The sequence below is a fragment of the Panthera tigris genome, chromosome X, assembly GCF_018350195.1.
Source record: "Panthera tigris isolate Pti1 chromosome X, P.tigris_Pti1_mat1.1, whole genome shotgun sequence".
Classification (NCBI taxonomy): domain Eukaryota; kingdom Metazoa; phylum Chordata; class Mammalia; order Carnivora; family Felidae; genus Panthera; species Panthera tigris.
In genome coordinates, this window is record NC_056677.1 from 78,197,677 (window position 1) to 78,269,765 (window position 72,089).

The window sequence follows — 72,089 nt, forward strand, 5'->3', positions numbered from 1 at the left end:
AACAATTGAACATTATAACTATAAAGGAGCTAAAAAAGAACAATAAAATGGAGTCTAAAGCCAGTAGAAGGAGGGAAATAATAAAGATTAGAGCAAAAATAAATGATATAGAAACTAAAAAAACAATAGAAAGATCACTGCAACCAAGAGTTGGTTCTTTCAAAAAATCAATAAGGTTTGTCTATTGATAAACCTTAAGCCATACTTATCAAAAAGAAAAAAGAAAAGACACAAATAAATAAAATGACAAGTGAGAGAGAAGACATACAAACAAACACTACAGAAATAAAAATAGTTATAAAAGAATATTATAAAAAACTATATGCCAACAAATTGGGCAATCTGGAAGAAATGGATAAATTCCTAGAAGCATATAAATTAATAAAACTGAGACAGGAAGAAATATGCAATGTGAATGGACCCAACAAAGAGATAGAATCAGTAATCAGAAAACTTCCAACAAACATAAGTCCAGGAGCAGACAGATTCACAGGCGAATTCTAACAAATATTTTAAAAAGAATTAATACAATTCTTCTCAAACTATTTCAAAAAAATTACAATGAAAGAAAACTCCAAACTCATTCTATGAAGCCAGCATTACCCTATACCAAAACCAGATAAAGACATCACAAAAAAAGAAAACTACAAGCCAATATGTCTGATGAACATAGATACAAAAATCATCAACAAATTACTATCAAACCAAATCCAACAATAAATTTAAAATATCATTCACCATGATTGCAAGTGGGGTTCAATATTTGCAAATCAATCAACATGATACATGACATTAATAAGGAAAGAATAGGAACCATATGATCATTATAATAGTTGTACAAAAAGCATTTGACAAAGTAAAACATCCATTCGTGACAAAACCCCTCAATACAGTGGGTTTGGAGGGAACATACCTCAACATAATAAAGGTCATCTATGAAAAAAAAACCCACAACAAGTATCTCCTCAATGGGGAAAAAAAAAGTGTTTCCTCTATGGTCAGGAACAAAACAGGGATATCTATTCTCACCACTTTTATTCAACATACTACTGGAAGTCCTAGCCACAGAATTAAGAAAACAAAAATAAATAAAAGGCATCCAAATTGGCAGGAAAGAAGTAAAACTTTCACTATTTGCAGAGGACATGATACTCTATATAGAAAACCAGAAAGACTCCACCAAAAACCTGTTAGAACTGATACACAAATTCAGTAAAGTCACAAGATACAAAATCAACATACAGAAATCTTGCAAATATGTGCATCACTAATGAAACAACAGAAAGAGAAATCAAAGAATCAATTCTATTTGTGATTTCACAACAATAAGATACCTATGAATAAACCTAACCAAAGAAGTGAAAGGCCTGTACTCTGAAAACTATAAAACACTGATGAAGACAACTGAATATGACACAAAATAATTGTAAAGGTATTCCATGCTCATGGATTGGAAGAGGAAATATGTTAAATGTCTATACTACCCAAAGCAATGTATACATCTAATGCAATCCTTATCAAAATACCACTTGCAGTTTTCACAGAACCAGAACAACAATCATAAAATTTGTATGTAACTACAAAAGACCCTGAATAGCCAAAGCAACCTTGAAAACGTAAAGCAAAGCTTGAGGCATCACAATTCTAGACTTCAAGTTATATTACAAAGCTGTAGTGATCAAGACAGTATAGTGCTGGCACAAACATAGACACCTAGATCAATAGAACAGAATAGAAAACAGAAATGAACCTACAGCTACATGGTCAGTTAATGTTGGACCAAGCAGGAAAAAGTATCCAAGGGGAAAAACCAGTCTCTTCAAAAAATGGTGTTGGGAACACTGGACAGCATCATGAAAAAGAATGAGACTGGATCATTTTTTTTTACATCACACACACAAAAAAATTCAAAATGTATGAAAAACCTAAATGTGAGACAAAACACATGAAAATACTATAGGATAACATAGGCAGTAACTTTGTTGCCTTCAGCCATAACAACTTCTTTCTTTGCCTCCTGAGGCAAGGGAAACAAAAATAAGCTATTGAGATTTCATCAAAATAAAAAGCTTCTGCACAGTGAAGGAAATAATCAACAAAACTAAAAAGTAATTTATAGAATAACAGAAGATATTTGCAAATGACATATCTGATAAAGGGTTAGCCTCCAAAAATATATAGAATTTATGAAACTCTACACCCCCAAAACAAATAATCCATTCAAAAAATGGGCAGAAGATGTTAATAGATATTTTTCTAAAGAAGAGTTGTAGATTGCCAACAGACACATGAAAATATTCTCCATATCGGTTATTATCAGGGAAATAAATTTAAAACTACAATGAGGTATCACTTCACACATGTCAGAATGGCTAAAATAAAAAAAAAACACAAGAAACAACAGGTGTTGGCAAGGATGTGTAGAAAGGGGAACTCTCTTGTTCTGTTGGTAGGAATGTAAACTGGTGCAACCACTATGGAAAATAGTACCGAGGTTCCTCAACAAGTTAAAAATGGAACTACATTATGATTCACCAATTTTCCACTAGGTATTTACCTAAAGAATACAAAAATACTGATTCAAAGGGATACATACACCCTGATGTTTATAGCATTATAAACAACAGCCACCCTTGGACACAGCCTAAGTGATCATCAGATGATGAATGGATAAAGAAGATGTGGTATATATATGCAATGAAATATTAGCCATAAAAAGAATTAAATATTGCCATTTGCAAAGACATGGATGGACCTAGAGTACTAAGTGAAATAAGTCAGTTAGAGAAAGAAAAATAGCATATGATTTCACTAATGTGGAATTCAGGAAAGAAACAAGAGTAAAGGGAAAAAAGAGAAAGAGACAAATCAAGAAACAGAGTCTCAATTATAGAAAATAATCTGATGGTTACCACAAGGGAGGTGGGTGGGAGCATGGTTTAAATAAGTGATGAGAATTAATGGGTGCACTTGTGATGATCACTGGATGTTATATGGTAGTGTTGCATCATTATATTGTACACCTGAAACTAATATTATACTGTATGTTAGCTAACTGGAATTCACATAAAAACTTAAAAATATAATAAAATGTAAGTCCAGGTTTTAAATTCTAAGTTGTACTTAAATGACAAATCCTTTCTGTCCTGTAGTGTTAACTAATTTCAAAAAATACATACTGTTCTAATTTTGTTGCTTATTTAAGTATACACACAGCAACTTAACACCACTAGTATGATTTTTATTCTGACCCCCTCTCAACTTCATATATGGTGCACTACTCAAAGCTAAGGTTTAGATCCCAAGTGTAAAAGGAATATATTGCTTCTAGTAATAGGATTTCCTTCCACTTTATTAATGACCCTAATAATCTTAAGACTTTGGGGAACCAACTACTGCACACTTGACTTAGCTATTTACTGTTACCCATGGTTGTTTCTTTAGAGAAAGTATCAACTATTAATCTTACCAGAAAGACAAACTGTTTTTCCTATAATATGTATTTTTAAATTTAGAAAATGTCTTTGTTGAAATATATTTCCTGAGGAAATTAACTTTATTTTAAATTAATCTATTTTAGAGGGGGGGGAGAAGATGGCGGCATAAGAGGACATTGGGCTCACCGCGCGTCCTGCTTATCACTTAGATTCCACCTACACCTGCCTAAATAACCCAGAAAACTGCCAGAGGATTAGCAGAACGGAGTCTCCAGAGCCAAGCACAGACAAGAGGCCCAAGGAAGAGGGTAGGAAGGGTGGAGAGGCGGTGCACGCTGCACGGACTGGTGGGAGGGAGGCGGGGCGGAGGGGCACACTGCTGGCCAAGCAGAGCACCCGAGTCTGGCTTGCAAAAGCAGAGGGGCCAGATGGAGTGTGTTCCCACAGCAAGCACGACTTAGCATCTGGGAGGTCATAAGTTAACAGCTCTGCTCAGAAAGCTGGTAGGCTGCAGGACAAAGGGAGGGAGAGTTGCTGAGCCCTGGGACGACAGAGTTATTTGGCTGGGAACAAAGGGGCTTGCCAGCGCCATCTCCCTCGCCCATCCCCCAGCCAAAATCCCAAAGGGAACCAGTTCCTGCCAGGGAACTTGCTTGCTCCACGCAGACACCCAACGCTGTACTTCTGCAGAGCCAAACCTCCGGCAGCAGGTCTGACTCCCTCCCGCTGCCACAGGGCCCCTCCTGAAGTGGATCACTTAAGGAGAAGTGAGCTAAGCCTGCCCCTCCTGCCCCCATGCACCTTGCCTACCCACCCCAGCTAATATGCTAGATCCCCAGCACCACAAGCCTGGCAGTGTGCCAGTAGCCTAGACAGGCCACGCCACCCCACAGTGAATCCCGCCCCTAGGAGAGGGGAAGAGAAGGCACACACCAGTCTGACTTTGGCCCCAGCTGTGGGCTGGGGGCAGACATCAGGGCTGACTGCGGCCCCGCCCACAAACTCCAGTTATACACCACAGCACAGGGGAAATGCCCTGCAGGCCCACACCACTCCAGGGACTATCCAAAATGACCAAACAGAAGAATTCCCCTCAGAAGAATCTCCAGGAAATAACAACAGCTAATGAACTGATCAAAAAGGATTTAAATAATATAACAGGAAGTGAATTTAGAATAATATTCATAAAATTAATCGCTGGGCTTGAAAACAGTATACAGGACAGAAGAGAATCTCTTGCTACAGAGATCAAGGGACTAAGGAACAGTCACGAGGAGCTGAAAAACGCTTTAAACAAAATGCAAAACAAAATGGAAAGGACGACGGCTCAGATTGAAGAGGCAGAGGAGAGAATAGGTGAACTAGAAGATAAAGTTATAGAAAAAGAGGAAGCGGAGAAAAAGAGAGATAAAAAAATCCAGGAATATGAGGGGAAAATTAGAGAACGAAGTGATACACTAAAAAGAAGTAATACATGCATAATTGGTATCCCAGAGGAGGAAGAGAGAGGGAAAGGTGCTGAAGGGGTACTTGAAGAAATAATAGCTGAGAACTTCCCTGAACTGGGGAAGGAAAAAGGCATTGAAATCCAAGAGGCACAGAGAACTCCCTTCAGATGTAACTTGAATCGATCTTCTGCACGACATATCATAGTGAAACTGGCAAAATACAAGGATAAAGAGAAAATTCTGAAAGCAGCAAGGGATAAACGTGCCCTAACATATAAAGGGAGACCTATAAGACTCGTGACTGATCTCTCTTTTGAAACTTGGCAGGCCAGAAAGGATTGGCACGAGAACTTTAATGTGCTGAACAGGAAAAATATGCAGCCGAGAATCCTTTATCCAGCAAGTCTGTCATTTAGAATAGAAGGAGAGATAAAGTTCTTCCCAAACAAACAAAAACTGAAGGAATTTGTCACCACTAAACCAGCCCTACAAGAGATCCTAAGGGGGATCCTGTGAGACAAAGTACCAGAGACATCACTACAAGCATAAATCATACAGACATCACAATGACTCTAAACCCGTATCTTTCTATCATAACACTGAATGTAAATGGATTAAATGCGCCAACCGAAAGACATAGGGTATCCGAATGGATAAAAAAAACAAGACCCATCTATTTGCTGTCTACAAGAGACTCATTTTAGATCTGAGGACACCTTTAGATTGAGAGTGAGGGGATGGAGAACTATTTATCATGCTACTGGAAGCCAAAAGAAAGCTGGAGTAGCCACACTTATATCAGACAAACTAGACTTTAAATTAAAGGGTCTAACAAGTGATGAAGAAGGGCATTATATAATAATTACTGGGTCTATCCACCAGGAAGAGCTAACAATTATAAATGTTTATGTGCCGAATATGGAAGCACCCAAATATATAAAACAATGACTTATAAACATGAGCAACCTTATTGATAAGAATGTGGTCATTGCAGGGGACTTTAACACTCCACTTACAGAAATGGATAGATCATCTAGACACACGATCAATAAAGAAACAAGGGCCCTGAATGATACATTGGATCAGATGGACTTGACAGATATATTTAGAACTCTGCATCCCAAAGCAACAGAATATACTTTCTTCTCGAGTGCACATGGAACATTCACCAAGATAGATCATATACTGGGTCACAAAACAGCCCTTCATAAGTTTACAAGAATTGAAATTATACCATGCATACTTTCAGACCACAATGCTATGAAGCTTGAAATCAACCACAGGAAAAAGTCTGGAAAAACTCCAAAAGCATGAGGGTTAAAGAACACCCTACTAACGAATGAGTGGGTCAACCAGGCAATTAGAGAAGAAATTTAAAAATATATGGAAACAAACGAAAATGAAATTACAGCAATACAAACGCTTTGGGATGCAGCGAAGGCAGTCCTGAGAGGAAAATACATCGCAATCCAGGCCTATCTCAAGAAACAAGAAAAATCCCAAATACAAAACCTAACAGCACACCTAAAGGAAATAGAAGCAGAACAGGAAAGGCAGCCTAAACCCAGCAGAAGAAGAGAAAGAAAAAAGATCAGAGAAGAAACAATATAGAATCTAAAAAAACTGTAGAGCAGATCAAAGAAACCAAGAGTTGGTTTTTTGAAAAAATACACAAAAGTGACAAACCTCTAGCCAGGCTTCTCAGAAAGAAAAGGGAGATGACCCAAATAGATAAAATCATGAATGAAAATGGAATTATTATAACCAATCCCTCAGAGATACAAACAGTTATCAGGGAATACTATGAAAAATTATATGCCAATAAATTGGACAACCTGGAAGAAATGGACAAATTCCTAAACACCCACACGCTTGCAAAACTCAATCAGGAGGAAATAGAAACCTTGAACAGACCCATAACCAGCGAAGAAATTGAATCGGTTATCAAAAATCTCCCAACAAATAAGAGTCCAGGACCAGATGGCTTCCCAGGGGAGTTCTACCAGACGTTTAAAGCAGAGATAATACCTATCCTTCTCAAGCAATTCCAAGAAATAGAAAGGGAAGGAAAACTTCCAGACTCATTCTAGGAAGCCAGTATTACTTTGATCCCTAAACCAGACAGAGACCCAGTAAAAAAAGAGAACTACAGGCCAATATCCCTGATGAATATGGATGCAAAAATTCTCAATAAGATACTAGCAAATCGAATTCAACAGCATATAAAAAGAATTCTTCACCATGATCAAATGGGATTCATTCCTGGGATACAGGGCTGGTTCAACAGTCGCAAATCAATCAACGTGATACATCACATTAATAAAAGAAAAGATAACAACCATATGATCCTGTCAATCGATGCAGAAAAGGCCTTTGACAAAATCCAGTACCCTTTCTTAATAAAAACCCTTGAGAAAGTCGGGATATAAGGAACATACTTAAAGATCATAAAGGCCATTTATGAAAAGCCCACAGCTAACATCCTCAATGGGGAATAACTGAGAGCTTTTTCCCTGAGATCAGGAACACGACAGGGAGGCCCACTCTCACTGCTGTTGGTTTACATAGTGTTGGAAGTTCTAGCATCAGCAATCAGACAACAAAAGGAAATCAAAGGCATCAAAACTGGCAAAGATGAAGTCAAGCTTTCGCTTTTTGCAGATGACATGATATTATACATGGAAAATCCGATAGACTCCACCAGAAGTCTGCTAGAACTGATACATGAATTCAGCAAAGTTGCACGATACAAAATCAATGTACAGAAATCAGTTGCATTCTTATACACTAACAATGAAGCAACAGAAAGACAAATAAAGAAACTGATCCCATTCACAATTGCACCAAGAAGCATAAAATACCTAGGAATAAATCTAACCAAAGATGTAAAGGTCTGTATGCTGAAAACTATAGAAAGCTTATGAAAGAAATTGAAGAAGATATAAAAAAATGGAAAAACATTCCATGCTCATGGATTGGAAGAATAAATATTGTCAAAATGTCAATACTACCCAAAGCTATCTACACATTCAATGCAATCCCAATCAAAATTGCACCAGCATTCTTCTTGAAACTAGAACAAGTAATCCTAAAATTCATCTGGAACCACAAAAGGCCCCGAATAGCCAAAGCAATTTTGAAGAAGAAGACCAAAGCAGGAGGCATCACAATCCCAGACTTTAGCCTCTACTCCAAAGCTGTCATCATCAAGACAGCATGGTATTGGCACAAAAACAGAGACATAGACCAATGGAATAGAATAGAAACCCCAGAACTAGACCCACAAACGTATGGCCAACTCATCTTTGACAAAGGAGGTATGAATTTTACTGTCTCTTTAACAAATGGTGCTGGGAGAACTGGACAGCAACATGCAGAAGGTTGAAACTAGACCACTTTCTCACACCATTCACAAAAATAAAGTCAAAATGGATAAAGGACCTGAATGTGAGACAGGAAACCATCAAAACCCTAGAGGAGAAAGCAGGAAAAGACCTCTCTGACCACAGCTGTAGCAATCTCTTACTCGACACATCCTCAAAGGCAAGGGAATTAAAAGCAAAAATGAATTACTGGGACCTTATGAAGATAAAAAGCTTCTGCACAGCAAAGGAAACAACCAACAAAACCAAAAGGCAACCAACGGAATGGGAAAAGATATTTTCAAATGACATATAGGACAAAGGGCTAGTATCCAAAATCTATAAAGACCTCACCAAACTCCACACCCGAAAAACAAATAACCCAGTGAAGAAATGGGCAGAAAACATGAATAGACACTTCTCTAAAGAAGACATCCGGATGGCCAACAGGCACATGAAAAGATGCTCAACGTCGCTTCTCATCAGGAAAATACAAATCAAAACCACACTCAGATATCACCTCACACCAGTCAGAGTGGCCAAAATGAACAAATCAGGAGACTATAGATGCTGGAGAGGATGTGGAGAAACGGGAACCCTCTTGCACTGTTGGTGGGAATGCATACTGGTGCAGCCACTCTGGAAAACAGTGTGGAGGTTCCTCAAAAAATTAAAAATAGATCTACCCTATGACCCAGAAGTATCACTGCTAGGAATTTACCCAAGGGATACAGGAGTACTGATGCATAGGGGCACTTGTACCCCAATGTTTATAGTAGCACTCTCAACAATAGCCAAATTATGGAAAGAGCCTAAATGTCCATCAACTGATGAATGGATAAAGAAATTGTGGTTTATATACACAATGGAGTACTACGTGGTAATGAGAAAGAATGAAATATGGCCCTTTGTAGCAACGTGGATGGAACTGGAAAGTGTGATGCTAAGTGAAATAAGCCATACAGAGAAAGACAGGTACCATATGTTTTCACTCTTATGTGGATCCTGAGAAACTTACCAGAAACCCATGGAGGAGGGGAAGGAAAAAAAAAAAGAGGTTAGAGTGGGAGAGAGCCAAAGCATAAGAGACTCTTAAAAACTGAGAACAAACTGAGGGTTGATGGGGGGTGGGAGGGAGGCGAGGGTGGGTGATGGGTATTGAGGAGGGCACCTTTTGGGATGAGCACTGGGTGTTGTATGGAAACCAATTTGACAATAAATTTCATATATTGAAAAAAAAAGTCTTATAGAACTCAACACACACACACACACACACACGCACACACACACTCGCACACACACACACACACACACACACACACACACACACACCAAGCAATCCAATTAAAAAATGGATGGGAACCTGAATGGACATTTCCCCAAAAAAGACATATAGATGGCCAATAGGCACATGTAAAGATTCTCATCATCACTTATCATCAGAGAAGTGCAAATAAATTTCTTCAAACATAAAAAAATAAATAAAAAAAATAATCTATTTTATATCCCTCCTTACAAAGTAATAAGCGTTTGCTTTGAAGCAGTTAATGTGCTGAGCCACTATTAAAACTTGGCACAGCCTCAAAGGTAGTCATGATGAGAGGTACTAGACCAAGGGCTACTGACTAGTTTGGAACCAAACAGCCACCAGTTAGATCTTCCAAGTTGGAAAATGAGGTTGCAATGAGAAGTTTGTCTTCCTTTTGTTGTTAATAGTATCATTAGACTTGCTTCCAGGTGAGAAGATTGTTCCACAGACACCTTAGCAAAGAACCAAGGAATATTTTTAATATTACTGGATTTCCCAGCTTCCAGCAACAAACTATTGCCGTATGCTTGTGTGAGATGGACACCAGAGATGTACCGGTGTCATGGGGAGCTCTGTTGGATACAATAGGTTTTCTCATCCTGATTTACCTCTACTTAATTACACACGTTATGCTTGTCATTTCCTTGTTTGTCACTTACATGGTGTTTTTTCAAAGTATTTTAATAATTCATCAATAATAATCATAATAATTCATCAATAATAATCATAATAATTATAATAATGCTATAATTTATTGAGCATCTACTATGCTCCAAGAATTTTTTTACATAATCATTCAGTCAACAATTATTGAGATCCTACTATGTTCTCTATGAACTTCCCTGGGTACTAGAGGCACATAAGTAAATGAGATAAACAGGATATGTGGCCTCTTGGAAATAACAATGTATAGGGGAGATGGAAAGTAAATAAGCAATGATAATCAATAGATATGATACATGGTATGGATAATATAAAGTAGTATGTGGGGAAATGCAGAGTGCAAATGTACAGATTCTTAATTTATAGACAATTGTCAGGGATGGCCTCTCTGATAAGATGACATTTGAGCAAAGACTTTAAGTGAGGGGTACTCTACTACCTCTCTGATTTAACCCCCTATAGTTTTTCCCTTGTAACATCCTAAACTGTTTCAGATACACTGACTACATGTTTGTCCCTTGAAAACAACCTTCCTGTCTGTTCCTGGAGTGTTCTTCTCCTATTTACTTACGTAGTTCCTTCTCTTACCTCATTTAGAGGTAAAATCAATAGGAATAGGCAAGTGGTTGAGGGTGGGAATTAAAATAGCAGAAATTAAGGCTAAAACAAAAATTTTGTGTTTGGGCAACTGGATACAGGGCAATATAAAGAGCACAGTATGGGAAAGATCAGGTTTGATGATTAAGAGGATTAATTCTATTGTGAGCAGTAAGATGCATGTGTCTGGCAATAAGAAAAGAGATCTGGGATGTCAATATTTACTGCTTGGGTTTTTTTAATAAATAAATTAGTTATAGATTTTGAAGTCATCAGCTCATAGGTGGTAATGGTCAACCACAAAACTGAGTGAGATCAAACAGGCAGAATGCATAATGCAAGAGATGAGGACTTAGTACAGAGTAATGAAAATATCTGGGTAGGGGAAAATGAGCTCTTAAGGATACTGGGAAAGAATAGACATAGAGAGATAAATGGAAATATAGGAAAACACAGACAATGAAGTGATGGGATAGAGATCTTGAAATCTGGAGGTAGATAAGAGTGAAAAATGCTGTTAAGAAATAAAAGAAGATGAGAACTGAGAATCCATAAGACTTATCAATGAAGAAGTAGGTGATAAGAGAAAAACAGGTTTAGTTTAGTGGTTAGTATGGAAGACAAATTGCTGTGTATTGACGGGTTAGTGGGAGTATAGGAATGAGAAAATGTAAATTTAGGCAACTCCTTTAAGACATTTGGGTTTAAGGGGTGCCTGGGTGGCTCGGTCAGTTAAGCATCTGACTCTTGATTTTGGCTCAGGTCATCATCTCACAGTCGTGATATCGAGCCCCATGTTGGGCTCCACACTGGGCATGGAAACTGCTTAAGATTCTCTCTCTCCCTCTCCTTCTGTCCCTTCCCCACTCACAAACTCTCTCTCTCTCTCTCTCTCTCTCTCTCAAAAAAAAGACACTTGGATGTAAAGTGACAACATGGGATAGATTAATATCTACAGTAGAAGTTTATCTTAATATAAGGGACCTAAGATGGCATGGACTAGGAGGACCATAGGCTCATCTTGTCCAATGAATACAACTATATAACTACCAAATCACTCTAAATACCCAAGAAATTGGCCTCAAGACTAACAGAACAAAATCCAGAACTAAAGGAAGAGAAGAGGCCATGTCAAAGAAGGTAGGAAATGCAAAAATGTGGCTTAGGGGAGAAACAGATTGTGACTGCTGTGGAGAGGAGGGAGCCATGGTCATGGAAAAGGGGAAGAGAGAGAAGAGCACACAGGGGAATGCACAAGGAGAACATTTCCCCAAAGCCATAGGCTTGGAAAACGTGAGGAGTTGAATTTCATGAGTTCTTGCAACCAGTAGAGCTTAAAGCCTGATATTTTAAAGGTCAACAGGACAGAGCCCTGAGGTCACTGTCCTGTGCCTGGAGAGAACAGAGGTAAACAACCTGGGGACAGACAACATGTAAACAGCCTTCTGAAAAACATCTGAGACACACAGTCAGGAGATTATTCCCTAGTCTTGGAGAGCATCCCTGGGAGGTAGTATTCATGGAAATGCTTCACCAGGAATAGGGTAGCTGGCCTGTGCCATTTCCCTACTCTACCCGTCAGCATAAACACAGAGCCACCTGTGAGAAACAGAACAGCACCTACACTGGCTGCCAAACGTTCATATACCAAGCCCCACCACTGTACTCTAGAAGGACTGCCTTTCTCAATCAAGCTTGTCTCAATCTCAGTGCAGTGGGCCTCTCCACCAGAACACCAACACATACTCCTGCCCAAACCACATCTCCAGACCAAAGAGTTCTGCAGGGCCTCAGTTCTGATGACGCTGGTACCAGGTTTCATTTCACAAGCAGACCAAAACATACCTAGTTAAAGCTTGCCACATCCAGACCAGGGTCCAAATGCTGCTTACAGCAGGCAAAGAGAGCCTCTGCAGATGACTGACCTGTAGGATAGAGCATACAAACACAACCACAGAGCTCATGTAGCACATACCAGAGATACTACCTAAGCACCAGGCTTTAGGCACTACATGGCCTCTTTTTCATAAGCCTATTACTTTCAGGAGCAAGAGACACACCTGGCTTTTCTAACACAGATAAGAAGGAAGAGACTTAGACAAAACATCAGGATGGAGGAATTCATCCCAAATGAAAGAACAAGAAATAGCCACAGCCAGAGATCTAAGTAAAACATATATAAGCAACACGCTTGATGGATAATTTAAAGCAACAGTCATAAGGATACTCACTGAGCTTGAGAAAAGAAGACATCAGTGAGGTCCTTTCCACAGAAAGAAAAATCTCATCAAAATCAACCAAAGCTGGCCAATATAAAGACATACTGCAATTAAATTTTACAAAATATAGTGATAAAGACAAAATCTTAAAAGCAACAAGACAAAAGAAGCCCTTACCTAACTTACAAGGGAATACCCAAAAGGCTAGCTGGAGATTTCACAACAGAACTTGGCAAGCCAGAAGAGACTAGCATGATATATTCCAAATGCTAATTGGGAAAACTCTGCAGCCAAGAATATTCTATCAAGCGAGGCTATCATTCAGAATAGGAGAGATAAAGAGTTTCCAGACAAACAAAAACTAAAGGAGTTTGTGACCACTAAACAAACCCTGAAAGAAATATTAAAGAGGAATTTTTGAGTGCAAAGAGAGACCAAAGTGACAAAGACAAGAATGGAACAGAGAAAAATCTCTGGAAACAGTGACAGAACAAGTAATAAAATGGCACTAAAAACATGTCTATCAGTAATGACTCTGAATGTAGACTGTTCCAATCACAAGACATGGGATGTCAGAATGAATTAAGAAAAAAGACCCATCTACATGCTGCCTATAAGATTATAGACTCATTTTATACCCAGAGATACCTGTATATTAAAAGTGAGAGAATGGAGAAACATTTATCACACAAATGGATGTCAAAAGAAAGGTGTAGTAGCAATATTTATAAAGGACAACCTGGACATTTTTGTTCTTGTATTGATTTCATCCTGCTTTGGTATTATGGTAGTACCAGCTTCACGGAATGATTTTGGATATATTTTCCCTCTATTCCATTGTTTGTAGATTTTGATAAAGTTTGTCATTAATTTTTTTTTAATGTTTGGTAGAATTCACTCATGAGACCATGTGGTCTTGAGCGTCTGTGTGCTGGGAGATTTTTGAGATTTTATTGTTGGTCTAAGATTTCCCATTTCTTTGACTGAAGATTTATGGAGACTTGTGTGTTTTTAGCAATTATCTGGGTTTTCCTCTAAGTTATCTGATTTGTTAGTATATAATTGTTTAGAGTAATCTGTTATCACAATAAGTATTTCTTTGGTTATCTGTTGTACTTTTTTTTTTCTCTCCCATTTCTCAATTTGGGTCTTGAGTCTTCTTTCTTTCTTTATATATATATATATATATATATATATATATATATATATATATATATTTAGTTGATGAAGTTAAAACATTGCCATTTTTTTTAGTTGGTCATTATTTTCAATGTTATGTTACTGTTTATTCTGGTCTCTATTTTATTTATTTCTGATTATTCTTTGTTATTTCCTTCCTCTGATAAATTTCAGCTAAGTTTCTTCTTTTTCTTGTTCCTTATGGTGTGATGTTAAGTTTGTTATTTGAGCTTTTTTTATTAATACAAGCATTTATACCATAAATTTCACTCTAACATCTGCCTTTGCTGCATCCTACAGGTTCTGTAATATTGTGTTTTCTTTTTCTTTTGTTTTGAGACATATTTTGGTTTGCCATATGGTTTGTTATTTGGCCCATTACTTGGGCAGTAGTGAGTTGTTTAATATTTACATATTAAATATTTAATATTTACATTGTAGGCTTTCCAGTTTTGTTTTATTGTTGATTTATTTTTGTACCATTGCAATTGAAAATATACTTGTTATGATTTTATTCTTCTTAAATTTGTAACATTTGTTATGTCCGTTTTTGTAACCAGTGGATTCTTCTGTGTGTACTTGAAGAAAATGTATCTTCTATTTTTCTTGAATGGAATGTTCCATATATATCTTTTAGAACCATGTATTCTGAAGTATGCTTCAAGTAAAAAATATTATTTTTGAAAAAAAGTAACATTTAACTAATGGTACTCATTTCAGATAAAAAACATCAGAGGGAAAGTTGGTGGGGAAATGGATGAAATAGGTGAAAGGGATTAAGAGTACATTTATCACGATAAGCACTGAGTAATGATATATAGAATTATTGAACCACTATACTGTACACCTGAAAATAATATAGCACTGTATTTAAATAATGGAATTAAAATAAGCTTAATAGAAAAACAAAGAAAACCAAATTACTATGGCAAAATTCAAGAATAAAAAAATGAAAGACAACAAATTTAATTATCCTGTACTCATCAATATATTATACTAAATTTTTTCTCTATATTTTGTATTTTTTTTATTATTATGTATTATATAACAGTATTGTAATCATTTTATATGAGTATTTTTGGATGTGGAACAAATCATGAGTTTCCATTATATCTTTTTTATATTTTTTTATTTTTTATGTTATTTATCTAATTTTTTTCATTTTATTTTTCTAATTTACATCCAAATTAGTTAGCATATATTGCAACAATGATTTTTTGTTTTTTGGGTGTTGAGTTGGATAAGTTCTTTATAGATTCTGGATACTAACCCTTTATCTGATATGTCGTTTGCAAATATCTTCTGTCGGTTGCCTTTTAGTTTTGCTGATTGTTTCCTTCACTGTGCAGATGTGTATTTTCACGAGGGCCCAATAGTTGATTTTTCCTTTTGTTTCCCTTGCTTCTGGAGACGTGTTGAGTAAGAAGTTACTGCGGCCAAGGTCAAAGAGGCTTTTGCCTGCTTTCTCCTTGAAGATTGTTATGGCTTCCTGTCTCATATTTAGGTCTTTCATCCATTTTGAGTTTATTTTTGTGTATGGTGTAAGAGAGTGGTCTAGGTTCATTTTTTCTGCATGTCACTGTCCAGTTTTCCCAGCACCACTTGCTGAAAGACTGTCTTTATTCCATTGGATATACTTTCTTGCTTTGTCAAAGATTAGTTGGCCATATGTTTGTGGGTCCATTTCTGGATTCTCTATTCTTTTCCATTGATCTGAGTGTCTGCTTTTGTGCCATATACTAACTTTTAAATAAGCAAAACTTTTATTTTACTAATGATATAACAAAAATGTGTTTGTTTAGTGTAAAAAATAATTGTTTTATTTGAATGTCAAACTTATTAATCTTCAAAAAATGCAAAATAGCTCAGCCTTTGGTTTTATTTATATTAATAATTTTACAGAATATATGAGTTTACTTAAGAAGCATAAATAGGAAAAATAATGGTAAAATAAAGTAGAAAAAATAATGAAAAATAAATAAGCATAACAGTGACTTTTTATGTATATTAAAGGAAATAATGCTTCAATTATGTTATACTATGAAAACCTAAGATTTAATATAGGTAAGAGACCAGTATCCCTGCAAATATTATTTGTACCTCTTTACAAATGTTTTTTTCCCAGTAATACTTTAAAGAGGTGACTTTGAGGTTCATAACAGCATAATTGTAATTTAAATTAATTTTCTCATGAATAAATAAAAAAATGCAAAGTATCAGACAAAATAGTAAAATGGGGGACCTAAAAAAAAAGAATGTTATCTCATTTGATTCTCTTAACAACCTGAAGAGTCAAGCATTGGTATACTTCTCTATTGTATAGTTGAGTCTCAGAATGGTTAAAAACTTTCCCAGGACTGAATATTTAAAAAATGAAAAGGTAGAAACAAAGTTTTAAGCTGAAATATTTCCAAAGTTCTTTTTTTTAGTCCCTACTCCTAGTTGTTGTAAACTAGAAATCTTTCCATGAATAAAATACAAAACTGATTATAAAAAAGGAACCAGGAGCCAAGATGGCAGAATAGCATGGAACTGTTCTTTGTCTCACTTCCATGAAATACAGCCATATCAACACAAAACAATCTTGCACACCTAGAAAACTGATTTGAGGAGTAATAAAACAGTCTGCACAACCTGAACCACAGAACTCAGCACATACATGGCACAGAGAGGTAAACTGGGGGAGAGAGAGGCCACGGAGAGCAGGAAGCTGTTTTTGCTTGTGGAGAGAGGATGGAGATGGGGAAGAGTACAGGAAAAGCACCCCCTCCCCAAATGCAGCTGGACAGAAAGTGGAAAAGTGGAAACAGCAGCAGCGACTGAACTAAAAGAGGGGGAAGGAAAAAGTAGAGGGTTTAAATTTCATTAAGACTCTATAAACAGGGGAGCACAGAGTCTGAAACTCCATAGCTTGATACCTTGTGGTGCTCTGGTAGGAACGGCAAATCCCCAGGAGCAGAGGGAAGTCCAGGGGGTCCTCGGGCCACATTGGGAGAGACAGTTCCCCTGATGGGAGGACATTTGGTAGAGGCCGTGCAGCCTCCCTACAGGCAAAGGTCTTAGCAGACCTCAGAGAGCAACCACATTCGCTCGTGCTGGAACATGGTTGTTAAGGGTGAAGCTTGGTGACAGATGTGTGTTGTGATTTTCCATAATCCCTGAAACGCTGCTGCTGCATGATCCTGTGAACTTTTTCTGGTGTGGGCTGGCACCCAGCCGCAATCTCTGGACATCGGTAGCAGCATGGTCCTGTGGTTGTTCCTGGGTGCACCTGGCACCAGGCCATTGTTCAGTGAGACCCTCCTACAGAGGGTCAGAATAGGTTACAGCTGCAGTCCCTCAGAAGTGAGGGGTCAGAAACACAGCCACATTTGAGATAAAACTCAGGAGGGAGGTGCCACCTGGCAAACTGACAGCTTGCTCATGGACAGTGTAAATGTGGGGAGTGGACAGAAGCTGGAGACAAAGGACAGGTGTGCAATTGCTGATTGGGAAGAACAGAGTTCTGATACTAGAGACTGGGTAGCTGGGTGATGCCATTTTCACCCCTCCTGCACTTGTGCATACACACTTACAAGTACCACAACAATTCACCCCAGTAAGCTAAGCAGCACCATCTAGTGGAGAATGGAGCTTTTAAACTAAGCCTCGCCTAACTGGGCCAACCATGCTCTTCAGGAACACCACAAGCCTCTTCACCTACTTAGCTTATGGACTATAAAGTGCTTCATAGTTTGACTTCTAGGGGAAAATGATATAACTTCAATCATATTTCAGTCTGTTAATTGATCTGTGTATTCAATTTTCTTTTTTTCTTTCTTTTGTTTTCTTTTCAATACAGAAAAATATTTTTATTTTCAATTTTTATGAAAATGTTTTTCTTTATTTTTTTCTACTATATTTTTTACTGTTTTTGTAAAATTTTCAAATTCTATTTTAGTTCCATCATTTAATTTTATTCTATTACATTGTATTCATTTTTTTTCAAACTTTCAAACATTTTCCTTTTTTCCCCTTTTTTCTCTAATCTATCAAGCTTTTTCAATAACCAGACCAAAACTGACCTAAGATCTAGAATCGTTTATTTGATTTGTATGTAGGCGTGTGCTGTTTTCAATTTTTTAATTTTATTTTTTTACCTTATTAATTCCGTTTCTTCATTCAAAATGACAAAACAAAGAAATTCACCCAAAAATATAGAACAGGAAGAAATGACAGCCAGGGGCTTAACCAACACAGTTACAAGCAAGATGTCTAAACTAGAATTTAGAATCATGATAATAAGAATACTAGCTGGTGTCAAAAATATTTTAGAATCCCTTTCTGCAGAGATAAAATAAGTAAAAGCTAGTCAGGATGAAATAAAAAATGGTATAACTGAGATATAATTTCCAATGGATGCCACGGCAGCAAGGATGGATGAGAGAGAGCAGTGAATCAGCAATATAGAGGACAAATTTAATGGAGAATAATGAAGCAGATAAAAAGAGGAAGACTAAGGCAAAAGTGCATGATTTAAGAATTAGAGGAATCAGGGACTCATTTAAAAGGAACAACAGAATAGGGGTCTCAGAAGATGAAGAGAGAGAAAAAGGGGTAGGATTATGTGAGCAAATCATAGCAGAAAAATTTCCTAACCTGGGGAAAGACACAGACATCAAAATCCAGAAAGAATGGAGGACCCCCATTATATTCAACAAAAACAGACCATCAACAGGGCATATCATAGTCAAATTCACAAAACACTCACGCAAAGAAAGAATAATGAAAGCAGAAAGGGGAAAAAAGTTCTTAACCTACAATGGAAGACAAATCAGGTTTGCAGCAGACCTAACCACAGAAACCTGGCAGGCCAGAAAGGAGGGGCAGGATATATTCCATGTGATGAATCGGAAAAATATGCAGCCGAGAATTCTTTATCTAGCAAGGCTGTCATTCAAAATAGAAAGAGAGCTTAAAAATTGCCCAGACAAACAAAAGTTAAAGGAATTAGTGACCACTAAACCAGCCCTGCAAGAAACTTTAAGGACCCTCTGAGGGGAGAAAACATGAAACAAAAAAAAAAAAACAAAAAAAAAAAAAAAGAAAAAAAAAGAAAAGAAAAACACCAAAAGCAACAAAGACTAGAAAGTACCAGAGAACACCACCAGAAACTCCAACCCTACAAGAAACATAATGCCAATAAATTCATATCTTTGAGTATTCTAAACAACAATGGACTCAATGCTCCAATCAAAAGACAGAATAACAGAATGGATAAGAAAACAAGATCCATGTATATGCTGTTTACAAGAGACCCACTTTAGACCTAAAGACAACTTCAGATTAAAAATAAGGGGATGGAGAACCATCTATCATGCTAATGGTCAACAAAAGAAAGCCTGAGTAGCCATACTTCTATTATGCAGTCTAGACTTTAATATAAATAATGTAACAAGAGATGAAGAAGGGAATTATATCATAATTAAGGGGTCTACTCACCAAGAAGATCTAACAATTGTAAACATTTATGCTCCAAATGTGACAACACACAAATATATACATCAATTAGTCACAAAATGAAGAAACATATTGATAATACCATAATAGTAGGGGACTTCAACACCCTACTTACAACAATGGACAGATCATATAAACAAAATCAACAAGGAAATAAAGGCTTTGAATAGTACACTGGCCCAGGTAGACTTAACCGCATATTCAGAACATTTCATCTTAAAGCAGCAGAATATACATTCTTCTCCAGTGCACATGGAATTTTCTCCAGAGTAGATCACATACTGGTACACAAAACAGCCCTCAACAAGTACAAAAAGATTGAAATCATACCATGCATCTTTTCAGACCACAATGCTATGAAACTCAAAATCAACCACAAATAAAATTTGGAAAAGTAACAAATACTTGGAGACTAAAGAACATTTTACTAAAGAATTAATGGGCTAACCAAGAAGTTAAAGAGGAAATTAAAAAGTACATGGAAGTCAATGAAAATGATAGCACCACAGCCGAAAGCCTCTGGGATGCAGCAAAGGTGGTCATAAGAGTAGAATGTATAGCAATCCGGGCCTTCCTAAAGAAGGAAGAAACGTCTCAGATACACAACCTAACATTACACCTTAAAAATCTGGAAACAGAACAGCCAATAAAACCCCAAACCAGCAGAGAAGATAAGAAATAATAAAGATTAGAGCAGAAATCAATGCCATCAAAACCAAACCAAACCAAAGCAAACAAAACAGAAGAGATCAAGGAAACTAGAAGCTAGTTCTTTGAAAGAATTACCAAAATTGATAAAGCATTAGCCAGTTTGATCAAAAAGGAAAGGGGCCAAAAAAAAAAAATCAAGAGTGAAAGAGGAGAGATCACAACCAACACAACAGAATAAAAACAATAATAAGATAATATTATGAGCAATTATAAGCCAGTAAATTGGGCAATCTGGAAGAAATGGACAAATTCCTAGAAACATATATACTACCAAAACTTAAACAGAAAGAAATAGAAAATTTGAACAGGCCCATAACCAGTAAGGAAATCAAATCAGTAACCAAAAATCTCTCAAAAAACAAGAGTCCAGGGCAAAATGACTTTCCAGGGGAATTCTACCAACCATTTAAGGAAGAGTTAACACCTATGCTCTTGAAGCTGTTCCAAAAGATAGAAATGGAAGGAAAACTTCGAAATCTTTTCTATGAGGACAGCATTAACTTGATTCCAAAACCAGACCAAGACCCCAGTAAATAGGAGAACTATAGGCCATTTTCCCTGATGAACATGGATGCAAAAATCCTTAACAAGACATTAGCCAACTGGATCCAACAATACATTTAAAAAAATATTCACCACGACCAAATGGGTTTTATACCTGGGACACAGGTCTGGTTCAATATCTTCAAAACAATCAATGTGACTCATCACATCAATAAAATAAAGGAAAAGAACCACATGATCCTTTCAGTACAAGCAGAGAAAGCATTTGGCAAAATACAGCATCCTTTCTAGATAAACACAAAACAAAATAAAACAAAAAAAACCTCAAGCAAGTAAGATTAGAGGGAGCATACCTCGATATCATAAAAGCCATATATGAATGACCCAATGCTAATATCATCCTCAATGGAGAATAACTGAGCGCTTTCCCTCTAAGGTCAGGAACAAGACAGGGATATCCACTACCACCACTGTTATTCAACATAGCATTAGAAGTCTTAGCCTCAGCAATCAGACAACAAAAAGAAATAAAACAATCCAAATCAGCCAGGAGGAGGTCAAACTTTCAGTCTTCACAGATGACATGATACTCTATATGCAAAACCCAACAGATTCCACCAAAAAACCTGCTAGAATTGATCCATGAATTCAGCAAAGTAGCAGGATATAAAATCAATGCACAGAAATTGGTTGCATTCCTATTCACCAACAACGAAGCAACAGAAAGAGAAATCAAGGGATTGATCCCATTTACAATTGCAGCAAAATCCATAAAATACCTAGGAATAAATCTAACCAAAGAGGTGAAAATCTATACACTGAAAACTCTAGAAAACTTATGAAAGAAATTGAAGAGGACACAAATAAGTGGAAAAATAGCCCATGCTCCTGGGTAGGAAGAACAAATATTGTTAAAATGTCAATACTACCCATGAGAATCAACATATTCAATGCAATACCTATGAAAATAACACCAGCATTCTTCACAGAGCTAGAACAAACAATCCTAAAATTTGTATTGAACCAGTAAAAACCAACAATAGCAAAACCAATCTTGAAAAACAAAAACCAAAGCAGGAGGCATCACAATCCCAGACTTCAAGCTTTATTGCAGAGCTATAATCATCAATAGAGTATGGTAACTGGCACAAAAACAGACACTCAGACCAATGGAAGAGAATAGAAAGCCCAGAAATGGACCCACAAACATATGGCCAACTAATCTTTGACAAAGCAAGAAAGTATATCCAATGGAATAAAGACAGTTTCTTCAGCAAGTGGTGCTGGGAAAACTGGACAGCGACATGCAGAAAAAATGAACGTGGACCACTCTCTTACACCATACACAAAAATAAACTGAAAATGGATGAAAGACCTAAATATGAGACAGGAAGCCATCAAAATCTTAGAGGAGAAAGCAGGAAAAAGCCTCTTTGACCTTGGCCGCAGCAACTTCTTACTCAACACGTCTCCAGAAGCAAGGGAAACAAAAGCAACAACGAACTATTGGGCCCTCATCAAAATACAAATCTTCTGCACAGTGAAGGAAACAATCAGCAAAACTAAAAGGCAACCGACAGAATGGGAGAAGATATTTGCAAACGACATATCAGATAAAGGGTTAGTATCCAGAATCTATAAAGAACTTATCCAACTCAACACCCAAAAAACAAATAATCCAGTGAAGAAATGGGCAAAATACATGAATAGACACTTCTCCAAAGGTGACTTCCAGATGGACAATGGACAAATGAAAAAATGTTCCACATCACTCATCATCAGGGAAATACAAATCAAAACCACAATGAGATACCACCTCACATCGATCAGAGTGTCTAACATTACCAACTCAGGAAACAACAGATGTTGGCAGGGATGCAGAGAAAGAGGATCTCTTTTGTGTTGCTGGTGGGAATGCAAGCTGGTGCAGTCACTCTGGAAAACAGTATGGAGGTTCCTCAAAAAATTAAAAATAGATCTACCCTACTACCCAGCAATTGCACTAGTAGGTATTTATCCAAAGGACACTGGTATGCTTTTATGAAAGGGCACATGCACCCCAATGCCTATAGCTGCACTATCAACAATAGCCAATGTCTGGAAAGGGCCCAAATGTCCATCAATGGATGAATGGATAAAGAAGACGTGGCATATATATACAATGGAGTATTACTCGGCAATCAAAAAGAATGAAATCTTGCCTTTTGCAACTATGTGGATGGAAGTAGAGGGAATTATGCTAAGTGAGATTAGTGAGTCAGAGAAAGGAAAATATCATATGACTTCATTCATATGATGACTTTAAGATACAAAACAGAAGATGGCGGCGTAGGAGGACGCTGGGCTCACCATGCATCCTGCTGATCACTTAGATTCCACGTACACCTGCCTAAATAACCCAGAAAACCACCAGAAGACTAGCAGAACCGACTCTCCAGAGCCAAGTGCAGACGAGAGGCCACGGAAGAGGGTAGGAAGGGTGGCGAGGCAGTGCACGCTGCACGGACTGGTGGGAGGGAGCTGGGTGGAGGGGCAGGCTGCCGGCCAAGCAGAACCCCCGAGTCTGGCTTGCAAAAGCAGAGGGGCCAGATGGAGTATGTTCCGACAGCAAGCGCGACTTAGCACCTGGGAGGTCATAAGTTAACAGCTCTGCTCAGGAAGCGGGAAGGCTGGAGGACAAAGGGAGGGAGAGTTGCTGAGCCCCAGGATGACAGAGCTGTTTGGCTGGGAACAAAGGTGCTCACCAGCGCCATCTCCCTCGCCCATCCCCCAGCCAAAATCCCAAAGGGAACCAGTTCCTGCCAGGGAACTTGCTTGCTCCACGCAAACACCCAACGCTGTGCTTCTGCAGAGCCAAACCTCCGGCAGCGGGTCTGACTCCCTCCTGCTGCCACAGGGCCCCTCCTGAAGTGGATCACCTAAGGAGAAGCGAGCTAAGCCTGCCCCTCCTGCCCCCGTGCACCTTGCCTACCCACCCCAGCTAATATGCTAGATCCCCAGCACCACAAGCCTGGCAGTGTGCAAGTAGCCCAGACGGACCACGCCACCCCACAGTGAATCCTGCCCTTAGGTGAGGGGAAGAGAAGGCACACACCAGTCTGACTGTGGCCCCAGCGGTGGGCTGGGGGCAGATATCAGGTCTGACTGCGGCCCCGCCCACCAACTCCAGTTATACACCACAGCACAGGGGAAGTGCCCTGCAGGTCCTCACCACTCCAGGGACTATCCAAATGACCAAACGGAGGAATTCCCCTCAAAAGAATCTCCAGGAAAAAAAAAAAAACAACAGCTAATGAACTGATCAAAAAAGATTTAAATAATATAACAGGAAGTGAATTTAGAATAATAGTCATAAAATTAATCGCTGGGCTTGAAAACTGTATAGAGGACAGCAGAGAATCTATTGCTACAGAGATCAAGGTACTAAGGAACAGTCAGGAGGGGCTGAAAAACGCTTTAAATGAGATGCAAAATAAAATGGAAACGACCACGGCTCTGATTGAAGAGGCAGAGGAGAGAATAGGTGAACTAGAAGATAAAGTTATGGAAAAAGAGGAAGCTGAGAGAAAGAGAGATAAAAAAATCCAGGAGTATGAGGGGAAAATTAGAGAACGAAGTGATACACTAAAAAGAAGTAATACATGCATAATTGGTATCCCAGAGGAGGAAGAGAGAGGGAAAGGTGCTGAAGGGGTACTTGAAGAAATAATAGCTAAGAACTTCCCAGATCTGGGGAAGGAAAAATGCGTTGAAATCCAAGAGGCACAGAGAACTCCCTTCAGACGTAACTTGAATCGATCTTCTGCACGACATATCATAGTGAAACTGGCAAAATACAAGGATAAAGAGAAAATTCTGAAAGCAGCAAGGGATAAACGTGCCCTAACATATAAAGGGAGACCTATAAGACTCGTGGCTGATCTCTCTTTTGAAACTTGGCAGGCCAGAAAGGATTGGCACGAGATCTTCAATGTATTGAACAGAAAAAATATGCAGCCGAGAATCCTTTATCCAGCAAGTCTGTCATTTAGAATAGAAGGAGAGATAAAGGTCTTCCCAAACAAACAAAAACTGAAGGAATTTGTCACCACTAAACCATCCCTACAAGAGATCCTAAGGGGGATCCTGTGAGACAAAGTACCAGAGACATCACTACAAGCATAAAACATACAGACATCACAATGACTCTAAACCCGTATCTTTCTATCATAACACTGAATGTAAATGGATTAAATGCGCCAACCAAAAGACATAGGGTATCAGAATGGATAAAAAACAAGACCCATCTATTTGCTGTCTATAAGAGACTCATTTTAGATCTGAGGACACCTTTAGATTGAGAGTGAGGGGATGGAGAACTATCATGCTACTGGAAGCCAAAAGAAAGCTGGAGTAGCCATACTTAACCGACTGAGCCACCCAGGCGCCCCTCCATATAAATTTTAGAATAAGTTTGTCAATTTCTATAAAAAAAATCTAGTAGGATTATTACAGGTATCTCTTTGAATCTGTAGGTTATAGGGAAAATTGTCCTCTTAACAACTTAACTTTTCAAAATCAAATTCATTTGGGTCCTTTGTAATTTTTCACAGTGCTTTATTGTTTGCACGTCAGAAGTCTTGCCTGTGTTTTGTTAAATTATTTCCTGTCCATTCAATATTTTGGTACCTATTGTAAATGTATTTTTTTGATTTTTAAATTACTTTCTGTGTATAACAATATTATTTTTAACAATTATTTTTTGTTTATGACTTTACCCTTGTTACTTATAAAAAATAGGCTAAACACATCCTTAGTGCAAATGAGAAACTTTCAGATTAATGAGAATCTTCTGGGTTGGCACTTTTTTTAATATGAAATTTATTGCCAAATTGATTTCCATACAATACCCAGTGCTCATCCCAAAAGGTGCCCTCCTCAATGCCCATCACACCACCTCCCCTCCCTCCCACCCACCCCCCATCAACCCTCAGTTTATTCTCAGTTTTTAAGAGTCTCTTATGGTTTGGTTCTTTCCCTCTCTTTTTTTTTCCTTCCCCTCCCTCATGGTCTTCTGTTAAGTTTCTCAGGATCAACATAAGGGTGAAAACACATGGTATCTTTCTCTGTATGACTTATTTCACTTAGCATAACACTCTCCACTTCCATCCACTTTTCTACAAAAGGCCAGATGTCATTCTTTCTCATTGCCACGTAGTATTCCATTGTGTATATAAATCACAATTTCTTTATCCATTCATCAGTTGATGGACATTTAGGCTCTTTCCATACTTTGGCTATTGTTGAGAGTGCTGCATAAACATTAGGGTACAAGTGCCCCTATGCATCAGCACTCCTGTATCCCTTGGGTAAATTCCTAGCAGTGCTATTGCTGGGTCATAGGGTAGATCTATTTTTAATTTTTTGAAGAACCTGAATGTGAGATAGGAAACCATCAAAACCCTAGAGGAGAAAGAAGGAAAAAAACCTCTCTGACCTCAGCCACAGAAAATTCTTACTTGACACATTTCCAAAGGCAAGGGAATTAAAAGCAAAAATAAACTATTGGGACCTCATGAAGATCAAAAGCTTCTGCACTGCAAAGGAAACAATCAACAAAACTAAAAGGCAACCTATGGAATGGGAAAAGATATTTGCAAATGACATATCAGACAAAGGGCTAGTATGCAAAATCTATAAAGAACTCACTAGACTCCACAGCCGAAAAACAAATAATCCAGTGAAGAAATGGGCAGAAAACATGGATAGACACTTCTCTAAAGAAGACATCCAGATGGCACTTTTTTTTTTTTAATTACCACACCTCTTTTCCCACAGCTAGATGGCAGCTGATGTCATCATCAGTTCCTGTACAATTCTGTATCACTTAGTGGTGAATAAAAGTGTCCTAGTTGTCTTGATGAATCATAGACCCTCCAAAATGGAGTGGGACAACCCGGAAACTCTGTCACTTATAACATTATGTGATCATGGACTTCAAACATACAGATGCTAAATCAAAACTCTGTGTGTCTCTGTGTGTGTTTTAAAATTTTTAAAGTCCTACTCAGTAGTGAAAATAGGATAATTTTATTTTATAAATGACTATATGGTCAAAGTGACAAAAATATGCTATAGCAACAATGAAGTCATAAATGGGGAACACATGGACCTTTGACTAATTTACACTTGACTAATCAAAGAAAGAAAGAAAGTTGGAGGTGAAGATAATCTATTCCACTGGTTTTTATACTTTTTTTTCTTTTGTGTATACAAACAATTATGTTTTTCATAAGAAATGTTATGCAGAGGTCAAGTATAAAAAATTGGAAAAAAGCAGGGTTTCTCTGGTTTAAGTGGAGATCGAGGTCTTAGATCGCATGCATTCTTATGGGATTTTTTTTATGCTGGGGATCAGAGGAAATGCTGGAAAAACAGTTTGTTTCAAATTATCTTATTTTAAAGAAGTAAGGACAATAATATAATTTATTAGATTTGCCTAGCTATTTACAAACTTTTTTGTGTCTGAGCAAGTAACTTCATCTTCTTATGATATTAGTTTCTCATCAGTTAATTGTGGGACATGATACCTGTTGTACTCACCATAGAATTATTGTAGGGATCAAAGAAGATGATACACAATGAACAGGCTTTAGAAATAATTTTTCAAATGTAAAATCATATTATTGGTATTATCAAAGTTGCTTATCCATTGCAGGAACATTCTAAAAAAATATGGCTTACAAAATAAAATAAACAACTGGTTATGTTTTAAAGAAACTGCCATCTCATCAGCAGTCTTATTCTTGTTGAGTTTTATCATGTTTCTTATTATCTATAGAAGGTAGATGATATTTGTATGGTGAGCTGAAGTAGACCAACCACAAAGCAGGGGATCAAAATTGTTATAATATACAATGTACTTGGATTTTGAAACAATGTAGCATCACAATGGCAGTGAACAGCAGGTGATAGGTGAATTATTTTGAAACATGGCCAGTAGGTTTCAACTGACAGTTTCAAACAACCACAAACCCTATTGAAACATGAGCCATGGCTGGTGACTGAAGGATAGCATTCTTTTGCAGTCACTCTGAAGAAGCCTTTACTTATATTTATGTTTTATAGGCATGCATTCTGAATATGCATCTCTGGGTATGGATGGCAATGGTGTCAGCATTACAAACCAACCATAGGTAATTTTGTTGAGAGTTGCCAAAGGCAAGCATAAACAGTTCTTCCGAAGACCTTTTGTTAAAAGAGTTGAATGGGTGCAATGGTCTGGCCTATAGTTTGTTTTTGAATTCATAAGCATGTGAAATTTGAAGTTATTTTTAAATCAATAGAACAAGTTTATTAAAATGATTTCATAGATATTAATCAGCAAATAAAAAGTCACATATTTTAGCTGTCAAAATGTTCTACTCTTAGGCCAAGTAGGCACTTGAAAAGAAATGGAAAAGAGAAATGTTAGCTTCTCTGGGAAGAAGGCGATTACTTAATCTTCTAAGTTTATATTCAGAACACATCCATAGCAAATATAATTTAAGTCCACATCATAAATATTACACAGGAAATGTTCACCAGTTCCCAGAACTCACAGTCACCTCTTTGGACAACAGACCATTCTGAGATATGCCATCACCTTCATGTGAGAGATTACTCTCACAGCATATTTATTGTAGTGCTTTTGGTTTTACAGAAAGTATCTGTAAAAAATATTGCATTATGCTCTGAATAACATATAAATAAAATATCTAGCTCGATTGTGATATTTTTTATTGTTCTGTCATCTAAATATTTCCTAGGCTAAAACCTGGAGCTCAGGAGGTGTGAGGAGCTTGCTTATTTGATGCAGTGCTTCTGCATTGGTTTTGGAAACAAATAAGGCAACAAGTTCAATATCCTGAAAAAAGCTTCTAGAAAAATCTAAAGTGTTTTTACTTATTGTTATTCTGGACTACCTTATAGTCCTTTTTCTCTCTCTTTACAAACAAATAATAAAGCATACTTTATAAACCACATGAAACATTTTTTGTATATATATATAGCTTCTACCTTGCATAAAATGTCTAGATTTTCTGTGAAACATATGCTTCTAAGAAAGTCGGGGCCTAACACGAGGGCATTATGGGTAATAACAACTAAATAGAAAACTAGAAATGACTCAATTAAATAATGGTACATGGGTTGTAAGAAATTCTGATTACCTTCTAAATCATGATCACTAGTCCAAGCTTCTGATATGTGGGAGAACAGAATGTTAACCAGAAGTATTTTACTTAAAGAGGTAAATAAATATAAATGAGATAATGAAAGGTTCAGCCCTTAGCACAATAACTTGAAAATAGTAAGTGCTCAGAAGACTTTGTTGAATCATTAAAATTTCCCTGTTTATTTAACTTCAACCCCCTCTTCTTGAATCAATTGTAAAATAATGTAAAAATAAACTTTTAAGAAAAAAAAATAAGGGAATATTTTTATGAGTTGAGTATTGAGAATTTTTTAAATCAGATGCAAAAAATACTAACCAGAAAAGATAAGATTGATATATTAGGATACATTAAAAATGAGTAATTCTGTTCATTATTGAATGAAATGGAAGGCTGAAATTGAGATAACATGCAAATACAAATCAGTGTGAATGATTAGTATATAGAATACAATTTTTGGAAACTACTACAAATCATAAGTAAAAACCACAACCCAAAAGATAAAATGGACTGAAGTCACTACTGGAATTTTGCAAAAGATGAAACAAATATTGGTAATAAAACATGAAAATGTGTTTGCCTCATTACTAATAAAAATACAAATCAAAAGTATCATGAAATAGCATTTTACACATTGAAAAAATTAGGATTATCAATACCAAATATTGGCAAGAAAAAATATCAATGGAAATAGAATCTGCTGTGAGAGCAGTAAATTATTTTTTTAATTTTTTTAGGTAGACTTCACACCCAAAGTGGGGCTTGAACTCATGACCCCGAGATCAAGAGCTGTGCACTCCATAGACAAAGCCACCCGAGTGCCCCAAGGGAGGAATGAATTTGACACACACTTTGGAAAACAATTTGACCTTATCTTGCAAAGTTAAAATTTGTGTACCCTATGGCCCAGAAATTTCAAATTAGGAGTAGGTTTTATAGGAGCTCTTGCCAATGTGGCATTGTTCATAATATTGCTAGGAGAATGAGTAAATAAATGGATAAATAAATTTTGGTATATTGAAAAATAAAGTATCAGACAGCACTGAAAAACAACAAATTATAGTTCACACACACAAAAATTGGATAGATCTTAGAAACAAAGTCAAAATATAAGTCACCGCAGTAGAGTATAATTCCATTTGATGAAAGTAGGGAGATGAAATAGGGAGGAGCTATATAGGTAGAGTCAGGCTTTTGTAACTTGTAGCAATGAGGTTGAGTAGTGGGCTTTCAAGTGTTTGTATTATTTGTATGTATTCAAGTTTTTAACATATATTAAATATATTCTTTTATATGTATTAAATGCTATATAGTGTTCAGTTAAAATATTCAAATAGTATCAGTCCCTGCTGATCTACTCACTATTTTACTGAATTCTTTATTGCTGTTCTCCATATTCTTTATACTAATCAGACCCAGAATTGGAAGTGCCCAGGGTTTAACTCTGTTGGCTCTGAGATTCGGTTCTCTATATCTTTCAGCATTAGACCAGTCCTATGGACCTTTTCTCTACTTCTAGATTTCAACCTGTTATCCTGTCTACTACTACATTATTTGCTGGCAGATTTCATGAATGATACTTTCTTTCCTACCAGCATTCTGAGGACTGTTTTCTACAAAGTCTCTGATTTAGTCCCCTGCATAGATATTAGGATCCTGCTTTTTCACTTTGGTTCTCAAATATTTTCTCTGTTGGGATTGAGACTTCTGTGCCTTTGGAATACTTCTGTATTCAGCTGGATGCACCTTCAAATTCAGCCTCTATTTCTGGGAGTATCCCCCAGCACTTGCCCCTCCTTATTGTTTTGATTCTACATTTATCCTTTGTCCTGCCTGCTTATCCTACTGGGAGGAATCATGGAGCTTCTCACCCAAGTCCTCAGTTAATATGAGAATAGCAATAAAAAGAATTCTTGGGGCACTTGGGTGGCTCAGTCGGTTAAGCCTCTGACTTTGGCTCAGGTCATGATCTCATTGTGAGTTTGAGCCCCACATCGGGCTCTGTGCTGTCAGCTCAGAGCCTGGAGCCTGCTTAAGATTCTGTCTCCCTCTCTCTATGCTCCTCTCCTGCTCATGTTTTGTCTCTATCTCTCAAAAATAAATAAAGATTAAAAAATGAATTCTTGAGATTGTTAAATATAGCAAAGATAATTATTGCCATTCTTTTATTTCTGGAGTTCCAAGATATATTCACATTAATATAGTTCGATTATTGTTTAGTTAGTGTAATTCTCAGGAAAATATTATATAGATATTGTCATGTAGTAGGTTTCCCTTCCAATGAATACTTTCAGGGAATAGGATCTACTTATTTCCGGACAGAATTTGGCACACATAATTGAGTATACATCATGATATACTAAAATATGAACACTGATGACCTTTGAATTTTTTTTATTTTTTTTAATATTTATTATTAGAGAGAGAGAAAGAGAGAGAGAGAGCGAGAGAGCAAACAGTGAAGGGGCAGAGAGAGAGAAGACACAGAAGGAGGCTCCAGGCTCTGAGCTGACAACACAGAGCCTGACACAGGGCTCGAACCCACAGACTGCAAGATCATGACCTGAGCTGAAGTCGGCTGCCCAACTGACTGAGCCAGCCAGGCGCCCCATGACCCTTGAAATTTTTATCAGTTCACAGCAAAAATTAATTCTACTTCCATAATTTGTCTCTCTCCTTCTGAAACAGAATATTAAGATACCAATTCTTTGCCTTTTGAGCTATTTTTAGCCAAATTCTTGGAAGGTAAAAGTTGTGCGGGTTCATAGTCTTTTCTATTAAGAAGTATTATTATCATTTCTAAAGATTATTCTTATTAGTCATTTATCTTTATCAGTTCCCCAAAAACATTTTTTCAGGACTTGAGTATTTAGTAAGATATGCCAAGATCCCATCTTTTTCCTTTGGTTGCTTAATCAATATCTTCTTGTATTCAGTACTCTGATTTTCACCTTCAAAAATCTCTTAATGACAATGAACTCTGTTCTTAGAAGTGCATACACCATTAGTACTCCCAAGCAATATTTTCTCTCTAAGAAGCTGGTTGAAACCATAGTAAAGCTTTTAAAGATATGTGTCCTTTGGTCTCCTTAAGCTATTCCTTCTCATGATAGAATTACTTTTTAATCTCTAAAGACCAACTTGAATTCTAGGAAGAGAGGTGAGATTCATCTTTGTGCTACACTTTTCTCCAATCTTAGCAAGTAAAACTTGGATGTTATTAGAGCCATGGACATATTTAGTATTGAGGTTGGAAGGGACCTGAAAAGTCTGTCAGTTCCAACACATCTAACTTTTTTATTATTCAGACAATTAGGAATTCAGTGACAAGGGCATTGAAAAGAAGTATAACTGTATTCTTTCTCTACATGTAATGAATTTAGTAAAATGTGTTCTTGGATCCCTAGAAACAGTGTCTGTATAACCTAGGAGAGTAAGAATATAATTTCTCCTTGAAAAGTGTTGGAAAACCTTGTATGCTTACTTGCAACCAGAGAATGCTTTATTTTTCTTTTCTGAGCAGTATAATTTGCAGCCATTTGGGAAAGCATTGCAAACAATAGATATGTGTAAATTTCTATTCTGGATATTGTGTTTTTACGGTTCACTAATCAAATATCTTTTATTATCTCTTATTATGTAACTTTTCCTCCGAGATAAATTCTCTCATGTTTCTGCAGACCACACTATTTTCAGCATCTTAGCATTTTTAATCATCATCATGTTTTGTTAAAACACATCCTTTAAAGAGTATAATTTGTTTTTCAAGTTTATTTGTTTGCCTGTTTGTTTATTTTTGAGTATAGTTACCACACAATATTACATTATATTTAAGTGTAGGAAAGAATATAGGAAGATTTAATATTGTTAAAATGTCCATACTGCCCAAATCAATCTATAGATTTATGTTGTAGACTCTAGGTCTGAAATTCTCTCTTGTCCACCAAGACAGCGGAGGCAGAATTAAAATGCAAGAGAGGCTAATGCCCAGGAGGAGATAAGAGCCCCTAGTTTAAGAGTCCTTGTTCCATTTTTATTAGGATCAGAAGACTTATAAGTGTGATGGATGCGCACAAAGAGACAATGAAACCATGAACATTAACTCAAGTGTGTGAGGGAAGGGGGATTTTAAAGATATGCAGTATTAAGGGTTTGGGTCAATACAAGACAAAATCCCAGTCCTGGGAACATGGTTGTTTATAGCAGGCAAAGGTGCCATGTCTGTTTATCTTAGCTTGCCTGGGGGATAAGACAGATAGAATATGCTATCTCAGGGTCAACAAAGCACCTTTATTTCGCTACTTCACCCTGCTGGGTCTATAGACCTGTCACCTGTTTACCTGTTCTGGTCCTTCCCTCCTGTGAAAGCAGCTTTCTGCTATTGTACTAAGTTGGGGCACTTCTGCCCTGAATATCTAATCTTGGATGCTTTCATCCTGTGGCTTCCTATTCCTTTATGCCTTTGTTCTATACTGGGGGTGCTTTAGCCTCATTTACCTAATCTTGGATGCTTTAATCCTGTGGCTTCTTATTCCTTTATGCCTTGTTAACCTATCAGTGCAAGGTCATGGAATTCCTAAGCTTATTCCCCACAGATTCAATGCAATCTTTATCAAAATACCAACAACGTTTTTCACAGAGCTATATCAAATAATACTAAAGTTTGTATGGTAGTACCAAAACTTCCCAATAGTAAAGCAATCTTGAGAAAGAAGAACAAAGCTGGAGGGGCCACAATTCAAGATTTCAAGATATACTACAAAGCTTAATAATCAAAAAAGTATGGTAGTGGCACAAAAATGGACATATAGATCAATGGAACAGAATAGAGATCCCAGAAATAAACCCAGAGTTACAATGGCCAGTTAATCTATGACAAAGAAGGCAAGAATATAAAATGGGGAAAAGGCAGTCTGTTCAATAAAATATTGTATTTTAGGACTGCTTAATTTGAGGCTTTTTACCCTTGCCATCAGGCTACCAGATATGGCAAATGTAATTAATCTGTCAAAATACAAAAGTTGTGAGTGTATTGTGGATTATAATTTCTTTGGAGAAAAGGAAAAGAATTAACATATGTGTCATAAGGTATGTTAATAGCATTTACCAAAGTCTAATAGAGTAAAATTAGATACATATTATCAATGTGTGTACATTAAACTGAGTTTTTAACAGAGAAATGTTGAAATGGAGAACAAATTAATATGCATTCTCTTTTCAATAAAATGTGGCTTAAAGCAGAACATGTTGAAAATACATGCTGAGTGAGCATTTCCAATCTGCCTATGTAGTTTAGTCTATGGCTATGTCTGTATAAATGAGCTAAAGAGTCAGAGCCACTGAATATCTGCCAAATTGTTTAGCCATTGGGTAGGCAGAAGACAGAGAAGATAAATGTTAATTGGTTAGGTTATTTAATTTTAGCCTCTGGACAGTATGGTGCTAGATGATATAATCAGTGCATTACGTTACCATTTGAATCTACTTATTTAAAGACAAGCATGGATATAACTGTTTTTCTTTGAATTTGTGCTTCTTTAAATGGGTTGATGGTATCTGACAGATCTGTAGAATACCACCATATCTATATGCCCCAACATCTGAATAAACTATAGCTTCTGAGCATTAGTGTGAAAATTTTCTTTTTGGCTTTTGCAATTTGTATTATAATGCATTTATGCCTTCTGAGAGCCCAGAAGAGGCAAAGAATTGATCCATCAAGAGATGAAATCTGATCCGGTTGTACTCTAATCATCTCTCTGGCTAAGCTTTCAGTAAATACTAAAAACCAACAAGAAGAGCAGAAACAAAAAACACCAACCCCACCCCCCCCCCCGCAATTCCCAACCATTGTCATTTGTATACATAGAACCCTCTTAGGGCTGCTTACAATTTATTTATTTGTTCATTATCATCATTAATTCATTAATTACAATATTTTTTTCAGCATCTCCCATTCCCCTAGGTGACACACATTGTAATAGGCCTGGTTGAGGGAATTAAACGAATAATGGTCATGTCTCTTTCCCAGAGGTACTCTGCCTTAGTTGTGTCTTTAATATCCAATAAGCTAGATACGGAGTATATGGCATCAGGGCTTCCCCTACCACTAAACTAAAGCCTTCTGTGACATTGATGTCATACTTTAGTTTGACCCTACTGACTCTTCAATCTATTTTGTGCCTATAAGAAAAGTGTACAAATAGAAGGGAAAAGCCTCAAATGACAGATTCTGTGCTTCTGATTAGCACATGCTTGTGATTTTGAACCAAAGGACAGTGCTCGAAATGAGTAGTTTAAATATAATACATGTGACAGGGTTAAAGGGCTCATGTTTTGTTTCAATTTCAATACAGTATCCTGATAGGCCTTATTTGAACCTACTGTTAAGGGATACTGACTTTAAAAATGTGAGAGAAATGATGTTGAATGACATTGAGTTTAACCTTCCTCCTTTCTCTTACTTGAACCAATCAGCATTATTTTAAGTCATATTTCACTTTATCTCGAGGTGGAAATTGCTGGTAAACACAAGAAGAAAAACCTCTCTACTACTGTGTTCTGTGTCTTAAGGAAAATGTTAGGAAAAGGGCAAAGGCTAGGGGAAGAATAAAGTCAGAAAAAGCCAAAATGATGTAAATTTCTCTCTAAATTTGACAAGGAGAATGTTGGTAAAAAGGGTAATTTGGTAACAGTTAAATTGCTGAGTCAAAGTGCAAAATCTTTAATGGACAGAAATCATCTAGACTAGTCTATTTGGTCAGCATAGAGGAAAAACAGCAATTCAAATGTATTTTACAGAAAGACTGTAAATGTTTATCCAAAAGGAGAACACATATATCTGGTTGTCTTATGTATTTTTTCAATGTTTGCTTTAATATTTGTCTTTTGTTTTGTGTGTAAAGATTTCACAGTTCTTTTAATTATTTGCCCAAGGAAATATGTTGACATCATGTTGCATAAAATAGGGAGGTATTACTCTAGAAAATTACAGAGGAAATTGAATACATTTGCTTGGATATGGAATAAAATACATCTACATCTAAAATACATCTAAAATAATATAAGGTTAATATATTGACATTCATTAATAAGAACATATTGTTCAACTTCCAAGGGTAAAAATATTTTATACATAAAGATACATTCAATGCAAATGTCAAACTGCCTGCTCAGTAATTAGTGTTACCTGCAGCTTAAGTAAAATTTAAAACTGATATGCTAACTGCATTCAGTGGCTACAGTGCATAGGAGATAAATACAACACATCACAAGGAATACTTAGACACTTAAACTAAAGAATTTATACTTCATGCTCACTGATTTATCAGTTAAAATATGGGTCTTTAAGTTTTGTTCATGATAAATTGATGCATGTTTTGGACAACGACATGTGGTATTCAAGTGCTTCTTAATAATTGGGAGTTATTTTTAAATCGGGCCCTGTCTTGCCCTGCAAAATGATAATGTTCTTGTTTATCATTCTGCCCAAGTCAAACTACGGTAGAGTGAATCAGTTCTTTAGTTATGAATACTGCATCACATTCAACTTTGTTTTTCTCTGTATCTAAAGAAACAGTCTGTTGAATAGATGGGTGAGGCTATGAGTCTCATAATTTAGAATGTATCATTTATGCGGTCAAGTTCCTCCAACTGTTTACACATACAGCAAATACTAGAAGGAAGCTCAGGATAGAAATCAAACACGCAATTTGTGATTTCACATTTGTTCCTGCTTGCAGTCAAAAGCACAGTATGGCTCAGAGAGAGTCAGTTGTAAGATAAAGAGCATATTTTCAAGAGTTTTTATTTTAAGGACTAACATTGTAAAGATGATAGTTCCATGAGAACTAAAACTAAGGATATGTGTAATCAGAGGCAAGCACTCTGATTAAAGGAGAAAAATATTCCAAATTTATCCAAATAGCCAGTGTTCAATTTCATTATACAAAAAAAAAACCAATTTTGTCTGTTACATTATACCCTATATCATTCAAATCATAAAAAATAAAATGCTACTTGAGATAAAAATGTTTTCTTCCATTTTACCTAGGAGAAAACTGACACTCAACTAGAGCTGGGATTTAAGCTCATCTATATCTGATAGTAACTGGCTGCTATGCTGCCCTATGGAGGTGTAAGCTACATATTTCCTGTACATTATCAGTATCACCTGGTAAATAACAGTAATAACAAAAACTAATATTTATTTTGTCTACTATGTACCCAGCTCTATGCTAGATGCCTTACATACATTATTTGATGCTGATAACTTTTTGAGGTGAGTACTATCATTTTAACTGTTTTATAACATTTTGAAACACAGAAGTGAAGCAAACTGCCTGGAGTTATAGAGCTAGTAAACTGGTGGAATCAAGATTTGAACCCAAGTAGTGTGATTTTGGTGCCCATGATCTTAACTCTAGACTAGGGTGCACAGGTAAAATTCAAGTCAACAGAGAGCTACATTTCTTCTATTGACCTTTATAGACTCTCCAAATTATAAAAGAAATTCATATAATACAGATCAATCACTATTCCAGTGCTTAAATCTCTGCAGCATCCATGCCAGGTGCTTATCCAACATCTCCAATGGCAACATGCACATGCTATCTCATTTGAGTTTCTTTTTATATATCACATATGCTTTTGGTATCTCTAAAATCGGGAACAAAATCTTGGACATTTCCTAACATCATGGAGATAATAAATGAGATGTGATCTTGAAAAGCATTCATTAAATAGTTATATAGGATTGCTTATTATTGGTTCCAAAACATTAGGTACTATATCAACATAGTGATAATACAATTCCCAATAGATGATTGTCCTTTCAAAAATGTTTTTCTGGTCTTATTATTTATAAATAAATTTTGGTAAACTTTATTTATTCAGCAATAAAATGCATCATTGCCTTGAAATATGTAAAACCTTCTCCTGCCATTGTTTGAGGGTAAAGAAACATAATTCTTCTCACTGAATTTGAGATTTCTTGGTTAGAATGTCACATTAAATAAATATTTCTTTCTAGTTTCTGCCAATAATACAAACTAGGCATGTGGGTTAAATAGCTGATTGTTCAGGTATGTTGGCCACTTCTGCTTCATTTTATGCAGTATCTGAAATATACCTACATTGTACATAACATTATTCTTTGTAATACGTGAGTTTACTGGGTTAAAAATCTTACTTTTTGTTCTTAGAGAACATACAATTTGGCAATTGTACCATTTGAAATTACTTTGAAAAATTAGTTTTTGCTATTCTAGTAAGTCTCCATCAACAATTGTTTTTCATGTCCTCGTGGTTTCATAACAATCATATCATATCAGAACCCCTCATCTCACACATCCAACCTGTTCTGTTGACTCTATGTCCTAAATAATTTTCAAATTGTTCCTTTTATTTTTATTGCTACTTCCACTTCATAGTTCAGGATATATTGTATCTGATAACCTCTAAGGCAATATTTGAAAATAAACATCAAGATTTACATATTTCTGGTGTTTTTTCTTGAATTAGGTTTTTTTATGCTTTTATTTTACTTTTGAGAGAGAGAGACAGTGTGAGCGGGAGAGTGGCAGAGAGAGAGGGAGACAGAATCTGAAGCAGGCTCCAGGCTCCAAGCTGTCAGCGCAGAGCCCAACGTGGGGCTTGAACCCAAGGATGGTGAAATCATGCCCTGAGCTGAAGTCAGACGCCCAACTGACTGAGTCACCCTGGCACCCCTCTTGAATTAGTGTAAAACTTCTGAGATTAAGAAAACATATGAGTGTAGCAGAAGCTGGTGCAGATCATTTGTAGTAAAGGAAACATAAAACACTGTCTTATCTTTCCTTAGTAGGTGTGTTATCTTCTCTCACTTTTCTCTGTTTTTTTTTTTAAATTCATAATACATATCCCAGGTTGTAAGTACGTATCTTCTTTCATTGAATCTTAGATGCCATCTATTGTAAGATGCACCATTATTTTATGGATTACTAAAAACAAACTAAAAATTCTTCCAATTAAGTTATTGTACACCATCAATTATAGGATACATGTAGATTTCAGGGATGTAAAAAGAAGTATGTCTAAGAATCAAAGGGTTATGGGATTTATTTATATATAATAATTATACATGTTTATTATCTGTCTTTTCTACTGGTGTCTAATATTAAGGAGGGCAGTAACCATAACTTTTTTTTCATCATTGTATACTCAGAGAAACTAGTATAAACTAGTATAAACTTTTATAAAATCAGTGCAAAGTAAAATTTGTTAAAGCAATGAATAAGTAGGCTCTAAAAATATTTCCTATGATTTAATGCCACTGAATGTTGTGTGCATTCATTTGTGTGTGGCATGGTGCAGATGGTGAGTGTTTTATTTAAAAAAATACACAAATAACCTCAGAAAGAGATCTAAGAACCATCAATAATTATAGCAATGGAAGGTTAATTGTGTTATGTTCTAAATATTGACACTTAAAAAGGATATGAATGGAGTGTACACAAGAATATTTTATTCAATATTATGTCTGAACATGCTTCTTTAGAAAAATGCCACCTAACCATTTGGCATACGGTTATTTTACAGTAGATACCACTCCTTACCAGGAACTATTAAGGACTGAATGATCATCAAATAAATTTTGGCCTAGATATCTAAATGACTAACACTTTCAAAGTAAGGATATATTTGTTTCAGTTAAAGAATGCAGAATAATTGGGATGCCTGGGTGGCTCAGTTGGTGAAGCTGCTGACTCTTGATTTCAGCTCAGGTTATGATTTCATGGTCTGTGAGATTAAGCCCCTCCTCGGGCTCAGTGTGGAGGGCAGAACCTGCTTGGGATTTTCTCTCTCCCTCTCTCTTTGCCCCTCCCCTGCCCGTGCTATTTCTAAAAACAAATGAATAAACTTTTAAAAAATGCAGAAGAACTAGTTATGTACAAGCCTTGATCAATTCTGATTTCACTGTGTGGAGTAGTTTTTCAGACACAAAAATTATGAGTAATTCTCAAATTTTGGTGAGCAATTAAAAAATACATATTCTAGGGCCCCATTACTAGATATTTTTTGCATTTAGTTTTCTTATTCAAATATAACTTAAGAGACTCTTAAAAACTGAGAACAAACTGAGGGCTGATGGGGGGTGGGAGGGAGGGGAGGGTGGGTGATGGGTATTGAGGAGGGCACCTTTTGGGATGAGCATTGGGTGTTGTATGGAAACCAATTTAACAATAAATTTCAAAAAACAATGTAAAATTTTTTTTTCATTTTTTTAAAAGCAATATGGAAACTTGTAAGCCTTTTATATTCATACTTTTTGAACCACTGGTCCTATCTTGATTTTTTTCAGTAAAAGGAAACGGCTCTGTGTGTGTGTATATATAAACTTTTACGGAAATTCCTCAAAGATAGCTAGTATAGAACTGCTTCATTCTTTTTCAATATCTGCAGAAGTTGATATTTTGAAGCTATAGCACAGTGCATTCAATAGTGCCCCTAAAGAAAAACATTCACTTTTTTTTTGCCATTTTGAATAAGGCTGTATTATATATATTCTTGTATGTAATCCTTATCCATTGGTGTTTTTAGTTTTGTATTTATATTTTCTAAAATTGAGATTTCTAGATTGAAAGATATATCAACAATGCTTCCAGGAAACCTTCATCAATTAGTTCATCATTTCCTCAGCAACCATGAGAACAGCTTTGCATCCATATCTAAACTATAAATATCACTGTTTTTTCATAGTATTACCTTTGTTATATGATCTAATGCTTCTACTTTTTTTTTTTAAGATTCTTGAGTTTCCAGTTTGGGTTAAGAAGCAGATCACTTCCTTGGGCCCCAGGTTTTATATATAAACTCTTATATGTTCTTATACAACTTTTACCATTTTATTGTTCACATTTAAACCTTTAATCAACATGAAGCTTATTAATGTTTTTGTTCATGTTTTGACTTAGGGTTTTAAGGTTATTTTCATAGAGATGGATAGCTACTTATGAAAAAAATCCATTCTTTACTCAAAGAATTAAATTAAAATATTACTTTTTTATATTTTAAATTTTCATATATACTGGAATCTATTTATGTTTTTATCCATTGTGTTCTATTAATCTAGTTGTATATGTCTATATCAATACCATACTCCTTTGATTAAAGTGAATTTATAGTATACTCTATCTATAAATGAGGATCTACTAATGATTTTTGATAATTTTTTGTTGTACTTTGTCATTTAATCTTCAATATAAATTTTTAAGATCATTTCATCAGGTTATGAAATAACAACACTTTTGGGACTCTAATCAGCATTGTATTGATTTTAGAGATTATTTTTGGAATAACTGATATTTTTATTATATTGCCTCAGATCTTGTTTTGAATTATTCTGTTTATCATTTTCTCCATATAGATTTTTTAATTTGCTTTTGTTTTCAATTGTGTAGTTTTTTCACTATTGTGAGTAGAATATTTTCCCATTCCTTTTTAGAAATTTATTGCTACAATAACAAACAGCACTTAATATTTGCGTATGTATATATTATTCAAGCAACTCATCCAATTCTCTTCTTAGTTATACCAGTTATTTCATTGTCTTTCCTTACTTGCAGTTGCTGAAATATACAAGACAATGTTGAAAATAATGATAAAAACTTAATCCCTTAGTTACTGATTTTAATTGTATTGGTTTTAGGATCCAGTTGAGATAATATTTGTTAGAGGCTTTTGATAGTATTTTTTTCCAATATATGAAGTTTATTGTCAAATTGGTTTCCATACAACACCCAGTGCTCATCCCAAAAGGTGCCTTCCTCAATACTCATCACCCAGAGACTTTTGATAGTATTTAATATATTTAAATAGTTTTCTTTCATTAGTATTTTATTTAGTTTATTAGAGATGGCTGCTGAACTTTATCCAATAAGTTTTCAGCATTTATTGATATATCATGGCTTTTCTCCTTTAATATTAATCAAACATTATATAGATAGAATTCCTGATATAGAAATTTTTGCATTGTGGAATACACATAAGTTGGTTATATTTTATAATTTGACACATTGTTGGATTGTATTTTCTAATATGTCATTTAAAATGTTTGGAGCTATATTCATCCTGAGGTTGGCTTATAAGGTTGATTTTAATACTATCTGTGTAGACTTGGTAATAAAATTATCCTGTCTGTAAAGTGAACTGGAAAACTTGTTTTTCTTCCTCTGGAAATAGTTTAAATAACATTGAAATGATCTGTTTATTTCAGAATTGACAAAACTCAACTTTGAATCAATCTGCTTCTGCGTTTTACAGCAGTAGCTCTTGAATCACATTTTCAATCTCTTTAGCGATAGTTTAGTCAAGTTTGCCAATTCTATTTGTGTCATTTATAGAAATTATATTTTGTTAGAGGAACATCAATTTTCCTCTACATTTAAAAATTTTTTTATTGGAATAGTGTGTTGAATTCTCTTTAGAAAAGAATTGTAATATTTTAATATCTTCTGTAACTGTGGTTATGTTTTAATTCTGATTCTAATAGCTCTTTCTTTTTCTTTATTACATTTTTGAGATAGTTAACTATTTTATTGATCTTTTCATCAAAATATTTTATATTTGTTTTTTATAATATATAGTTTTGCTTTCCAATTTACTGATTTCAGCTATATTCTTTCTTACTTTGTACTTTTTAGATTTATCTTATAATTCTTTCAGATATATTTAATGAGAAAAAAGGTCATTTATTTTAATATTTTTTAAATATCAAAAATATTTAAGGCTGTATATTTTATTCTAAATACAGAGGTCTGTGAATCCATTAGGCTTGGATATGAAGTGGTTTCCTGTTTAGTTTAGTCTGGATGTTTTTCAATTCAATTTTCATGGCCTCTGTGATCTAAACATCATCTAGAGAGGTCTTTTCTAGTCTCTGTGTATTTAAAAAAAATTTGGTCATCTTTTATATAATTTGCTTTATGATTTGTTTCTAGTTTGTTCAATTCTGACAGAAAATGGGGCTTGCATGTAGAATCTTTTAAAGATATTTTAAGGTGACTACATGATTTTTAAAAATAATGAATATGTGAGAAAAAACTATTTGAGGGAGATGAAGTGATATATATGTTACATATAGTGAAATGCATTATAATATTATGAACTAGCATTATTAACCTATTTTTGGCTTAATAAGTATGTCCACCTCTAAAAAAGATGTATGTCTCTTATTATATTCATATTTTTAAATCAATTTTCTTCCAAATTTATAGCAATCTTTTGCTTAATAAATTAACTTTTCAGGGTGAAAAATTATTGACTGCTTTATCTTTTTTGTAAATTCAACCTTTTATATTAAATAATCATGTTTTTTACTTTCCTTGATGCTTTTAAAAGTAAATTCTACTTTTTATTGTTTTGATAATATTACTTTAGTTTATTTTGTGATTTCCTGGTATCCTCTTGCCCATCCCTTTATTTTCACCCTTCATCATTACTTTGTTTAAAGAATGTTGACGATACTTGCAGAAACATCTTAGGCAGATATCTTTTTTTTTTTATTCCAATCTACCAGTCTCAGTATTTTAATGGAAGTCAGTCCATTCACACTTAATATAGTGACCCAGATGCTTGATTTAATTGCAAGTAATTTTATTTTTAAAATTTAGTTTATATTATTTTTCTTCATTTTTCATTTTTCTTATTTTTCATGGTTTGAGAAATTTGACAAAATTTTTGGATCTTCTACATCTATGTTCTATAATAAAGCCATGAGACAAGATGACACCACCCAGGCAGTGAAGGTAGATTGAGATCTAAGACCTGAGCTTTTTGGTCCTTCAGTATTTAAAGGTCATGAACATTAGAAGAAACCAGCCAAGATGACTGATAAAGGACAACCAGTGATGCAACAGAATATTTGAAAGGTAAACTGTTGCCCAGGAGATGAAGTAAAGTGTTTCAAGAAGAATGTATTTTAAATTTATTTTTGAATTTGGTGTAACAAAGTGGTCCAGTTTCATTCTTTGGCATGTTGCTGTCCAGTTTTCCTAACACCCTTTGTTGAAGAGATTGTCTTTTTCCCATTGAATACTCTTCCCTGCTTTGTTGAAGATTAATTGACTGTATAGTTGTGGGTTCATTTCTGGGGTTTATATTCTGTTTTATTGGTGTGTGTGTGTGTGTGTGTGTGTGTGTGTGTGAGAGAGACAGTACATACTGCTTTGATCACTACAGCTTTCTAATATATTTTGACATCTGGGCTTGTCATATCCCCCGCTTTGCTTTGCTTTTTCAAGGTTGCTTTGGCTATTTGGGGTCTTTTGTCGTTCTGTACAAATTTTAGAATTGTTTTTTCTGTCTGTGTGAAAAATGCTGTTGCTATTTTGATAGGGATTGCATTAAATGTGTAGATTTCCTTGGGCAGTATAGACATTTTAACAATGCTTATTCTTCCAATCCGTGAAAATGAAATGTCTTTCCATTTCTTTGTGTTGTCTTCAGTTTTTTTCATCAGTGTGTTATAGTTTTCAAAGTATAGTTCCTTCACCACTTTAGTTAGGTTTATTCCTAGGTATCTTATTTGTTTTGGTGCAGTTGTAAATAAGATTAATTGCTTGATTTCTCTTTCTGCTGCTTCATTATTGGTGTATAGAAATGCAACAGACTTCTATACATTGATTTTTGTATCCTGTGATTTTACTGAATTCTTTTACCAGTTATAGTAGTTTTTGGTGGTGTCTTTCAGATTTTCTACATAGAGTATCATGTCATCTGCAAATAGTGAAAATTTTACTTTTTCCTTGCTGATTTTGATGCCTTTTATTTCTTTTTGTTGTTGTGTGATGTGGTTAGGATATACAGTACTATGTTAAATAACAGTGGTGAGAATGGATATCCTTGTCTTTTCCTGACCAAAGAGAAACAACTCTCATTTTTCCCCATTGAGGATAATATTAACTGTGGACTTTTCATATATAACCACTCTTTATTATGTTGAGGTATGTTTCCTCTGACCTTTGTTGAAGGTTTTTTTTTCTTTCAGGAATTGATGCTGTATTTTGCCAAATGCTTTTTCTGCATCTATTGAAGTCATCATATTGTTCTTATCCTTTCTTTTATGAATGTGTTGTATGTATCATGTTGATAGATCTAAACAATAAAAGTCCTAGAGGAGAACACAGGCCCTTTGGTATCAACCATAGCAAATTCTTTCTCGATATGTCTTCTGAAGCAAGGGAAACAAAAGCAAAAATAAACTACTGGGACTTAATCAAAATAAAAATCTTCTGCACTGTGAAGGAAAACAATCAACAAAACTAGCAAGCAACCTACAGAATAAGAGAAGATATTTGTAAATGAAATATATGATAAAGGGTTAGTATTCAAAATACATAAAGAACTTATAAAACTAAACACCCAAAAATGGGCAGAAAACAAATCCAATAAAAAATGGGCAGAAAACATGAATGGACATTTTTTTTTTCCAAAGAAGACATACAGATGGGCAACAGACACATGAAAATATGCTCAACATCACTGATCATCAGGAAAATACTAATCAAAACTACAATGATATCTTACCTTACACCTATCAGAATGGCTAAAATTAATAACACAAGAAACAACAGGTGTTGTTGAGGACGTGGAGATAGGGGAACCTTCTTGCACGGTTGCTGTGTATGCAAACTGGTGCAGCCATTCTGGAAAACAGTATCGGAGTTCTTCAAAAAGTGAGAAGTTAAAAATAGAACTACCCTATGGTCCATCAATTGTACCCTACTAAGTATTTACCCAAAATATACAAAAATACTAATTCATAGGGATACATCATCCTGATGTTTATATCAGCATCACATATATTACCAAAATTATGGAAATGGTCCAAATGGGTCTATTGACTGATTAATGGATAAAAGAGAGATGGTATATATATATATGTATATATATATATATATAGTGGAATATTATTCACCCATAAAAAGAATGGACTCTTATATTTGCAGTGACATGGATGGAGCAAGAGTGTATGATACTAAGCAAAATAAGTCAATCAGAAAAGTAACATATGAGTTTACTCATATGTGTAATTTAATAAGCAAAAACTGAGCAAGAGGGAAAAAAGAGAGAGGTAAATCAAGAAATGGACTCTTACCTATAGAGAAGAAACTAATAGTTACTGGAGGAGAGGTGTGTGAGGGGAAGGGTTAAATCCTTGGTGGGGATTAAGGGTTGCACTTCTTATGATGAGCACTGGGTGTTGTATAGAAGTGTTGAATCACTATATTGTACACCTTAAACTAATATTACCCTGTATGCTAACTCACTGGAATTAAAATAAAAACTTAAAAATGTAAAAACAATGCTGAACTAAATTTGCCTATAAAAAAAGAGAGAAAGTAACTGGTTATGTCAAATGGTGCTTATGGGTCATAAAAGATTGGAACTGAAAATTTGATTTAGCAATGTGGTACCTATTAGTGATTTGACAAATTTTGATGGAGAAGTGGGGGCAAAATCCTACTTAAATTATTTAATTAAGTTGCAGAGAATGTTAGAGGAACTTTCAGTTATAGACATGTAAAGAAGTTGGTTATTTCTGTCTGCAAAATACAAGTATAAATTTGGACGAAATTGTCAAAACAAACATTTCTTGGCACTGGAAATTTAGCAGTGGTTACCAAATTTGGATATGTTTATTCTTGAAAAACTGCAAATTTTTTTGGTAAAAACAGGAGAATACTATATTTTTCTTACCTGGGAAAGCTCTCCTCCCCACTTCTCTACCAGTTTGAACAGCCAAAATAATATAATTTTAATATTGAGAGGCTATTTATTAAAACTACAAAATTTGCTTCCAGAAAGGAGGGCTTAATTATTGTGGAAAAGGAGTGAAACCTCAATAGTGTTTCTACCTAAAAATGGTGTTCTAGGCTAGGAAAAATAAAAGAAATTCCAGCTTTGTTGAGTTTACAGTCTCAGGATGAGCAAGAGTTCGGTCAGAAATTTAATGGGAAGATTCTAAAAATAAGAGCAATAGAAGAACATATATAAGCTCTCCACATACCCCTGGTTGAATGAAAAATTACACAAATATAGGGAAATATCTGGAGAGCCCAGAAAATAGTAAAAACCCAGGGGGACTTAAAAATTCACAGCAAGTTTGAATGCACTTCTGAATCCACACACATATTGGCATTAGGTGGATGCCTTTCAGGTTCAAAATGTTTATATAAAATATTAGCTAAAATCATTGACTAACCACTAAGTTATGCAGATAAAGGGGTAACCCCTTGAGAGCCAGACTAAATAACTAAATATAGAAGAAAATAATCAGAGACATCAGGGATTTCAGTGGTGGGGACAGAGTACATAGCTGTATACAAAACAGTTACTAAAACAAAACAAACAAATAAAAAGAAGCCCTGTAAAATATATATAAAATTGCTATATTATTGAAATACCCAGTTTTTGACAAAATATTACAATATACAGAAAGAAACAGCAAATATAATCCAGACTTAAGGAAAAAAAAAGTCAATAGAAACTGAGTGGGCTCAGATATTGGAGTTAACAACCAAGGGCCTCAAAGAAGATATTTAAATATGTTCAAAAATTATGGTTCAATAAATACACCCTCATGGAGAGACAGAAAGTACGAAAAGAGAACTAAATGGCTATTCTAGAACTCAATATGAAACAACCAAAATTCAAAAAAAAATCAATTACAGTGAAAATATATTGCAAAATGTATGAAAGAATTCTGAGATCTGTAGGAAATTTTTCCCTATTTATGCATGATAGGAGTCCTAGAAAGATAGATGAGAGAAAAAAAAAAAAAAAAGAGTAGAACAAACACAAGCTTGAGAAAATGGCAAAATAAGAAGATCCTGAGTTCACCTACTCCCAGAGACACACTGAGGTTGCAACTATAAATGGTGAAACTCATTCTGAAAATGACCTGAATAGCAGAACAGTCTTTCCACAGCTAAAGATATAAAGAAAAAGCCAAATCAAAAAGAGTAGAAGGGACAAAGATAGAGTTGGGAACACACTCCTTAGCATGGAGAACCGCACACCAGAGGATTATTGCAGGCATGTAAGTCCTCCATAAGAAGTGAAGGGGATGAAGCCCCACATTTGGTGCCTCCCCCCACTGGGGACCTACTTTGGGAAGACAAACTCCTATAATGTCTGGCATTGAAAATCAGCTGGGCTAAACCTAGGGGTGTTGAAAATCAGCTGGGCTTAACTCTGTAAGAGCCAGGGGGATATAGGAAACTGAGATTCAAAGAAATTGATAAACTAAAAGGAATGGATGAATTCCTAGAAACATACAGTCTTCAAAGACTGAATCAGGAAGAAATAGAAAATCTAAGTAGACTGATTACTGCAAAGGAAATTGAATTGTTAAGAAAAATGGATCTCAACAAATAAAAGTCCAGGACCAGATGGCTTCACAAGTAACTTCTATCAAACGTTTATTTTTTTAAATTTTTGGTTGTTTATTTATTTTGAGAGAGAGACAGAGACAGAGACAGAGAGCAGAAGCAGGGGAGGGGAAGAGAGAGAGAGAACCCAAAGCAGGCTCTGTACTGTCAGCACAGAGTCTGACGTAGGGCCCAATCTCATGAGCCATGACATCATGACCTGAGCCAGAGCCAAGATTTGGATGCTTAACTGACTGAGCCACCCAGGAGTCCCGGTTCTACCAAACATTTAAAGAAGGGTTAATACCTATCCCTCTCAAAATACTTTAAAAATTGAGGAAGAAGAAATGCTTCCAATTTTGTTTTATGAAGCCAGTGTTACCCTGATACAAAAACTAGACTACCACAAAGCAAGATTATAGATCATTATCCCTGATAAACATAGATACAAAAATTCTGAACAAAATATCAGCAAACCAAAATCAACAATACATTAAAGGATCATTCACCATGATCAAGGAGGATTTATTCCAGGGATGCAAGGGTATTTCAATATCTACATATAAATCAACATGACGCACCATATTAATAAAATAAGAATAAAATCATATGATCATCTAAGTAGGTGTAGAAAAAATATTTGACAAAATTCAATATCCATTCATGCTGAAAACTCTAACGAAAGTGTGTATAGAGGCAGCATACTGTCAACATAATTAAGGCCATACCCACAGCTAACATCATACTCAATATTAGAAAGCTAAAAGGATTTTAAGATAAGAAACAAGACAAAGGATGTCGACTCTTGCTACTTTTGTTCCACATAGTACTGGAATGTCCACAGCAATCAGATAAGAAGAAATAAAAGCATCCAAATTGGTGAGAAAGAAGTAAAACTTTCCTATTTGCAGATGACATGATACTATATGTAGAAAACCCTGAAGATTCCACCAGAAAACTATTAGAAGTAATAAATGAATTCAGTAAGTATGCAAGATACAAAAATAATATACATAAATCTGTTGTTCTTCTATACACTAATAATAAAGTAGAAAAAAGAGAAATTAAGAAAAGAATCTCATATGCATTACATTAAAAATAATAAAATATGTAGGTATAAATTTAAGGACAGGAATGAAAGACATATACTGTGAAAACTATAATATTTTGATGAAAGAAATTGAAGATAATCCAAATAAATGGAATGCTATACCATGCAAGTGGATTGAAAAAACTAATATTGTTAAAATGTGCATACTACCCCAAGCTATTTACAAATTCAATGCAATTCCTATCAAAACGCCAATGGTATTTTTCACAAAACTAGAACAAATAATACCCAAATTTTTATGGAACCACAAAAGATCCAAAGTAGCCAAGACAATCTTGAGAAAAAAAAACAACAAAGCTGGAGGTATTACAATCCCAGAGTTCAAGATATACTACTAAGCTGTAGTAATTAAAACAGTATGGTAGTGGCATAAAAGTAGACACAAATCAATGGAATAGAATACAAAGTCCAGAAATAAACCTATGCTTATAGTTAATGACAAAAGAGGAAACAGTATACAGTGGGGGAAAATAGTCTTTTTAATGAATGGTGTTGGAAAAGTTGGATAGCTACATGCAAAGAATTAAACTGTAGCACGTTCTTATACCATATGTAAAAATAAACCCCCAAAGGATTAAAATCCTAAAATGTAAATAACCATGAAACTCCAAAAAGAAAATGCAGGCAATAAACTCTTGGATATTGGTCTTAGCAACATTTTTTTTTGGATTGGTCTATTCAGGCAAGGGCAACAAAAGCAAAAATAAATTATTTAGACTACATCAAACTTTTGCAATGAAGAAAACCATCAAGAAAATGAAAAGAAAACCTACTGAATGAGAGAAGATATATGCAAATGATATATAACATAAAAAGGTAACATAAGAGGGGGGGTTCCGGAAGATGGCGGCGTAGGAGGACGCGGGGCTCACAGCGCGTCCTGCCGATCACTTAGATTCCACCTATACCTGCCTAAAGAACCCAGAAAACCGCCAGAGGATTAGCAGAAGGGAGTCTCCGGAGTCAAGTGCAGACCAGAGGCCCACGGAAGAGGGTAGGAAGGGCGGCGAGGCGGTGCGTGCTCCACGGACTGGCGGGAGGGAGCCGGGGCAGAGGGGCGGCTCGCCGGCCAAGCAGAGCCCCCGAGTCGGGCTGGCAAAAGCGGAGGGGCCGGACGGACTGTGTTCCGACAGCAAGCGCGACTTAGCGTCTGGGAGGTCAGAAGTTAACAGCTCTGCGCGGAAAGCGGGAAGGCTGGAGGACAAAGGGAGGGAGAGCTGCTGAGCCCCCGGACGGCAGAGCTCAGCTTGGCGGGGAACAAAGGCGCCAGCGCCATCTCCCCCGCCCATCCCCCAGCCAAAATCCCAAAGGGAACCAGTTCCTGCCAGGGAACTTGCTCTCTCCGCGCAAACACCCAACTCTGTGCTTCTGCGGAGCCAAACCTCCGGCAGCGGATCTGACTCCCTCCCGCTGCCACAGGGCCCCTCCTGAAGTGGATCACGTAAGGAGAAGCGAGCTAAGCCTGCCCCTCCAGCCCCCGTGCACCTTGCCTACCCACCCCAGCTAATACGCCAGATCCCCAGCAACACAAGCCTGGCAGTGTGCAAGTAGCCCAGACGGGACACGCCACCCCACAGTGAATCCCGCCCCTAGGAGAGGGGAAGAGAAGGCACACACCAGTCTGACTGTGGCCCCAGCAGTGGGCTGGGGGCAGACATCGGGTCGGACTGCGGCCCCGCCCACTAACTCCAGTTATACACCACAGCACAGGGGAAGTGCACTGCAGGTCCTCACCACGCCAGGGACTCTCCAAAATGACCAAACGGAAGAATTCCCCTCAGAAGAATCTCCAGGAAATAACAACAGCTAATGAACTGATCAAAAAGGATTTAAATAATATAACAGAAAGTGAATTTAGAATAATAGTCATAAAATTAATCGCTGGGCTTGAAAACAGTATACAGGACAGCAGAGAATCTCTTGCCACAAAGATCGAGGGACTAAGGAACAGTCACGAGGAGTTGAAAAACGCTTTAAACGAATTGCAAAACAAAATGGAATCCACGATGGCTCGGCTTGAAGAGGCAGAGGAGAGAATAGGTGAACTAGAAGATAAAGTTATGGAGAAAGAGGAAGCTGAAAGAAAGAGAGATAAAAAAATCCAGGAGTATGAGGGGAAAATTAGAGAACTAAGTGATACACTAAAAAAAAATAATATACGCATAATTGGTATCCCAGAGGAGGAAGAGAGAGGGAAGGGTGCTGAAGGGGTACTTGAACAAATTATAGCTGAGAACTTCCCTGAACTGGGGAAGGAAAAAGGCATTGAAATCCAAGAGGCACAGAGAACTCCCTTCAGACGTAACTTGAATCGATCTTCTGCACGACATATCATAGTGAAACTGGCAAAATACAAGGATAAAGAGAAAATTCTGAAAGCAGCAAGGGATAAACGTGCCCTCACATATAAAGGGAGACCTATAAGACTCGTGACTGATCTCTCCTTTGAAACTTGGCAGGCCAGAAAGGCTTGGCACGATATCTACAGTGTGCTAAACAGAAAAAATATGCAGCCGAGAATCCTTTATCCAGCAAGTCTGTCATTCAGAATAGAAGGAGAGATAAAGGTCTTCCCAAACAAACAAAAACTGAAGGAATTTGTCACCACGAAACCAGCTCTACAAGAGATCCTAAGGGGGACCCTGTGAGACAAAGTACCAGAGACATCACTACAAGCATAAAACATACAGACATCACAATGACTCTAAACCCATATCTTTCTATAATAACCCTGAATGTAAATGGATTAAATGCGCCAACTAAAAGACATAGGGTATCAGAATGGATAAAAAAACAAGACCCATCTATTTGCTGTCTACAAGAGACTCATTTTAGATCTGAGGACACCTTTAGATTGAGAGTGAGGGGATGGAGAACTATTTATCATGCTCCTGGAAGCCAAAAGAAAGCTGGAGTAGCCATACTTATATCAGACAAACTAGACTTTAAATTAAAGGCTGTAACAAGAGATGAAGAAGGGCATTATATAATAATCACAGGGTCTATCCACCAGGAAGAGCTAACTATTATAAATGTCTATGCGCCAAATACCCGAGCCCCCAGATATATAAAACAATTACTCATAAACATAAGCAACCTTATTGATAAGAATGTGGTCATTGCAGGGGACTTTAACACCCCACTTACAGAAATGGATAGATCATCTAGACACACAGTCAATAAAGAAACAAGGGCCCTGAATGATACATTGGATCAGATGGACTTGACAGATATATTTAGAACTCTGCATCCCAAAGCAACAGAATATACTTTCTTCTCGAGTGCACATGGAACATTCTCCAAGATAGATCATATACTGGGTCACAAAACAGCCCTTCATAAGTTTACAAGAATTGAAATTATACCATGCATACTTTCAGACCACAATGCTATGAAGCTTGAAATCAACCACAGGAAAAAGTCTGGAAAACCTCCAAAAGCATGGAGGTTAAAGAACACCCTACTAACGAATGAGTGGGTCAACCAGGCAATTAGAGAAGAAATTAAAACATATATGGAAACAAACGAAAATGAAAATACAACAATCCAAACGCTTTGGGATGCAGCGAAGGCAGTCCTGAGAGGAAAATACATCGCAATCCAGGCCTATCTCAAGAAACAAGAAAAATCCCAAATACAAAATCTAACAGCACACCTAAAGGAAATAGAAGCAGAACAGCAAAGGCAGCCTAAACCCAGCAGAAGAAGAGAAATAATAAAGATCAGAGCAGAAATAAACAATATAGAATCTAAAAAAACTGTAGAGCAGATCAACGAAACCAAGAGTTGGTTTTTTGAAAAAATAAACAAAATTGACAAACCTCTAGCCAGGCTTCTCAAAAAGAAAAGGGAGATGACCCAAATAGATAAAATCATGAATGAAAATGGAATGATCACAACCAATCCCTCAGAGATACAAACAATTATCAGGGAATACTATGAAAAATTATATGCCAGCAAATTGGACAACCTGGAAGAAATGGACAAATTTCTAAACACCCACACTCTTCCAAAACTCAATCAGGAGGAAATAGAAAGCTTGAACAGACCCATAACCAGCGAAGAAATTGAATCGGTTATCAAAAATCTCCCAACAAATAAGAGTCCAGGACCAGATGGCTTCCCAGGGGAGTTCTACCAGACATTTAAAGCAGAGATAATACCTATCCTTCTCAAGCTATTCCAAGAAATAGAAAGGGAAGGAAAACTTCCAGACTCATTCTAGGAAGCCAGTATTACTTTGATCCCTAAACCAGACAGAGACCCAGTAAAAAAAGAGAACTACAGGCCAATATCCCTGATGAATATGGATGCAAAAATTCTTAATAAGATACTAGCAAATCGAATTCAACAGCATATAAAAAGAATTATTCACCATGATCAAGTGGGATTCATTCCTGGGATGCAGGGCTGGTTCAACATTCGCAAATCGATCAACGTGATACATCACATTAACAAAAAAAAAGAGAAGAACCATATGATCCTGTCAATCGATGCAGAAAAGGCCTTTGACAAAATCCAGCACCCTTTCTTAATAAAAACCCTTGAGAAAGTCGGGATAGAAGGAACATACTTAAAGATCATAAAGGCCATTTATGAAAAGCCCACAGCTAACATCATCCTCAACGGGGAAAAACTGAGAGCTTTTTCCCTGAGATCAGGAACACGACAGGGATGCCCACTGTCACCGCTGCTGTTTAATATAGTGCTGGAAGTTCTAGCATCAGCAATCAGACAACAAAAGGAAATCAAAGGCATCAAAATTGGCAAAGATGAAGTCAAGCTTTCGCTTTTTGCAGATGACATGATATTATACATGGAAAATCCGATAGACTCCACCAAAAGTCTGCTAGAACTGATACATGAATTCAGCAAAGTTGCAGGATACAAAATCAACGTGCAGAAATCAGTTGCATTCTTATACACTAACAATGAAGCAACAGAAAGACAAATGAAGAAACTGATCCCATTCACAATTGCACCAAGAAGCATAAAATACCTAGGAATAAATCTAACCAAAGATGTAAAAGATCTGTATGCTGAAAACTATAGAAAGCTTATGAAGGTAATTGAGGAAGATATAAAGAAATGGAAAGACATTCCCTGCTCATGGATTGGAAGAATAAATATTGTCAAAATGTCAATACTACCCAAAGCTATCTACACATTCAATGCAATCCCAATCAAAATTGCACCAGGATTCTTCTCAAAACTAGAACAAGGAATCCTAAAATTCATATGGAACCACAAAAGGCCCCGAATAGCCAAAGTAATTTTGAAGAAGAAGACCAAAGCAGGAGGCATCACAATCCCAGAATTTAGCCTCTACTACAAAACTGTCATCATCAAGACAGCATGGTATTGGCATAAAAACAGACACATAGACCAATGGAATAGAATAGAAACCCCAGAACTAGACCCACAAACGTATGGCCAACTCATCTTTGACAAAGCAGGAAAGAACATCCAATGGAAAAAAGACAGTCTCTTTAACAAATGGTGCTGGGAGAACTGGACAGCAACATGCAGAAGGTTGAAACTAGACCACTTTCTCACACCATTCACAAAAATAAACTCAAAATGGATAAAGGACCTGAATGTGAGACAGGAAACCATCAAAACCTTAGAGGAGAAAGCAGGAAAAGACCTCTCTGACCTCAGCCGTAGCAATCTCTTACTCGGCACATCCCCAAAGGCAAGGGAATTAAAAGCAAAAGTGAATTACTGGGACCTTATGAAGATAAAAAGCTTCTGCACAGCAAAGGAAACAACCAACAAAACTAAAAGGCAACCAACGGAATGGGAAAAGATATTTCCAAATGACACATCGGACAAAGGGCTAGTATCCAAAATCTATAAAGAGCTCATCAAACTCCACACCCGAAAAACAAATAACCCAGTGAAGAAATGGGCAGAAAACATGAATAGACACTTCTCTAAAGAAGACATCCGGATGGCCAACAGGCACATGAAAAGATGTTCAACGTCGCTCCTTATCAGGGAAATACAAATCAAAACCACACTCAGATACCACCTCACGCCAGTCAGAGTGGCCAAAATGAAGAAATCAGGAGACTATAGATGCTGGAGAGGATGTGGAGAAACAGGAACCCTCTTGCACTGTTGGTGGGAATGCAAATTGGTGCAGCCGCTCTGGAAAACTGTATGGAGGTTCCTCAGAAAATTAAAAATAGACCTACCCTATGACCCAGCAATAGCACTGCTAGGAATTTATCCAAGGGATACAGGAGTACTGATGCATAGGGGCACCTGTACCCCAATGTTTATAGCGGCACTCTCAACAATAGCCAAATTATGGAAAGAGCCTAAATGTCCATCAACTGATGAATGGATAAAGAAATTGTGGTTTATATACACAATGGAATACTACGTGGCAATGAGAAAAAATGAAATATGGCCTTTTGTAGCAACATGGATGGAACTGGAGAGTGTGATGCTAAGTGAAATAAGCCATACAGAGAAAGACAGATACCATATGGTTTCACTCTTATGTGGATCCTGAGAAACATAACAGAAACCCATGGGGGAGGGGAAGGAAAAAAAAAAAAAAGAGGTTAGAGTGGGAGAGAGCCAAAGCATTAGAGACTGTTAAAAACTGAGAACAAACTGAGGGTTGATGGGGGGTGGGAGGGAGGGCAGGGTGGGAGGGAGGGCAGGGTGGGTGATGGGTATTGAGGAGGGCACCTTTTGGGATGAGCACTGGGTGTTGTATGGAAACCAATTTGACAGTAAATTTCATATATTAAAAAATAAAAAAAAAATTATGCTGTGGAAAAAAAAAAAAAGTAACATACAAATATATAAAGAACTTATAGAACTCAACACCAGAAAATTAAACAATTCAATTAAGAAGTGGGCAGAGCACTTCAATAGACATTTTTCCAAAGAAGACATACAGATGGTCAACAGAATCATGGAAAGATGCTCAACATCACTAATCATCAGGGAAATGCAAATCAAAATGACAATGAGATATTACCTCATGCCAGTCAGAATTTCTGGTTTCAAAAAGATAAGAAATGACAAGTGCTGGCAAAGATGTGGAATACAAGGAATCCTCATGCACTGCTGGGATTGTAAATTGGTGCAACCACTGTGGAAAACAGTATGGAAGTTCATCAAAAAATTAAAAATAGAAATATCATATAATCAAGTATAAACTTCTTTCATCAGTGTTTTATAGTTTTCGAAGTACAGGTATTTAACTGCTTTGATTAAATTTATTCCTAGATATTTTGTTTTTGGTGCAATTGTAAAAGAGATAGTTTTTTTAACTTCACTTTCTGCTGCTTCATTATTAGTGTAGGTAAATGCAATGGATTTCTATACAGTTATTTTGTATCCTGTGACGTACTGAATTCATTTATCAGCTCCAGTAGTTTTTTGGTGGTATTTTTCAAGTTTTCTATATATAGTATCATATCATCTGGAAATAAGGAGAGTTTTACTTCTTCCTTACCAATTTGTATTCCTTTTATTTCTATGTGGTCTAATTCCTGTTAGGATTTCCAGTCCTATGTTGAATAAAAGTGGTTAGAGTGGACATCCTTGTCTTGTTCCTGACCTTAGGGGGAAAGGTCTATTTTTCACCATTGAGTATGATGTTAGCTGTGGGTTTTTCATATAAGGCCTTTATTATGTTGAGATATGTTCCCTCTAGACCTACTTTGCAGAAGTTTTTTTTTCTGTTTTTTTTTTTAATTTTTATTTATTTTGAGAGAATGGGAGAGGAAGGGACACAGAGAGAGATATAGAATTCCAAGCAGGCTCTGTGGTGTCAGCACAGATCATGACATGGGACTAGATCTCATGAATCATGAGATCATGACCTAAGCTGAAATCAAGATTCCAATGCTTAACTGACTGAATCACCCAGGTGCTCCCTGCAGAGGGTTTTTATGATGAATGGATATTGTACTTCTCAAATGGTTTCCCTCCATCTATTTAAATTATCATATGGTTTTTATCCTTTAACTTATTTACGTGATGTATCACATTGATTGTTTTGTGAATTTTGAACCACTCTTGCATTCCAGGAATAAATCCCACTTGACCATGGTGTATGATTTTTTAAATATTTTGTTGGATTTGATTTGCTAATATTTTACTGAGGATTTTTACATCTATATTCATGACAGATATTGGCATGTAGCTCTCTTTTGATTTGGTGTTTTTATCTGCTTTTGGTATTGGGGTAATTCTGGACTCATGGAATGAATTTGGAAGTTTTCTTTCCTCTTGTATTTTTTAGAACAGTTTGAAAAGAATAGTCTTTCAATCTGCCTTAACTATTTGGTAGAATTAACCTGTGAAGCTCTCTGGTCCTGGACTTTTGTTCATTGAGAGATTTTTAATACTGATTCAATTTCTTTGCTGATTATGGGGCTGTTAAAGTTTTCTATTTATTCATGATTCATTTTTGTGATGTTATTTGATTCTGTGAATTTATCCATGTCTTGTAGGTTATCCAACTTTTTGGCATGTAGATTTTCATATTATTCTGTTGCAATTGCTTATATTTCTGTGGTGTTGCTTGTGATTTCTTCTTTCATTTTTAAATTTTGATGATTTGGGTCTGTTCTCTCTCTCGCTCTTTTAAATGAGTCTTGCTGGATGTTTTTCAATTTCGTTGATCTTTTCAAAAAAACAAGCTCCTGGTTTCATTGATCTATTGTTTCTTTAAGTTCTATGTCATTTATTTCTACTCTGGTCTTTATTACTTTCTTCCTTTGCTATTTTGGGTTTTGTTTGTTGTTCTTTTTCTGGTTCCTTTATATGTGAGGATAGATTGTTCATTTAAGATTTTTCTTACTTCTTGAGGTAGGCCTGTGTTACTAAAAACTTCCTTCTTAGAACCGCTTTTGCTGAATGCCAAAAGTTTTGTGTTTTAATTTTCATTCATTTTCATGTAATTTTTGAATCCTTCTTTGATTTCTTGGTTGACCCATTCATTTTTTAATAACATGTTATTTAACCTCCATGTATTTGTGGTCTTTCCAGACTTTTTCTGGTGGTTGATTTCTAGTTTCATACTGTTTGGTCAGAAAAGATGGCTTATATGATTTTGATTTTTAAAATTCGTTGAGAGTTGATTTGTGATACAGTATGTGATCTATTTTGGAAAATACTCCATGTGTACCTAAAAATAATTGGTTTTCTGCTGTTTTAGGATAGAATATCCTGAATATGTCTAGTGAATCCATCTTGTTTATTGTGTCATTCAAAGTTATGTTTCTCTTGTTGATTTTCTGTTTGGATGATCTGTCCATAAATGTAAATGGAGTGTTAAAGTCCCTACTATAATTGTATTATTATAGATTATTTATTTTATGTCTGTTTTTACTTATTTTATATATTTGGGTGCTCTTTTGTTGGGTGTATAAATATTTACAATTGTTGTATCTTCTTGTTGGATTGTCCCCCTTATTATATAGTGTCCTTCTTTGTCTCTTATTAGTCTTTGTTTTAGAATCTATTTTGTTCAATATAAGTATTAGTACTCCAGTTTTCTCTTGGCATCCATTTGAATGGTAAATCCTTCTCCATACCCTCACTGTCAATCTGCAGGTGTCTTTAAGTCTGAAGTTAGGCTCTTGTAGGCAGAATATAGATGGGGACTGTTTTTTTTTTCATTGATTTAATTAATTTTTTAAATAATTTACATCCAAATTACTTAACATATAATGCAACAATGATTTCAGGAATAGATTCCTTAGTGCCCCTTATCCATTTAGCTCACCTCCCTCCCATAACACCTCTAGTAACCCTCGGTTTGTTCTCCATATTTATGAGTCTCTTCTATTTTGCCCCCTCCCTGTTTTTATATTATTTTTGTTTCCCTTCCCTTATGTTCATCTCTTTTGTCTCCTAAAGTCCTCATATGAGTGAAGTCATATAATTTTTGTCTTTCTCTGACTAATTTCACTTAGCATAATACCATCCAATTCCATCCACATAGTTGCAAATGGCAAGATTATATTCTTTTTGATTGCTGAGTAATACTCCATTGTATATATATATACACCACACTTTCTTTATCCATTCAAGTATTGATGGATATTTGGGCTCTTTCCATACTTTGGCTATTGTTGATAGTGCTTCTATAAACATTCGGGTGCATGTGTCCCTTCAAACAGTACACCTGTATCCCGTGGATAGATACCTATAGTGCAACTGCTGGGTTGTAGGGCAGTTCTATTTTTAGTTTTTTGAGGAACCTCCATACTGTTTTCCAGAGTGGCTGCACCAGCTTGCATTGCCAGCAACAATGCAAAAGAGATCCTCTTTCTCTGAATCCTCTCCATCATCTGTTGTTGCCTGAATTGTTAATGTTAGCCATTCTGACAGGTGTAAGGTGGTATCTCATTGTGATTTTGATTTGAATTTCCCTGATGATGAGTGAAGTTGAGCATTTTTTCATGTGTCCTTTGGTCATCTGGATGTCTTTGGAGAAGTGTCTATTCATGTCTTTTGCCCATTTCTTCACTGGACTATTTGTTTTTTGGGTGTTGAGTTTGATAAGTTCTTTATAGATTCTGGATGCTAACCCTTTATCTGATACGTCATTTGCAAATATCTTCTCCCATTCCATCGGTTGCCTTTTTTAAAAAATTTTTTTAACGTTTATTTATTTTTGGGACAGAGAGAGACAGAGCATGAGCGGGGGAGGGGCAGAGAGAGAGGGAGACACAGAATCGGAAGCAGGCTCCAGGCTCTGAGCCATCAGCCCAGAGCCCGACGCGGGGCTCGAACTCACGAACTGTGAGATAGTGACCTGAGCTGAAGTCAGACGCTTAACCGACTGAGACACCCAGGCGCCCCATCCATCGGTTGCCTTTTAGTTCTGCTGATTGTTTCCTTCACTGTGCAGAAGCTTTTTATTTTGATGAGATCCCAGTAGTTCATTTTTACTTTTGTTTCCCTTGCCTCTGGGAACATTTGGAGTAAGAAGTTGCTGCGGCCAAGATCAAAGAGGTTTTTGCCTGCTTTCTGCTCGAGGATTTTGATGGCTTCCTGTCTTACATTGAGTTCTTTTATGCATTTGAGTTTATTTCTGTGTATGGTGTAAGAAAGTGGTCCAGGTTCATTCTTCAGCATGTCACTGTCCAGTTTTCCCAGCACCACTTGCTGAAGAGACTGTCTTTATTCCATTGGATATTCTTTCCTGCTTCATCAAACATTAGTTGGCCATACGTTTGTGGGTCCATTTCTGGTTTCTCTATTCTGTTCCATTGATCTGAGTGTCTGTTCTTGTGCCAGTACCATACTGTCTTGATGAATACAGCTTTGTAGTAGAGATTGAACTCTGGGATTGTGATGCCTCCTGCTTTGGTTTTCTTTTTCAAGATCGTTTTGGTGATTTGGGGTCTTTTCTGGTTTCATACAAATTTTAGGATTATTTGTTCTAGCTCTGTGAAGAATGCTGGGATTACTTTGATAGGGACTGCATTGAATATTTTGATTGTTCTGGATAGTATCCACAATTTAACAATACTTGTTCTTCCTATTCAGGAGCATGGAGTCTTTTTCCAATTTTTTGTGTCTTCTTCAAATTCTTTCATAAGATTTCTATAGTTTTCAGTGTATAGATTTTTCACCTCTTTGGTTAGATTTATTCTTAGGTATTTTATGGTTTTTTGTGCAACTGTAAATGAGATCAATTCCTTGATTTCTCTTTCTGTTGCTTCATTGTTGGTGTATAGGAATGCAACCGACTTCTGTGCATTGATTTTATATCCCACAACTTTGCTGAATTCATGAATCAATTTTAGCAGGTTTTTGGTGGAATCTTTTTGGATTTTCCATATAGAGTATCATGTCATCTGTGAAGAGTGAAGGTTTGACCTCCTCCTGGCTGATTTGGATGCCTTTTATTTCTTTGTGTTGTCTGATTGCAGAGGCTAAGACTTCCAATAGTATGTTGAATAAGAGTGGCGAGAGTGGATATCCCTGTCTTGTTCCTGACCTGAGGGGAAAGCTCTCGGTTTTTCCCCATTGAGGATGATATAAGTGTTAGGTCATACATATATGGCTTTTATGATCTCGAGGTATGCTCCTTCTATCCCTACCTTGTTGATGCTTTTTATCACGAAAAGATGCTGTATTTTGTCAAATGTTTTCTCTGCATGTATTGAGAGGATCATATGGTTCTTGTCCTCTCTTTTATTGATGTGATGAATCACATTAATTGTTTTGCAGATATTGAACCAGCCCTGCATCCCAGGTATAAATCCCACTTGGTCGTGGTGAATAATTTTTTTAATGTGTTGTTGGAGCTGGTTGGCTAATATCTTGTTGAGGATTTTTGCATCCATGTTCATCAGGGAAATTGGTCTATAGTTCTCCTTTTTAGTGGGGTCTTTGTCTGGTTTTGGAATCAAGGTAATGCTGTCTTCATAGAAAGTGTTTGGAAGTTTTCCTTCCATTTCTATTTTTTGAAACAGTTTCAAAAGAATAGGTGTTAACTCTTCTTTAAATATTTGTTTTAATTTCCTTGGAAAGCCATCTGGCACTGGAGTCTTGTTTTTTGACAGATTTTTTGGTTACTAATTAGATTTCCTTTTGTTTATGGGTCTGTTCAAATTTTCTATTTCTTCCTGTTTCAGTTTTGGTAGTGTATATGTTTCTAGGAATTTGTCCATTTCTCCCAAATTGCCCATTTTATTGGCATATAATTGCTCATAATATTCTATTATTTTTTTTTTATTTCTGCTGTTTTGGTTGTGATCTCTCCTCTTTCATTCTTGATTTTATTTACTTGGGTCCTTTCCTTTTTCTTTTTGATCAAACCGGCTAGAGGTTTATCAATTTTGTTAATTCTTCCAAAGAACCAGCTTCTGGTTTCATTGATATGTTCTACTGTTTTGTTGATGTTGTTGTTGTTGTTTTGATAGCACTAATTTCTGCTCTAATCTTTATTATTTCCTGTCTTCTGCTGGTTTGGAGTTTTATTTGCTGTTATTTTTCCAGCTCCTTAAGGCATAAGGTTAGGTTGTGAATTTGAGATCTTTCTTCCTTCTCTAGGAAGGCCTGGATTGCTATATATTTTCCTCTTATGACTGCCTTTGCTGCGTCCCAGAGGTTTTGGGTTGTGGTGCTATCATTTTCATTGACTTCCATATACTTTTAAAATACCTCTTTAACTGCTTCTTTAGCCCATTCATTCTTTAGTAGGACGTTCTTCAGTCTCCAAGTATTTGTTACCATTCCAAATTTTTTCTTGTGGTTGATTTCAAGTTTCATAGTGTTATGGTCTGAAAATATGCACAGTATGATCTCGATCTTTTTGTACTTACTTACGGCTGATTTGTGTCCCAGTGTATTGTCTATTCTGGAGAACATTCCTTGTGCACTGGAGAAGAATGTATATTCTGCTGCTTTAGGATGAAATGTTCTGAGTATATCTGTTAAGTCCATCTGGTCCAGTGTGTCATTCAAATCCATTGTTTCCTTTTTGCTTTTTGATTAGATGATCTGTCCATTGTTGTGAGTGGGTTATTGAAGTGTCCTAGTATTATGGTATTACTGTCGATGAGTTTCTTTATGTGTGTGATTGATTTATATATTTGGGGGGCCTCCCGTTTGGAGCATAAATGTTTACAATTGTTGTAAACAATTGGTGGATAGACCCCTTGATGATGATATAATGCCCTTCTGCATCTCTTCATACAGTCTTTATTTTAAAGTCTAGATTGTCTGAGATAAGTATGGGTATTCTGGCTTTCTTTTGTTGACCATTAGCATGATAGATGATTCTCCATCCCCTTATTTTCAATCTGAAGTTCTCTTAGGTCTAAAGTGGGTCTCTTGTAAAGATCATATAGATGGATATTGTTTTCGTATCCATTATGTTACCCTATGTCTTTTGATTAGAACATTGAGTCCATTGTTGTTTACAGTGAGTACTGTTAGATATGAATTTATTGCCATTATGATGCTTGTAGAGTTGGAGTTTCTGGTGGTGTTCTCTGGTCCTTTCTAATCTTTTTTGCTTTTGAGATATATATATATATATATATATATATATATATATATATATATTCATCTTTTCTCCCCTCAGAGAGTTCCCCTTAATTTTTTAAATTTTAAATTTTTAAATTTCTTGCAGGGCTGGTTTAGTGGTCACAAACTTCTTTAATTTTTGTTTGTCTGGGAAACTTTTAACGTCTATTTGAATGACAGACTTGCTGGATAAAGAATTCTTGACTGCATATTTTTCTGATTCAGCACACTGAATATACCCTTGCACTCATGGTCTGCCAAGTTTCTGTTGATAGGTCTGCTGAAAACCTGATCTGTCTTCCCTTGTAGGTTAGGGCCTTTTTTTCCTTGCTGCTTTCATGATTCTCTCCTTGCCCAAGTATTTTGTGAATTTGATTATGGTGTGCCTTGTTGATGGTCGGTTTTTGTTGAATCTGATGGGAGTCCTCTTTGCTTCCTGGATTTTGATGTCTGTGTCTTTCCCCAGGTTAGGAAAGTTTTTGGCTATGATTTGCTCAACTAACCCTTCTACCCCCACCTCTTTCTCTTCCTCATTCTGGGATCCTTATGATTCTGATGTTGGTCCTTTTTAATGAGTCACTGATTTCTCTAATTCTTAAATCGTGAACTTTTGCCTTAATAACCCTCTTTTTTTCTGCTTCATTATTCTTTATTAGTGTGTCCTCTATATCGCTGATTCTCTGTTCTGCCTCATCCATCCTTGCCGCTGCTGCATCCATCCATGATTGCAGCTCAGTTATAGCATTTTTTATTTCATCCTGACTAGTTTTTACTTCTTTTATATCTAAAGAAAGGGATTCTAGCCTATTTTCAACTCCAGCTAGTATTCTTGTTATCGTGATTCTAAATTCTTGTTCAGACCTCTTGCTTGTATCTGTGTTGGTTAAATCCCTAGGTGTTGTTTCTTCATCCTCTTTCTTTTGGGGTGAATTCTTTCATTTTTTCATTTTGAAGGGAGAAAAGGAATTAATGAGGTAGAAAAATTAAAATTAAAAAAAATTAATAAAATGAAAAACACACACAAAAAACATCAAATAAATTATGCTAGATCCTAGGTATGTTTTGGTCTGGGTGTTGAAAGTGGTTTCATAGATTAGAGAATAAAGAGGGGGAAAAAAGGAAATCATTTGAGAATTTGTAAAAGTGAATACACTAATGTAGACTAAAAGAATGATGGAAGTAAAATAGAATATGAAACAATTTACACAAAATTTAAAAAAAAACAATAAAAAAATTAAAGAAAAATATCTTTATTAAAAAATTGAAAATAAAAATGATTTTTTCTCTTTCTGTATTCAAGACAAAGAAAAGAAATGAAAAAAAGGGGAAAAAAAGAAAATTGAATAGATGTACCTGCTAACAGAGTGAAATACAACTGAAATTACTTCATTTTTCCCCTAGCCGACTATGAAGTGCTTTATAGTGCATAAATGAAGCAGGTGGTGAGAGTTGTGTTCTTGAAGAGGGAGCCTGGCCCAGTTGGGTGGCACTTAGTGTAATGGCTCCATTCTCCACTAGACGGCGCTGCTAGCCTACTGGGGTGGAGTGTTGTGGAGCTTGTGGGTGTGTATTCGCATGCGCGGGAGTGGTGAAAATGGTGTCACCCAGCTAACCAGTCTCTAGTATCGGATCTCTGTTCTCCCTGATCAGCAATTGTGCACCCATCCTCTGTCTTCAGCTTTTGTCCACTCCCTGCTTTTTCACTGTCAGTGACCAAACCCCAAGTAGTACCTCTCTCCCAATTTTTGTCTCAGATGCGACTGTTTTCCCCAGCCCCTTACTTCTGAATGACAGTGGCTTTGACTTATTACACCCCTCTGCGGAAGGGTCTCACCAAGCAATGGCCAAATGTTTGCTGTACCTAGGAATGCTTGCTGAATCCTGCTGCTGCCAGTGCCCCGAGACTGCGGCCAGGTGCCAGTCCACCCCAGAAAAAGTTCTTGAGAGAGTGTAGCAGCAGCATTTCAGGGATTATGGAAAATCACAACACACATCTGCCACCAAGCTTCACCCTTAACAACCTTGTTCCAGCACCTGCGAATGTGTCCATTCTCTGGGGTCTGCTGGGATCAGGGGGCCTCAACTGTCTCTACCAAATGTCCTTCCAACAGTGGAACTGCTTTTCCCCCTGTGGCCCAAGAACCTCCGGCATCCCACTCTATTCCTGGGGATTTGCCCTCCCCACCAGAGCACCACCGGGTATCAAGCTGCGGAGTTGCAGACTCTGCACTCCCCTTGTTTACAGTCTTTTTTTTTTTAATTTTTTTTCAACGTTTTTTATTTATTTTTGGGACAGAGAGAGACAGAGCATGAACGGGGGAGGGGCAGAGAGAGAGGGAGACACAGAATCGGAAACAGGTTCCAGGCTCCGAGCCATCAGCCCAGAGCCTGATGTGGGGCTCGAACTCACGGACCGCGAGATCTTGACCTGGCTGAAGTCGGATGCTTAACCGACTGCGCCACCCAGGCGCCCCCCCCTTGTTTACAGTCTTAATGGAATTTAAACCTTCTCCTTTATCCTTTCTCCTTTCTCCCTTTTTAGTTTAGTAACTGCAGCTATTTCCAATTTTCCACTTTCTCTCCAGCTGCTTTTTGGGAAGGGTGCTTTTCAGGTATTCTCCCCCCATCTCCGTCATCTCTGCACCTGCAAAAGTGGCTCCCTGGCCGTTGAGGCTTCTCTCTCCCCAGGTTCACCTCTCCACATGGCATACGTGAATTCTGTGGTTCAGGTTGTGTAGATTGTTGTGTTAATCCTCCAATCAGTTTTCTAGCTGTGCAGGATGGTTTAGTGTTCATCTGGCTGTATTTCATGGATGTGAGACATACAAAAAACTTCCATGCTGTTCTGCCATCTTGGGTCTCCCAGATGGGGCCTGTTTTTTAAGCTACTGTGCCCCACTATGTCTTTTGTTTGGAGTATTTAGTCCATTTACATTCAAAGTAATTATTGATAGATATGTATTGATTGTCATTTTGTTACTTGTTTTGCGGTTGTTTCTATAGATTTTCTCTGATTCTTTCTTCTCTTCCTCTCGTTCATGGTTTGTTGCCTTGCGTTAGTGATATACTTGGATAACTTTCCTTTTATTTGTTGTATATCTGTTACTTTTTTTGATTTGTGGTTACCATTAGGTTTGTATGCAACATCTTCTGCATATAGCAACCTGTATTAAGATGATAGTTGTTTATGTTTATACCCATTCCTTACTCCTCTTCTTTCCCATGTTTTAGGTATATGGTATCATATTTTACTTCCTTTAGTTTTATGAACCCCTTGACTGATTTTTACAGAAATATGTATTTTACTGCTTTTGTGGTTCTTACTTTATTTACTCTCAAACATAGTCTTCCTTTCCACTCAAAGTGTACCCTTTAATATTTCTTGTAGGTTTGGTTTAGTGGTTATGACTGCTTTTTTAGTTTTTGTCTGAGGAATTCTGCATCTCTCCTTCTATTGTGAATGTTAGCCTTGCTGTATAGAGTATTCTTGGCCACAGACTTTTCCCTTTCAGCACTTTGAATGTATCATGCCATTCCCTCTGGCCTGCCAAGTTTCTGTTGAAAAATCCACTGATAGCATTATGAGATTTAGTTTGTATGTAACTCTTCTTTCTCTTGCTGCTTTAAAAATTCTCTCTTTATCACTACTTTCTGTCATTTTAATTACCATGTGTTTTTGTGTGGACCTCCTTGGGTTTAATTTTTGGGAGGCATCTCTGTGCCTCCTGGATTTGGATATTATTTCCTTCTCCAGATTAGTGAAGATTTCAGCTATTATTTCTTGAAATAAATTTTCTGCCTTCTTATCTTTTTCTTCTTCTTCTGATATTCCTATAACATGAATGTTATTACACTTGATGAAATAACCGAGTTCCCTAAGACTATTCTCATTCTGCATAATTTTTAAAAAATTTTTTTAATGTTTTATTTATTTTTGAGACAGAGAGAGACAGAGCATGAGCAGGGGAGGGGCAGAGAGAGAGGGAGACACAGAATCTGAAACAGGCTCCAGGCTCTGAGCTGTCAGCACAGAGCCCGACACAGGGCTTGAACTCACGGACCACGAAATCATGACCTGAACTGAAGTCGGATGCTCAACCGACTGAGCCACCCACATGCCCCAGATTCTGTATAATGTTCTTTCCTCTCCCTTCTTCAGCTTGGTTACTTTCCATTATTCTGTCTTCCAGGTCATTAATTTATTCCTCTGCTTCATCTAGCCAAATATTTATTATCAAGTGTATCTTTAATTTTATTATTGTGTTCCTGATCTCTAATTGGTTCTTTTTTTATCTCTGCGTTAAGGGTCTCACTGATGTCTTCCCCTCTTTTCTCCAGTCTATTGGGTATCTTTATGGCTATTACTTTAAATTCTGTATAAGACGTATTACTTATATCCATTTCACTTTGGTTTCTTGCTGTGGTTTGATATTGTTCTTTAATATGCAACATGTTTCTCTGTTTCCCCATTTTGTCTGACTTGTGTGTATTTCTGTCGGGAATGTCAGCTACTTCTCTTGCTGTTAATGAAATAGCCTTATGCAGAAGAGTTTCTGTAGTGCTCTTCAGTGCAATGTCCCCTGTTCCCCAGGGCCTGGAACTTCAGAGTGTCTTCTATGTGTGTTGTGTGTTATCTGATGTTGCATCATTTTTTCTACTTCACTCTAGTTGTCTAAAGAAGCTTTCTTTGCCTATTGTGGGCATCAAGATGTGTGGTGGTCTTTTTGCTAAACAAGTGCTGCTCCTGCAGCTGTCCGAACTGAGGTCCAGAAAAACCTGCAGGTTGGGAGATGTTGTATTGGAAGTGTTTGTGCTGGCCTTCTGTGGGAAGGTCCACACACTCAGGTGAATATCAGTGGAAAGGGTGGATCTGCTGAAGTGTGGATGGAGCAAGGCTTGGTGCAAACAAGTTAGGTAAGGACTGTAGGCACCCTGCTAGTTCCCATAAGTTCCCATTGTTTATACTGGGGGTGGGGGGAAAATGGCATCAAGCAGCTCCTTTGTTCCCAGAGGGGTCTCTCAGTGACCCTTGTCTCTCTGGCATGCTCTGAGATGAGAAATTCACTCTTCTCTGGTCTGTTTCCTGTGTTTTTCAAACTGCTGGTTGCTGTATCTGCAAAGGCTGTTTGTCATACTATCTCTTTAAGGGTGGACACTTCCTAACACATTCAGAGCTCTCCCAGAGTTCAGCCAGGTGATTTTTAAAGTTCAAGGCTTTAAGTCCCACTGTTTTTAATAACTAATGAAATTACGCCCCTCTCACTTTCTAAGAAAATATTAGGGGGATTCGTCCTACCCTAATCATAGTGTAATCCCCACTATGAAAGTTTGTTTTCCACTCTTCTCCCTGCCACTGACTCCCTCCCTATTGCAGATGGCCAAGGTCCATTTCCATTCCCAGACTGAAGTCTTTGACATTCCTATCTTCTTCATTGTGGCCTCTTCCCTGATTTAGTTGTGTAATTCATTCTGCCAGTCTTTGGGTCATTTTCTGGGTTATTTATGTTGATATGGATATTATCTAATTGTATCCACGGGGGCAGATGTGTTTAGGGAACTTCTACTCCACCGTCTTCCCAGTCAACCTCAAAACTAAATATTCTTTACTTTGGGAAAGTGGTATAATAACAAACACACAGTACTGTGCCTTTGGAGTAAAGCCATATCTTGGCCAAATGCCTCTAAAATGAAAATGGGAATGAAGAGGAAATAAAATTTGTAACAACTAGGAAAACAAAATTATAAAACACAAAGAGAGGCAAAAGATCTTGCTTAAATCAACCAGTGAAGCATTGCTCTCAATAGTTAGTATCCTAAATATTTGATACCCTCAGTTGCCATTTACATATATCTATGTGCTGTACAAGTGGAAGGCAACCTCAAACTTTTTTGACAATCACTTGGAATTGTGATTTATTTTTCTTCTCAGCCAAAACCAAACATATTAACCATACCACAGCCTAGCTTCTTAATATTAACAGCTTAAATCTATTGAGCTTCTTACATGTTTCACCTAAATATATCACTTAATATTCATGACACCTTTTTGAGGTAGATGCTATTGTTATACCATTTTATACATGGAAGAGCTAAGACTCAGTAGCTTTGAGTTTTTCTTTTAAGCCCTGGGTATGAGTACATATTGAATTTTGTGGCTATATTAGTCCAGTGTAGAAATGAATTAACATAGCTACTAACACCTTTTGTCCCTTAATGATATTTAACTCCATTTATATAGAAATCCTTGCAGTATATTTCCCAGTGTTTTGGAATCATGTAGAACTTCTAGCCATGTGTCCATCTTATTTTTCTTTCACACTGGTTTCATAATTTCTTGACCAATAAAAGTATTAAAGGTAGAAGTAAGAATTTGAAAGCAAACTGACTCCAGAGTCCACATGTTTAACTGTACCTAGTACTGCTACCTTGCTCCTTATATCATGATTAATCTCTTTTTAAAGTAAGGCATAAACTATAATTGTATCCACCTTTCTGTTCTACGGTAGGCCTCCAATGATTTCACACAGAGTTTAAGAGTCAATCTTTTGTTGGATACTTGAGGCAAAATAGAGAAACAGACTAGGTGATAGGCACTGCAGTGGAGATGACCTCATTAAGCTCATAGTCTATTTGAAACAAGAAGTCTGAAATAAGTCCAGGGAGGCAAATATATCCCTGAGGTGAAAAATAGGGAACCAGGTGGTCAGACAAGGCTTTAAAAATCACATAGATATTAAAGATCACAGTGGACAATAAGTTTATAACCTAAGGAAATAATTTGGATACACAGAGTCAGAAAACGTGACCAACATCTGGTGTCACAAAAAATCAGGATTGAAGCCAAAGATTTGAGCAGTGTATATGAGACAGAAGTAGAGGGAAAGAAAGATCTTTATATGGAACCAATCTTTTGCTTCATGTTTAGACCTTTGAGAAGTTTCCTGTTAAAGTAACCAATCACTAAATTTGGCTGGTCTGGAGATGCTAGTAATGATATTCATCATTTTTTGGCTAGATTGGAAAATAAGAATCCTGAGATAAAAGGAGTACTTGAAACTTCCCATCCTCTTTAAAAGTTAATTTTCACTGGAGTTCCTGGGTGGCTCAGTCACTTGAACATCCAATTTTGGCTCAGGTCATGATCCCAATGTCCTGCATCAAGTTCCATGCTCAGAATGGATTCTCTCTTTCCCTCTTCTCTTCTCCCCATTGCTCACCCTCATTCTCTCTCTCTTTCTCTCTCTCTCCCTCTGAAATTTAAAAGAGTCGAGGGGTTCAGGAAGATGGCGGCATAGGAGGATGCTGGGCTCACCGCGCGTAATGCTGATCACTTAGATTCCACCTACACCTGCCTAACTAACCCAGAAAACCACCAGAAGACTAGCAGAACGAGTCTCCGGAGCCAAGCACAGACGAGAGGCCCAAGGAAGAGGTTAGGAAGGGTGGAGAGGCGGTGCACGCTGCACGGACTGGCGGGAGGGAGGCGGGGTGGAGGGGCAGCCTGCCAGCCAAGCAGAGCCCCCTAGTCTGGCTTGCAAAAGCAGAGGGGCTGGATGGAGTGTGTTCCCACAGCAAGCACGACTTAGCATCTGGGAGGTCATAAGTTAACAGCTCTGCTTGGAATGCGGGAAGGCTGGAGGACAAAGGGAAGGAGAGTTGCTGAGCCCCGGGATGACAGAGCTATTTGGCAGGGAACAAAGGCACTCACCAACGCGATCTCCCTCGCCCATTCCCCAGCCCAAATCCCAAAGGGAACCAGTTCCTGCCAGGGAACTTGCTTGCTCCTCACAAACACCCAATGCTGTACTTCTGCGAAGCCACTCCTCCGGCAGCAGGTCTGACTCCCTCTCACTGCCACAGGGCCCCTCCTGAAGTGGATCACCTAAGGAGAAGCAAGCTAAGCCTGCCCCTCCTGCCCCCGTGCACCTTGCCTACCCACCCCAGCTAATACGCCAGATCCCCAGCACCACAAGCCTGGCAGTGTGCAAGTAGCCCAGACGGGCCACGCCACCCCACAGTGAATCCCACCCCTAGGAGAGGGGAAGAGAAGGCACACACCAGTCTGACTGTGGCCCCAGCGGTGGGCTGGGGGCAGACATCGGGTCTGACTGTGGCTCCGCCCACCAACTCCAGTTATACACCACAGCACAGGGGAAGTGCCCTGCAGGCCCGCACCACTCCAGGGACTATTCAAAATGACCAAACGGAAGAATTCCCCTCAAAAGAATCTCCAGGAAATAACAACAGCTAATGAACTGATCAAAAAGGATTTAAATAATATAACAGGAAGTGAATTTAGAATAATATTCATAAAATTAATCGCTGGGCTTGAAAACAGTATACAGGACAGCAGAGAATCTCTTGCCACAGAGATCAAGGGACTAAGGAACAGTCACGAGGAGCTGAAAAACGCTTGAAACGAAA